The sequence below is a fragment of the Halichoerus grypus genome, chromosome 1 (assembly GCF_964656455.1).
Source record: "Halichoerus grypus chromosome 1, mHalGry1.hap1.1, whole genome shotgun sequence".
NCBI classification, from domain to species: Eukaryota; Metazoa; Chordata; class Mammalia; order Carnivora; family Phocidae; genus Halichoerus; species Halichoerus grypus.
Genome location: NC_135712.1, coordinates 112,943,563 through 113,015,651, shown reverse-complemented (window position 1 = coordinate 113,015,651; position 72,089 = coordinate 112,943,563). Strand labels below are relative to the sequence as shown.

At 36.9% G+C, this 72,089-nt stretch overlaps 2 pseudogenes; one reads left to right on the top strand and one right to left on the bottom strand.

The window, feature by feature from the left end:
- The first annotated feature begins 36,041 nt into the window (after nt 1–36,041).
- On the top strand, nt 36,042–36,746 carry LOC118548019 (small ribosomal subunit protein eS8 pseudogene; annotated as a pseudogene).
- Nucleotides 36,747–61,365: 24,619 nt separating this feature from the next.
- On the bottom strand, nt 61,366–62,709 carry LOC118548018 (eukaryotic translation initiation factor 3 subunit E pseudogene; annotated as a pseudogene).
- Between the last annotated feature and the right edge of the window lie 9,380 nt (nt 62,710–72,089).

Below are 72,089 nucleotides of genomic sequence, written 5' to 3'. Positions count from 1 at the left end.
CCCACAGGTAGAAATATCTACCAGTTGTCCTTTCCCCAGGATACCAATAATCCATATCAATCAGATCGTTGACGACTGTGTGGTTTTTGTGCAAGATTTTATTTTATTTCTTTCAATGAACGGAATCTTTCCATTCTGTTTTTATTTGCTGACAGCAGAAAATATGTCTACAGTTCATTCACATAATGAATGGGGTGGGAAATTAATTCTATGGGGACTGAGATTGTTTGGCTTGCCATGAGACATGCTCGACATTTACGGCTTTTTCCCTTTTGTACTATTCCAGTACACTGTTAAAAGATTGTGCCATAAATCCGAAAGCATGTTTTGCAAAGTTCATATCTGCATTTGCTACCTTTAATATTAATAGGAGTGTATCTTTAAAGTGAGTAAATTGAGAAAGTGGCTGAAACTATAGTTTATAAAAGAAGATTAGTGGGTTTAATATGCACTAGAGAGTAAAAGAAAAATCTTATTACTGTATGGAGAAATTACCTCATAAAGAAGCTAATACAGCAGGCTAGGGAGTAATTTTTAACAAGGTTTTTATGATGCACAAATGTAGGCAAGTTAATGAACTTATCTTTCTAGTTATTTTCAGATTGTAACGATGCTCTTCTTTTCTAGTTCTTGTGCTTTAAAAAGTAAAATACATTTAATCACCCACAATAAAGCTAATTCATTACTTTAATAAATCAAGTAAAATCTTATACTGTACACTTAAATGTCTTTGCAATAATGCTGGAAACCAGATCAGGTGCTGATGTTTAGCATGGAATAGAGCAAAAGGTAACCATGGAGCTTATTTATTATTTAAATTAGTGTCAGCTATTGGAAGCAGGAAGCGGAGACAAAAGAATTAGAAAATACTTTGCTTTAATAATCGCACACCTCTTTGCACCATGACCATTTAGTCTTTCAAATTCACACAAACAATTCTGAAGAATTGTACATTCAACAGAAAAATAACTTGGGCCAAAGGCAAGGGGGAGGGGATTAGTAAATCTGGGATGTTCGTCTGCCAGCACCTTGCATGGAAGAGCGTGTCGGCATTTTTCTGCTCAAAGACAAAAGACAAAGTGCTGAATCCTCATATCAGTTGTTAAGAAGCTTTCTATACTGACAATGTGATGAATTTTTGAAAATAAAGTGAAGGAAAGGGTAAATGCATAAGGAAGTGGTTGGAAAAGTAAACCCCTTTGTAATATCTAACTTAAATCAGATTTATGGTAACAGGTTCACCTCCCATTACTCCAAATTATGGTGTACAAGGCACACACACACACACGCACACATGTTAATGTAATTTTAACTTTTTTTCAACATTAGAATACCAGAGAAAATAATCTGAATTAGAATGACCCGTGTAAAACCCTACATATGTACCACATTAGAACTGGTACAGACTTGGGTAAAATAGTCTCTCTTTGAGAAAGTGGGTACCCACTCTCTCCTGATTTTATCAACCTGATGACATAACCTTTCATAGCACCTTTTAGGGTTCTTGTGCCCTACAGCCAAACACTGATTGCTGGGATTCCTTGGTAGCAGTGCTGAATGTCACTGTCTTGTCAGACATCTCTTATCTCCTTTTACTCTCCACTTGTCTCCCAATCAATACGTTTCTGTCTTATACTACTACTCCCTTGGCCTTTTCTCTGCTAAATCGCATTGGCTCACACTGAGTTTAAGTAATTCATGCTGAAGTGCTAGCCAGATGATAGATTACCATTTACAGATAGTAAAATGCCTATTTCTTCATAGCTCTCTTGTATGATGCTGACCATAGTAAAGTCAGGAATGGTAGCAGGCTGGTGGTGAGCCATATTTTCATCAGTGTTATTTAAGATGTCCTTAAATTACTCCATTCTTGTAGCTGCCTACTCTGAGTTTTTGTGAAGTTGACTTTGTCTGGCAATTAATGTTAGATAATAATAAAATATACCCATGTGTGAAAAAGTTGTTTGTGCCATGCAAAGTAATTTACAAAACACTTCATATAATTGAATATGTATTGCTAATACACATTGTATGTGTCTGTGTCTGGAATAAACATAGGCAGGACAAGAATAAACACACTTACTGCACCTAAGAATTCACTGTATGTGTTCTGCCTAGGGATTGGTTTCTGAATTGAAGAAATTTAGATCTCTTAAGTGATTTCCAAATGATGCCATTCCAACCAACCCAGTTTTCCAAGGTAATAAGCTAATACAGTGGTAGAATTCTTGATGCCAAACTATTTTGGTTATGATGAAATAATTATATACTGATGTATTTTTCCATTTTGAGGGGTTTTATTCCCAAATTAATTCTTGGTTGTTGTAAAGAGTTTGACAGATTACATGTGCCTCCTCCCAAGATCCTGGCAGATCAGTCACTGATGGGGAAAATGTCACAACAACCCAGAAGGCAGTCTGGAATGCTTGCTCTCACTCTGGAAATTTGGTTAGATTATTGGAGAGAGTCCCTTAGTCAGCACTGACCTGAGCTCTTCATATATAATGACCATCTTTGTGCTCTAACCATTCATTCATCTCGTCTTTGTGTCTCTCCAGGTCACTCCTCTGCAAATCTTCGAGACCATTATCTCTGTTGCTGTTCTTGTGTTCTAAAGGAATGGATACCTCTGGGGATGTTCTTTCTCCTAAGCCAGACCCAGAAAATCCCTCATAAGAGATAAGATGTGTACAATGGGACAGTGGGAGTCAACTTGCTCTCCTTCCAGCAATATATGAGTCCCTATTTCTCCATGCCTTCACCTATAGTAGATATTATCATTTAAGAATATTTTTGGTAATTCGATAGATATAAGCTTAGTATCAGGAAGAGTACTCATCAAAGCTCAGTATCAGAAAAGACTCTCAGAAAATGGACCAGGATGTCCTATGATGAGTTACAAGAGGGGCAACAATCTTCCTAAGGAATAATTTTACATTTAATTCTCTTGAATTATCTATTTATACTGGAGTAGTTCCGCAGGATTCCCTATTTCTTTATGTGACCAAAAAAAAAAAAAAAAAAAACCTCAATGTGATAATTTCAATGTATTGGTTCTCTAGTCATTAAAAAATTTCTAGTCTATGGTCACATTCTGGCCTTAAAATTAACCAATTGGTTTTAAGAACTCCCTTTTTGTTTATGCCCTTTCAAACTTAGACAGTGGAGTCATCAGAGGCCTGGATTTTTTGTTGTCCTTACTTTTCTAGATGGTGTTCCATGGGCAGTCAATTTAAACACTGGTCATAAGTACACCTGGGTGTAGGGACTGTGGTCAGCTAATATTTTTTCTAGTGGTTGTCCACAAAGACAGCAAAAATCTCAGAGGTAGTCTACTTGCAATAATGGCCTTCCGGGTCCAATTGCATGCACGCATATATATAAGTACGTTTGTATTTTTGCTGGGAGTGGAGGTGACGGCATAGTGAATGGAAGTGAATAAATGATTGTGTAAATGAAAAATTCAATATGAAGTGTTTGTCTTAAAAAAAGTATGTTATTACTTTGCAATATTAGAAGAAAAATAATAAGCAGAAAACTCATCCATGATGTTTTCCCATTCTTTGGAAATGTGACTTTTAACAGATTCCATAGCTTCATCATCTAGTCCTGCTTAACAAATATGTCACATCTGCCCTCTGCTTCCAGGTCCATGACAGTCTCTTTGTCATAAAGCTCAGTTAGGAGTCTGCTGAACATATCGGCTCATGCACATGTGGTATATGTTACCTACCTTGTTTTTGTTAATGTATTCCACATGCCCCTGGCCCATTTTATGAAATTGTTTCCTTTATCTATTCTATTTGTCTCTATTTCCTACTGTTCTGAACACAGCCATTCTCTTTCATGTTATTTGCCACTGAGAATATTTAATATAAAGGTTTTCCATTCATAAATTTACTTTACATATAAATAATGATGCTTTCAATATAGTTCAGGACCACAGAGGGCTAATCCTCCCTAAACCATATGGTATAAATATTTAACTTTAAATATAGGCTTTAAAGACAGGTATTCAACTGACAGGGAAAACTGTCTATTTAAAATCTCTTACTCATATAGACATCAAGTAGCATCACACATTCTCATTTGTTATTAGCTGTTTGTTATTTGGAAAACCTTTTACATGGATAATCAACCATGTAAGAATTACAGAGTACTTTACAAATCCATTTATTAAAGCAGATTTGCCTAGAGTGTCTCTGGACGGAAGGCAAATGGAGGGTGGATGTATTTATTTATTTATTTATTTATTTATTGTGAAATATTTTATTTATTTATTTGATAGAGAGAGAGAGAAAGAGAGAGCGAGCACACAAGCAGGGGGGAAGAGCAGAGAGAGAGGGAGAAGCAGACTCCCCACTGAGCAGGGAACTCTATGCGGCGCTCCATCCCAGGACCTGAGATCATGACCTGAGCTGAAGGCAGACACTTAACTGACTGAGCCACCCAGGGGCCCCAGGTGGATGTACTTATACACAAACATGGATATACCTGTCTTTGACTGGAATACAAACTGGAGCACACCTTTCATCTGATAAATGAATGATCATGCTAATCTGAATGCTCTCCTGATCCATGATGGCCTGCAACATAATGCCCCCTCTTAAGATGTCAGGAGGGGAAGAGATAGGACTATACACACTCCTTCCACACCCTTCCTGAACTCAGAGGTGGATGTCTAATGAGGGCCAAGAATCACTCGGCTAGAGCTGTCAGCCTCCATGGTCACTGATGGAAGCAGCCTTCCAAGCAGCTTTCAATACCACTGAGAAATCTGTCATTGAAGATGCAGCTGGAGAGAATCCACTCACGAGCCTTGCTGGGCTCAGGACTAGCCACGCAAGTGTATCTGCATTTCTGTGTTTGGTTCCAGTTCCCAGGGAATCCTTGCTCCTTTTCCACTCCCTGTGGCCCACAGTATGGCACAGAAAAAGGTTCTGGCCTAGGAATTAGACAAGGCCCAGGGGTAGCCTTGGATCTGCTGTGAACTCGAGGCAACTCACTTCACTCTCATTTTCCACAACAGCTACGTGGACAATGATCTTGCCTTATCTGTAAGGGTATTGTGGGGATACAATTAGATAATGGTCATAAAAATATTTTGGAAGTTTAAATGTTCTTCAACTTTGTGCTTTTCTCTATTTACATTTTTTTTTGCAATAACTATATATTACATTTTTAGTAAAAAAAGAACCAGTACATTCTATTTTTTTTAAAGTTACACATGTATATGGCATGAACAGGTTCTAGAGAATGTTTCCTGGAAAATTAAAATAGCAATAATTGACACTAGCAACTATTGCAACTTGGTTGCAAATATACTCAGAGTAGAACCCCAGCATGAGAGGAGTTTATTTTTAAATTAATTTTTAAAAATTTTGGAAATTAAACGGTACAAATGTGTACTTTCTAAATCCTAACTACACACTCAAAGTAATCCAAAATATAAATAGTGTTAGCCCATCATACAGATGCTTGCCTGTCTCCTCACCCCAGTGTTATGGAGGAATGAGATAATCAGGAATTTGGGAGCCTCATACAAGGTCCTCCTTTGTATGGATGAAACTTTTCCCAAGCAGAGTCAGAAGATCCTGCAACTCCTGTAATTTGGGGGCTCCTTGTATATTTCTTGGATAGGCCTGTAAAAAGAGAAAGGACAGAAAGTAGGCGCTGTCTCTCTCTTCCCAGAATTTGCTTTCCAGAACTATGCATAGTTAATTCCCTTCATTTGTCGTGCCCCAGCCCTTGCCTGGCCAGCACAGCATCAGTCCTTTCCTTAAGTTGTCCATGAGATGGTTTTATTTGCATATCTTGCCTTCATTGCACTCAACATTTCCAAAATCACATAGCTATCACATCTGGAAATGACATCCTCATATTAGTACAAGTGGAGACACTTGAAAAATAATTATTGGCATCCTAAGAGAAATTATAGGAAACTTAGAGCTGTTGGAAAGCACACATAGGAGGAGAAAGAACCTGTCATCCCCTGGCCAAACATGAACCTATTTAAGTGGCATGTTGGTTACATTTCTAGGGATATGTTAAATTGGCCTTAAGTAACCAGGTCACAAGGTTAGTAGAGGCCAGTGTTAGTTGGGGAAGAGTTTTGAATCCCCTGAAGTGTTAATCTCCTTCCTCCTCTCTAAAGGCAGTCAATAAAGGTGCCTGTGTAGTATTGGTTATTCAATACATTTGTTATGAATATCAATACTACTATTACTACTAAAATAAATTTTATTAATTGGGGAGCTGTATTCAATTTCAGTTATTCTATCATCTCTTCTTATGCTGCCTTTAGTGCTGCCATTTTACCACCAGAGTGGAAGTGTCAAGGGTGTGCATGAATTTGGAAGAAGTATAGTATTTAGTTTTTTTGTTGTTGTTGGCAGTTTTGGCAAATGGTAGATTTGTAAGGAGATGAGGAAATAAATAGCAAATGAAAGTTGAGAAGACAGTAGGTGAATTCCTAGGAAATTGGGTATTGGCTATATCATTAAAAAAAGGGAGACCATTTGAAAATTATAAACTATTATTTTTGCTTTTTCTAAATATAAGGCTTCACTCTAGTTAGTTATGCATCCATCTGCCTGGGACTGAGTCTGTGTAGAGATTAGATAGTTTCAAGAAGGCACTCGAATAGAAGGAACAAATGCAAAGTAGGATTATGCATCAAGACAATAGCTTCATAAACCAGGCTATTGCCTTGAAAGAGGATTTTCCAAATTCTTTATTCTCTCATTTAGCATATCAAAAGCTCAGCACTGAGCTCCTGAAGTTTTTGGTATAGAGAGGTTCTCTTTTGGCCGCAAACTCAAGCCAAGAGGCTTACTGGTACTGGGCAAAAGAGGGCTATGGTTTGGACAACTTAGAGAAGAACTTGTCTACCTTGGAGGAAATGAGAAGAAGAGAGAGTAAGAATGAAAAGAGAGTCATGCAGTCATGAATCTGGGGCTTTGGCCCAGAGGAGGAAAGGATGCTAAGTAAAGCATATTAAATGAGGAAAAAAGCACAATGGCAGAAATGTGCTGGCAAGACAGTCTCAAAGAAATCTCAGCTTATTTAACCTAACACAAAGAAAACATTACTACCATTTTTTGTTTATGGCAATAGTCCTATACTGTAGATTACATACAGAGATATGTATATAGACTTTGGTACCTAGCACAGTCCCTAGTATTGAAGCCAACGGCCATCTTGTGAGTTCAGATGGAAAAATGAATGGGGTCATATCAGCCCCGGGGCCACGCCAGACCAGCCAAGGAACACATGGGCCTAGGTTCAAGGGATAGAAATGCTTATCATTCAAAGGAACCTGTAGGGCAACTAGTTTAATCAGCACTACCCTAAAGATACAATCACAAGATATACCTAATGAAATCTCTAACATAAAGAATAAAGAGAATTTTTAGATTCCAAGTCCCTTGAGATGGACTAGGCCTCCAGGGGACCAGGTGAAGGGGCACCAGAAGTTATTAAGTAACATCTGCTAATATGACCTCACATGTCCACCTTCTTAGGAGACTTCTGTTAACATGACCTCATGGGCCTTCAAGAGCATCCACCTTCTCAGGGGACCCCTGCCCCAAATTTTGCTCTTATATCCCTCCCTTGCAAGCCATTGGGGAGTTTGGGACTCTTGAGCATTAGCTCCCCATTCTCCTCACCAATAAATAGTCTACCTTTCTTCACTGCAAAAGCTTGGTGTCTGTTTTTATTGCTTTGTTGCACACTGGGCATAGAAACTCTGGTTTTAGTATCTACCATATACATATGGTAGATACAAAAAAAAAGTTTGATGCATTAGGAATAATTAGTAATCTTACACTGTGATACAATTCTTTTTATATATCATTGGTACTTTTCTTAAGTCACCAAAGAGAAAAAAAAAAATGTAATGTATCTTTTTGTTGTTGTTGACTTGGTAATATTTGCTCTTAGAACAAAAAATTTATAGTATAAACAGTATTTATATATCAGCTCTGAAGAATAAATGTGATGAAAATGTGGGTCTTAAAAATAAATATCCTATGGGGAATTTTGGAAATTATTTTAAGAAAAAGGATGATTCTTTTCAAAGATAGTAAGTATTTGAAGGAAAAGCCCATGTTCAATATTTTGTTACTATGCTCAAGTGATGCTAATTTCCAAGCTCAGACATTCATATCATTACAAAAAGCTGTGAGCATGGAGAATTCCATGAAACCAGTGAGCATTGCCCAGGTGTCTCATGAGCCCTTTAATGACAGCCAGCTTCCCAAAGTGCAGGAAGAGAACAGGCCAGAGCAGAATTATGAGATTCAGTGGTGCTGTGTATTATAAGAAAAAAACAAAAAACAAAAAAACAAAAACCAAAAACCCACCAAAAACAAACAAAAAAACTCCACCAAGCAAAAATACCTTCAAGAAAATTTTCAGGGGTTTCATTTAATTACAATCTACGAGAAGATGCTGGTAGTATGAGCCCCCTTGGTCTACAAGTTTATTACGCTTTCTTTCTTCTGTCCCCTACCTCCTTCTGTTTACCTAGTTCTGATGCATCAGGACCCAGACAGCAAGTGACACAGGGGACTGCACTGTAAAGTGAAGTCAGGCTAGAACAGAGTGAAGTGTTAAAGGTTTCTTTTTAAAATGCATCGGACATTCACACTCCACTTTACAAATCAGTGATCAGTGCATGCAGTACTTCAATCACAGAAGTGAGGAAATGCATTAATGGGTGTCAGAAAACAGATTAAGAGGGCATCACCCCAGAGCCAACAGTCCTGTGAAATGGCAAAATTCAACTGTGAAAGAGTTTCTTGGAGAGTCATGATGTCTGCTTCCAAGCGTTTTTCACTGCAAACTACTACATAAAATATTTGGCCTTCGTTACTGATTCAATTCATGATGTGCTATTATTGTTGTTATTTTATTGTTATTATTTTTGTGACAGGTCTAGAGATAAATATTGAGATAAAGGAAAATTTGGGTTTTGATTGTTTTTCATTTAAGTTCAAGGTGTCATTAGTAATAAGAAAGAAAGGCCTCATAAACTGAAAGCAATAAGTTTTATTGGAATAAATGGAATGGATTTAAGACAAGGATTGTTGCATTTAAAAGGTGCATAGGTTTTCCATACAGAAGAAAGAGGATCTGGGAGTGGGGAGAGCAATGGGAAAATTATAGACCCCAAAGATCATGAATTGCATGGTCTGATTTCTGTCCACTCCTCCAGCTTCCTCTCTTCTTACGGAGGGCTGGCTTCTTGGGCCTGTGACACATAGGACCTCGTGTTTGGTTTAATGCTCTGCTGTTGCCATTCTGAAATTCTTAATTTTATCATTGAATTTGTTTTTTGTAAGTAAAGTCCAATGAGACAACAGAGTGTGCCACCAGCAGGAGAAATAGGTGCAACCGTATGGACCCATCGTTCCTTGATGCCCAGTTCACCGTGCTCCAGAAGCACAACATTCCACTGGACTCACAGTTGTGTGGGAGTTCAGAGTACAAGGTGAGTGTGCTGCGTCTATAGCTAAATAAGTAGGCTGAAGCCCCCAGAAGCCATCTTTTCCTTTTGAACCAGACCTTGCTTCTAGTGCAGAAAGAAGGCAATAGCATTCTAAGAAACCCAAGGACCAAGAAACCCTACTATATCTTTCTTACTCTGACTGCCCTGGATTAGCCAGTAACTTACCCTGAGAGGGATGATGTAGATGAGAAGGGAAAGATCAGGCATCCATAGCTCCTTTTTCACTGAGTCCTCCTTCCTTATCCATCAGCAAGCTAAAGGGAAGGAGTGCTGGTAGACTGTGTTTGTTTCAAGAAGTGATATAAAAACAGTCAAGTCAGTTTTGTGCAGCATTTCCACTGTGTTGGTTAAGAATGAAATACATGAAGATGTATGAGCTTTGAAATACAAATCATGTCATTTTGGTGATTCTGCATACGAGGTAAATATTCTATTCGCCTTTAAAAGTGACATTGTCAAATATAAAGATAGATGGAAAAACTTGTGCTAATGATTTAAAATTTTAACTTTAAAAAAGATTTTTAACTTTGAATGATAGTAACAGGTTTAAAAAATCATAACAAAAGAAAAGATGTTATATTCTAAGACACTTAATGGCACTTTTTGTCCTGCTTTTCGAACAAGAGGCCACATGCTCGTTTTGCAATGGGCCCTGCATATTATGTAGCTGACTGCTTCCACTCTCCCCTTTGACCATGAAACAAAATCTTTCTGTTTTACAAGCTCAGTAGTTCTTTCTTACCTCCCTGTCCTCCACCCAACTCTTCCCACTGTTTGGAACGCTTCCCTTCCTGCCTTTCACCTGGCCTGGCTTCCCTCCCCTCTGAGCGAAATGTCACATTGTCCTCTAGCACTACTCCCTGTTTGTCTCCTAACACTTACTAGTTATAATTATTTCTTAATTCTTTAATTTACTTTTCCAAAAAAAATTCATCTTCTCAATTACATTGTAAGCTCCCCAGAGAAAGGGACAATGATCTGTTTACTCACTAATGTGTACTCACAATGTACAGAGTAGGCAGCCAATCAGTATTTGTTGAATGAATAAATTAATTAATGGAATTTCAATTGAAGGAACTTTGTACCCAGATAATGAGGAATATAAAGTGTCATCCCAGAGAAATGTTATTTCACAGCGTGAATGTCTTTCAGTAGGGATGCCAAATAAAGTACAGGACGCCCAGTTAAACGTAAATTTTTATTTGCTAAATCCTGTATCTAATCTTGTGTTTTTATTAACTAAATCTGGCAACTCTAAGAAACAATTATAAGAAGATTTGAGTCTTTAAATAAAGTGTGACTATGATAATGGCACAGTGTAGTAGTTTGAACGTTGTTTCGGTTATGAACCCACATCGGGATCTGATAAGAGCTATATATGATCTCCCCCAGAGAAATGCAAGTAACCACATGCATTTCCCTTTCTAGGGAAAGGCTTACAAAGTCTCTGAAGCCCATCCTTGATCCCTCCTGCTGTCACAATCCCACACCTATTTGATCTTCAAATCTCATAACTATGCCCAGGCCATTTAGTTCAAGCCATCATTTCTCACTTGGATTAATATGGTGGCTTCTTAACTGGTCCTCCCCCTGTCCTTGTCCCCTTTGATTTGCTTTCACATAACATCTAGACCAGAGGTTTCTCCCTAAAGTACATTTCGTCATTCCTCTCCCTTATTTAGTATTATTGCAGTACCTATGAAAAGGTCTTTACGATGGCATTGTAAGCGTTGTCTCTTGCCTACTTGGTGATAACTCCTTCCTTTCCACTTCATTAGTACTGGATTATTTGCAGCTTCCCGATTCTACTATGTATTTTAGAACTCTATTTGGCATACTTGGTATTCCCTAAGCCTAGAATGCGCTCTCACCTCACTGTGTAGAGGAAGAAAAAAATTTTCTTCAGTTCTCTTAGGATCCCTGGCTGTATCTGAAAATTAGACAGACAAAGGCAGAATCACAGGAAAAAAGCACACACGTTTATTTAATATCAATTTTATGTGATGACGTGTGAGACTTCATAAGGAAATAAAAACCCAAAGAGATAGTAAGGACTGAATATTTTTACGCTGGGTTTGATGAAGAGTGATAAGTCATGTCGCAATAGGATAGGTTAAGGAGTATGAGGTGAGTATAGTAAACTCGGGGAAATTTAGCAAAGCCTGTTTGTTAGGATTCTTCTCAGATCTTTTTCTAAGGAGATAAGGATGTTCTTTTCCTGCAGGTGTAGAGAGGGCATCGCTCACGTGAAGGGTTTATGACCTCAGTTTCAGGGGAGAAGGATGGAAGGAAGGTCAAAGTGAACTTCCTGCTTCTTCCATTTTCTCAAACTCCTTCAACTTAAAATATTCAATATACTAAGGTGCCATATTTTGGCGTAGCATGTCCTGAACCCCATCAGTCTGCCAAGCAGCTGTTTCTCTGTGAAGCTATGCCTGAATCTCCTCCCCACTGTTACCCCCATGTAAGGCTGACTTGGTAACCTGTTCTCCCTTCCTCATAAGTGAAGCACACTCAAAGTCATTGCTTACTCATTAGTGCTTTCTAATAGTGCCGGGAATTCTTGGAGCAGTAACTCTGTCATTCAACTTTGTTTGTATTCCTTGCACAGTGGCTAAAATATAGTAAGTATTCAACAAAGTTTTGACACACGAATAAATAAATGTTTGCATGTGTTTAATAATTATTGTCATTACACACACACACATGCACACACATTGTACTTTTTTGTCGACAGATCAAAAAGCAAAGAGAAGAATACAGTGGTATCTATGGTGGGCGGGGGAGCCCACTAAGGATTTATTTTAGTAAGAGACACCTTAGTAAGAACAGTATGGGCAATTCTTAGTGCTTTGCTAAGCTCTAAACTTACTGATATCTGTGAAGATCTGATAGTCATGACCCACATGATTTCTTCATGTGAAAATAAATAGATACAATTTCAGGGACTAAAGTGACAATTTTTGTAATGTATGAAAGAAATCATTAGGCAAATACATATTTTTCTTTGACTTTTGTCCATCTTTTTGTTTTGTTTTCTACCTGCTAAATTCCAGAAGATGCATGCTAATCTACTAAAAATGGTCCTATTAGGCTTATCACAAAAATAAATATAATTCAAACAAATTAGAACCGTATGTGAAGCCAGTTATTTCTATCCATATCAAGTCTCATCAAGTATGAACGTAATGACATCCTGTCAATATTGCCTGCCTTGTTCAGAAAGACTGTTCATTAAGTGAAGCTATAAACTTTCTGTCATAAGGGATATGTGTTGGTTTCTAATTAAAAATTGTTTTCGGCACACAAGTAATTTATGACTACATTCTTATTATGAAATTTGAGCAATACATATGTACACAGGGTTAAATGTGAACCTCTGCCCTTGGTGGGTTTCTCACACCCTCAGTTCACAGTGCCCTCCCAAGGGGTAACCACTGCTAGTACCAGGCTGCCTTACTTGAAGTCCTTCTTCTGTTTTGCAGATATATATCCATTTCTCTCTAAATACAGTTTTTTACACAAAATTATACTGTACATATTTATCTCTGAGCCACAGTGACTGGCTTTTGGATGGGCTCTAAACCCATCTGAGTCAATGAGAAAGGGGAGACACGATTGAGAACTGAGAGAAGCTGTGATAGATGCTTTGCAGAGTCAGAGGGTGAGGACTTTCTCCAGACTAGACCTGATTTTTATTTCTTTAAAAATAAGCTGTGAGACAGAAATTTCAGGGCATCATTGTTCAGATCAGTGAAAGTGTTACGTGGCTGCCCAATATCACCTGTTGAAAATAATAGCATGCTCTAGGTTGAGTGTGCTGTATGTCAGGGTTTCTATTTTTCAGTATTTTCAAGCATGACTGGTCTACAGTGCACATACATACTTTTTGGCAGGCAGGCTGGGCTTCTACTTTGAAGGAGGAGGGATTTTCAGCCTCTCCCATGATGACTTTAAGGTAAAAATGATTGGCAGGGATGACATCTAATCAAAACTTTATTACCTAATTTGAGATAGTTTTCATAAGTCAGGTTCTGGCCTTTATGACTAATATTAAACAACAAGTGGAGACTATTTTTAGGTGAATATTTCCCATAAGCGTTACATGTTTGAATTATTACAAGCTTATGAATTTTTTTTTTCCTAGAAAGGTATCCAAAAATTTTGGAGTAACTTTCTTGAGAGTCACATTTTTCCCTCGCCTTTTACTTCAGGAGAAGAAAAACATTATTAAACATATGGCAAGTATAAAGGGAACTTCAGGCTCATAGCCAGCTTCCTTCATGAGAGCTTCCATTTCCACTGGAAATGATCAAGGTGAAGGGGGATGCAGTCTTGTGGCTCTTGGAGTCACATAAGACAACCCCTCCCTCACCCTCACCTGGTTTTATAAACTCTCTTTAACTTAAGCAGTTTCAAACGAATTTTTGCCAGTTGCAGCTAAGAGTCCTGACTAACAGAGAGCCTGTGTTACAAGTATGAGATGATTTCTCATCCTCAAGGAGTTTATAATAATAAAGACAGATGCTGGCACAGAGGACCATAATTCAGGGTTAGAGATGTGCACACAGAATGGATGCCTAAAAAAGTCACGAAGTCTTCACAGTGGTGCTAATGCCTGAGTCTTAATCTAAATCCTAAAAAGACATTAGTGTTAGGCAAGTAAAGGGAGAAAAGAAATTTCAAACAGAAAGCAGGATGGGAAATCGCATGGGAGTGAGAGAGGATATAGTGAGTTCAGGAATAATCAGAGTTCTTCATTCAAAATATATCTGTTGAGGGTCTGTATCTGTGGGGAGGCCAAGATTGAAACAAATAAAATTCTTGCCCTGAAGGACCTTACATTTTAGTGGTGGGAAACAGAAAATAATTTAGTAAGTAAACATATAAGACATAAGGTATATTTTATAAGGCATATTTATACAAGTGCTATAAAGAAAATAAAGCAGGGCGCCTGGGTGGCTCAGTTGGTTAAGCGACTGCCTTCGGCTCAGGTCATGATCCTGGAGTCCCGGGATCGAGTCCCGCATCGGGCTCCCTGCTCGGCAGGGAGTCAGCTTCTCCCTCAGATCCTTCCCCCTCTCATGTGCTCTCTTTCTCAAATAAATAAATAAATAAAATCTTTAAAAAAAAAAAAAAAGAAAAGAAAGCAGATTAAAGGTGATTGTGGAGTGAAGAAAGAAGTGTTATTTTATATAGGTAGGCCAGGGAAACTTCTCTGATAAGGTAATATGATGAAAGCTGCTGGTTGTCTCCCAATGTCCGCATTTTCTTTTTCTTTTGGTTATAGGACACGTGAATGTTAGCGGGCCACGGAATCACACTGTTAAGATTGCATTCCCCAGTCTTTCTTGCAGTTGGTGAGTAAGCACTGGTTAACGGGCTATCACGAGAAGCGATGTGTGCGACTGAGCTTTCCCTCCCCTTGCCTTTTCTTCTCTCCCAATGTCTGAGAGCCGAACATGGTGGCAGATGTGGTGGCTGTCCTAGGCTTCAGGACGGAAGCTGCACTTTGAGGATGGCTAAGCAACATGATTAAAGAAGTCTGATTGTCTAATACTATAGAGCAGTGATAACAGTCTAGGACCACTAATATCGTGAAAGAGAGATAAATTTCTATCTTCCATCTTTTTAAAATCATTGCTATGTTTTGCTTTGTGACGACAGCCAAATCCATATTCAGATGAATAGAGGTAACATTTGAGCCGTGCCTGAAATAGTGAGGAATCATGAGGGAATCATGAAGGTTTCTGGACAAAAAGCATTCTTGTGAAGGGAATAGCAAAAGTGAAGGTCCCACAGTAGATCATACTTGGAATGTTCCAATTATAGCAAGGAGGCCAGGATGAAAGGAATAGGGTAAGCAAGAAGGAGAGTGTTATTCTCTGAAGTCAAGGTATTTACAGGAGAACTGATCATGTAGGGCCTTGTTAGTCTATTGTCAGGACTTTTAATTTTACTCTGAGTGACAACTGATTTTACTCTGCTTTTGAGCAATGAGTAACATGATCTAATTTGTGTTTTACAAGGTAATTCTGGTGGTAGGGTGGAGAATGTCTGTGAGGGCAAGAAAGCAACAATGGGTAAGCTGGAGGATGTGTGTGTGTTGGGGGCTTTTTTGTGGATGGTCATTATTAGGAATTATTTTTGATAGGAATTAATAGAGGAATAGTTGTTTTTATTAAATTTTATTTTTATGCTAATGGAAAAGCAATCTGATAGTGAGGAAAGTCAAATGACTGGGAAAAAGAGGAGACCACTACCGGAGTGAGGTTCTTGAGTAGGGGAGTAGGGTTGGCAGCTAATATACATGTGGGGGAGTTGGACTAGAACATGATGATTTTGTTACTATGACATATTTATAACAGAAGGAAAGATAAAATGTATGGGTGCAGATATAGGTATGGTTTGTTGACTTAATGATGGGAGCTGAGTTCCCTGTGCAGCCAGTAATGGAACAAATCAAACAGAGCATGGATGTTAAAATGCACCAAAAATGAACCAAAAGTGGACATGAAATATCCCTAGGATTCCTCAGAAATCTTGGGGAAGCCACCAGATTTCCTTACCTGACATCTGTGTTGTTTTAAACACACACACACACACACACACACACACACCCCTCCCTCTTATCATGGACAAATGAACATTTGATCTAAAACATCAGATAATCTGATACCAGTGTTGATTGACTGTGATACCTTGTGGAAATCGAATCTTCTCTCTGAGCACTTGCAAAATAGAGATAATAGTACACTTGCATATAACTTGTGAACGCAGATCTGTTTATCCAAATCCCTGGTAGATATCTCCGTTTTACTTCCCATAGATATTCCAGATATCAAAAATCAAAATCGTTTCTCCTCTAATTTCTCCACCATATTTGAATGAGCGGGCACTGGCGTGGGCCAAGTTACCCAACTCTTCCCCCCTCCAATAGTTAACATCTACTTCTCCCCCCACTCTCCCACTATCCCAAATTTAACTAATTAACAAGTCCTGAAAATTCTACCCCCTACATATGTCATCTTACCATAATTTCTGTTTCCAATATCTGAAGTCTAGTTCTTTGTGAATAAAATAGCACAAATTCATAACATTTTCTTTGGATTTGTTTTAATTGAGTTCTTGTTTCCTAAATTTGTTGTTGTCATTGTTGTGTTCTTTTTTTTTTCTTCCTCTACAAGGTTTTGCTTTTATTTTCTTTGACTTAAAAATGAATTCGTCAACAATTTAATCATTTCTGGTTATACTTTGTGTGTGTGTGTATAGTTTATAACCTTTTTCGTAAAATATTTATTACTGAATATTTATTAATATATAGCAAATATCAAGCATCTTAGATTTTATAGGAGTTGTAGAGTATTGACCTTCAACTTTGGAAAAGTGTTGCTGCATCTGGATTTCCTGCTCACCCCTGCATTTGAATAATGAGTCCAAAAGTCTTATGAGTAATTGGATCTTTTGTGCAATTAGAACTTTCCCCTGTATTATAATTTATAGTATAGTTGAATTGAACAACATGTAATGAGTCATTTTACTGAGGCTTTTAAGGAAGTTATTTCTGAAGGTCTGTCTAAGAGGCTAAAATATGTCTGAATTAAAAAGAATGACAGGCTGCAATCAGGACTATAAAATAAAGGTGCTCAGTAAGCAGCCCTATTACAATCAGAAAGTGAAGGAAACGGATCTCTGTCTTGTGTGCAGAAGCAGAGGAAATGATGAATACCTTAGGTAACTCATTCTGTGCAAAATCAATCTTTCACTGTCAATTTTAAATGAACTAATTTGTTCACAAATCTGCTCAGTCAGTTTGGAAGCATACTCTGTTCCTTCATATTAGCAAATCCTTTAATCTTGACTAGTCCACTGAGTAAGAAATCTAGAAATGTGTTAATATGATTGGACGTATGTAGTAGGATAAGAATTGATTCTTTTAATTAGTGTCTGCTCAAGTTAGAGTCCCTTTCTTGGCTGAACTATTGACCTACTAATATATCAAGAGATTATGTTATGACTAACATATATCCAAAGTTCAATTTAACTCTTTCGTTATCAGCTAATATTGCAGCGAACTTTCTAGAGACTAAATTCTTTATTTTTTTTCAAGGAATGTTTTGCTTTAAGTATTATAATTTGGAAAACATAAAGGAAGAAATATCTGAACGTTAATTCTTTGCACAGCAACATATCTATAGATCATGCATTGATACCGCTCTATTTGGGGAATCCAAGTTCTTTATAAATTTGTCATCTATTAAAATGAAAAGATGCCCAATACCATTTTTTGCATGAGCCTCACTTTTAAATAATTGGAATTGTATGCACATTTCCTCCATGGTGTTGTAGAATAATATGAGAAAGAAATCCAAGAAGTATTTTGTGAATATAGGATTTTGTTAAGAGATATAGAAATAAGATACTGTAAGTACATGGCTGTCTTTCTGTTATTTTACATATATTTGTAGTTACTGAACAGGCATGTACATTTTGATTTAGAAAACAAACAACATGGAACTTTGTGTAGAATGGATGGTTATAAAACTTAGAGATACATTTCAAACTTATTTAGGTTTTACTTAAATACAGTAAGAAATGTATTTTTAAGTGAATTATACCTGCCTATGTTAAATGCAAAACTATTAGTGGGAATGTTGAAAACTATTATATACATTTATATACACATTTTATGGTACTATTTTTAGATTATCTTTTATAAGTATTATAAAGTATTATCAGTTTGGCTATTTTACCAATTTTTCAAAAATTGTTCTATCACTTAAAATAGAGCACAAATTATTAGCAATGAATTTGAGACAGGCTATGTTCCTATATTTCACACACACTGGTGAGAAATTTGGAAGGACTGAGTTCATTTACTTCATTCAGCAAATATTCATCTTACACCTTCCATGTGTAATGTCCTGTACTAGGCATTTGTGGGAAATAAAATGCTGTCAGATGCAATTCCTAACTTAAAGGAAATTTTAATTTGAACTTTAATTTCAGAGGCCATGCATTATTTTAATGCAGAAGTAGGGTTTATACTTTGTGCACAACTGATATCCTTATCCCCTCCCTCAAAACTCCTCCACCACTACTCTTTCCCATCTCACGGTGGCAACTCCATTCTCCCCGTTGATCAAACCAAAAACCTTTGAGATCATCTTTAATTCCTCTCATTCCTTCACACTCCACACTTAATTTGGTAGGAAATACTGTTGCCTCTATCTTAAACTTTACCCAGAATCAAAGTGTTTCACCTCCTCCAGCACTTCCTGTCTGGTGCGAATTACCACCAGCTCTCTGTCTCGGGTATTGTATAACCTCTGAATTGTTCTCCTTACTTCTGTCTCTGCCCCTCCCCTGCCCGACATTCTAGTAACACAGTTCAGGGTGATCCTGTTAAAACTTAACTCAGATCCTATCATTCCTCTGTGCAAAACCTTTATAATGTCTCTCTATTTCACTCATCACAAATAGCTAAGTACTTACAATGGCTTACAAGGTCCTTAAAGAACCTGCCCTCTCTTATTTCTATGACCTCATCTCCTCTTTTCCCTCTCATTCTGTTACAGTCACATTGGCCTTCTAGCTATTCCTCCAGCGCCCCACTCACATTGCTGCCTTAGAGCATGGGCACCAGCTGCTCCCTCTGCCTGTGAGCCTCCTCACCCAGACAGCCACATGGTTAACACTTAACATGGTTAACCTGCTTCCAGGCTGCTCAAATGTCTCATTCTCCATGAGGCCTGCCATGACAACCATATTGAAAGTCACAAACTTTGACCCTGTAATCCAAATCCCCCTTCTCCCACTTTATTACTTTTTTCTTAGGACTTTTCCATTTCTGACATTCTACATAGTTGACTTATTTCTTATGGCTATTGTTTATTGTCTCCCTAGAATGTCTGTTTTGTGTGCTGATGGTATTCTGAACACTTAAATTAATGCCCGGTACGTGGTAATATTCAATAAGTATCTGTTGAATAAAAGAAGAGTTAACATTTATCCTAGATTGTGGTTTGAGTATAAAATCTTCTCTGTTTTTAGGAGTGTGGCCACTTGTGTTAAGTTATTATATTGCATTATTAACTGCACTCTCTCTATTTTAATTTATGGGTTGCTATTCTTTATATTTAGATAATTTATAGGTGCTTAAAAATGCTGTGAATTAATTGACTGACTTTAAATTCTGTTTCTCTTTTGGTGCTAATTAATTCATTCAGTATGTTGAGAGAGACCAATTGGAAGAATGTGATTGTCTGGTTATTGATAATGCCTTGAACCTTACCATTATATTTTATCAAGATAACTTAGCATCTAATAGAAGATGTAAATAAACCTCAGTTTTTTTTTTTAAGATCACAGCTTCTAATTATGTGAAATGGCTTACCTATTTTGAACATTTCAAATTAAATTTGGCAACACATTCTTTTGGTGAGGACCTGTAGAAACAGGCACTCTTGTGCATCGCTAACAGGAATGCAAAATGGTACATCCCGTGTGGAGGGAAATCTGGTAATATCTAGCAAAATTACATATACTCAAAATCTTGAGTCCAGTTCTCTAAAAGCAGACTCAGAAGAGAAGATTCACGTACAAATGGGTAATTAGGGAAGTGGTCCTAGGAAACTGCCAAGGGAGCGAGGGCAAGGAAGATGAAGATGTCGTGCAAGAATTCACTTTCAGGGAAACTTTTCAGAAAGAAGTTTCTGTCTGATTTCGCAGGGATACCTGGCTTTCACACTTTGACACCAATTCATCCTTTGCAAAAAGCCTCCCTGGAAGGAGGTAAATTCAGTGGTGCCTGCTCCAGTGTCCTAAGGGCATCTTCTGGTTGCAGCTGAGGACCATAAGAAGCAAAGACTCGGGGCACCTGGGTGGCTCAGTCGGTTAAGGATCTGATTCTTGATTTCAGCTCAGGTCATGATCTCAGGCTCCTGAGATCAAGCCCCACATCGGGCTCCACATCTGGGCATGGAGCCTGCTTAGGATTCTCCCTCTCCCTCTGCCCCTCCCCACAGCTTGTACTCTCTCTCTCTCTCTAAAATAAATAAATAAAATCTTTTAAAAAAAGAAGCAAAGACTCACTCAAAGAGGCTGAGGAAGGAGCACACAGAAGTGGGAAGGGAGATTGCAAGGGAGCATAGACTGCGTCTGCTGTATTCAGCAATCCCATATCTAAGAATATATTCCAAATATATTGGATGTACTGGCAAAAATACAAAAACTAATGATGTAATGTATGGTGATTAACATAACATAATAAAATAAAATAAAATAAAATAAAAAGTTGGAAAAAAAATACAGAGTGAGGACTCCACAGGCTATTGAGAGGGGTACTATTTATTATACCAAAGAATAGAATTAACTCAGATATCAATCAGTAGACTACTTGGTACATTCACATATTGGAGAACCTTAATTACAAAATGAATGAGGGTGATATCTTTCTACTGGTAGTTTCATCTAAGTTCTGTTGTTAAGTGAAAAAAAGCAAGTATGCTAATTTTTATCTAAGAAAGTGATGGAAATACAAATATTAATATGTGTTACTTGCTTATATTTTCAAAAATATATAATGGAAAATAACCTCAAAATTAATAAAATTGGTTACTTTCAGGGGGAGTAAAGGAAAAAAATGAATGGAACAGGGATGGAAGCAAGGTTTTTGTGGTGCATCTTGTTACAGAGCTGTGTAACTATCTGACACGATTGGAAACAATTGTGAAGCAGTCTAGTTTAAAATAATCAACACAATTGATTTGTATCTAGACACAAATTTAAATATGAAAATTCCCTGAATCAAGTGTATATCAGTTGGACTAATAACCACACAGAGAAAAGAGAATTACGTTAATTGACTTTGAAATACAATACTTGATTGGATATCCTTAGTGTAGTATATTCAAACGATAAAAAAATATTAAACTTTATTCAATATTCTTAATTTTAATGGTAATATTAATATAATTTTGAAATTATTATAGGTATATTTTAAAATAAATAAAATAGGGGCACCTGGGTGGCTCAGTCATTAAGCGTCTGCCTTCGGCTCAGGTCATGATCCCAGGGTCCTGGGATCAAGCCCCACATCGGGCTCCCTGCTCTGCAGGAAGCCTGCTTCTCCTTCTCCCACTCCCCCTGCTTGTGTTCCCTCTCTCGCTGTGTCTCTCTCTGTCAAATAAATAAATAAATAAAATCTTTAAAAAAATTTAAAAAATAAACAATTATAATGATATCTTTGGAAACCATAAATTTTTGAGTTAGAGGAAAAAGATAAAATTATAAAATATAAAAGCTAAGTAAGTCTATATAAAACTCTAAGTCTATATTAAACCTTAAAATAAAAATATCAATATTGATTCAAATTCACTGTGTGTGTGTGTTTGTATGTGTGTGTGTCTGTATGTGTCATTTATTTCCAGGCTTTGTCCACTGGAAAACAAGTCATGAGAATTCTGTAGCAATGTGCACCCCTAGAATCCAGCTTGTGATATCTAAACATTATTTGCCTCTGAAAGGAACCAGGGTCCAGGGTTCCTCAGGGAAATCATTGATTCTCTACCTAAATGTAAGAGTTAAAATTATAAAACTCTTAGAAGGAAATGCAGGAGTGAATCTTCATGATCTTGGGTTAGGTAATAATTTCTTAGATTCAACACCAAAAAACCACAAGCAATAAGAAGAAGATCAATACATTGAACTTCATCAAAATTAAAAATTTTTGTGCTGCAAATGACATCATCAAGAAAGTGAAAAGATATCCCACAGACTGGGAGAAAATATTTGAAAATCATACCTCTGATAAAGAACTTGTATCCGGAATGTATAAAAAACTCTTAAAACAATAATAAAAAGACAACCCAACTATAAAAGTGGGCCAAAGATTTGAATAGACATTTCTTTAATGAAGATATATGAAATGGTAATAAGCACACACACACACACACACACCACTCAACATCATTATCATTTAGGAAAGGCAAATCAAAACCACAGAGATATCACTCACAAAGAAAGTGGCTTTAATAGAAAAGGCAGAGGGCGCCTGGGTGACTCAGTTGGTTAAGCATCTGCATTTGGCTCAGTCATGATCCCAGGGTCAAGCCCCACATTGGGCTCTCTGCTCAGCGGAGAGTCTGCTTCTCCCTCTCCTTCTGCTGCTCTCCCCACTTGTGCTCTCTCTCTCTCTCTCAAGTCAATAAATAAAATCTTTAAGAAAATAGAATAAAAAAATAAAAAATAAATAAAAATGACAGATAAGAGCCAGTATTGGCAAGGATGTAGAAAAATTGGAAACCTAATTCATTGCTAGTGGGCATGTAAAATGGGCAGCCATTTTGGAAAACCACTTGGCAGTTCTTCAAAATGTTGAACATAGAGTTATATGACACAGGAATTCCACCACTAGTTTTGTACCCTAGATAAATATAAGTCCACATCATAATTAGTACATGGACAGTCATAGCAGCATTATTCATAATAGCCAAAAAAGCATTTGAATAACTATCTACACATGAATGGATAAACAAAATGTGGCATACCCACACAATGGAATATTATTCAGCAATATAAAAGAATGAAGTATACTTTAAAAAAATATCTATGAGCTCATAATTGTACCTAACACACATACACAGACACGCACAACCAGTTACTATTGGTAGTTGTTTACTCACCATCTTACCATTCTGAAAATTGATAAAACAAAATGACAAAAATATCATTTTTCAATTTGCTCATTTAGCCTAATGATATTTATTTATAATGTTGTTTCAATGAGATGCAACTTAAAGATATTTTATACTAATCCTAAAATATTAAAACCTGTAGGTTATAAATTTGACAATTACATTGTTAATATTGAAAATAACATTTACTTTTTTTCCTTCGTAAGTTTATTTTTTCCTTCTCTGAACTTTCTGCTTTGGTTTCTTTGCTTTGTACTCCATGGGTTCAACCCCTCTAAGGAAATACTACTCCTACTGAAAAAAAACTTTGAGTGCTAAATGGAAACACATTTTTCACACATACATGGATAGGACTTGTGGAACTGTTTCTTCTCTTTGTAAATAGAATTAATTTAATTTAATTTAATTTTTATTTATTTTTTTGCCTATAATTGTCATTTTATTTTTTTCTTTATTTTTTCATTTTAATTCAGTTAGCCAACTTATAGTTTATCATTAGTTTTTGATGTAATGTTCAATGATTCATTGGTTGCATATAACACCCAGTGCTCGTCACATCACGCGCCCTCCTTAATGTCCATCACCCAGTTACCCCATCCTCCCACCCAATTCCCCTTCAGCAACCCTGTTTGTTTCTTGTAGTTAAGAGTATCTCACCATTTTTCTACCTCTCTGATGACTTCCCATTCAGTTTTCCCTCCTTTCTCCAATGGTCCCCTGCCCTGTTTCTTATATTCCACATATGAGTGAAGCCATATGACAATTGTCTTTCTCTGATTGACTTATTTCAATAGCATTAATTTTAAACCTGAAGTTTTTAGCAAGATGTTTTCTATGGGTTCTGAAAATCAATCAGCACCAGCAAAAGATTATCATGTCATTAACAAAGACATACACTAGATGAAAACAAAGATTTTAATTTATACGAAAATTAGGGAAAAAACTGATAAAACAATGATCTTGTGATTGTTTGACATTGAATAAATATGAAGAGAAATTATAACCACTCACCTTTAAATTTTGTTCATAGATATAATAGCTTTAACAATGTATTATCTTTTTGCAAGAAAGCATATGTATATGTACATATATATAGATATAGATATTTTTTAATGTGAGACTGTATTTAAGGCTCCCATTTGACTTACAGAACCAATCATAAAATCTACATCCCAAGGCTGTGAAAAATCCATTTCTAATTTGTTTTTACAGAGAAACAGCACAAGGGAAAGACCGGCAAGTGGTGGAAGTGGTCAGTGCATCTGCCATCCCCAGGTGCTGTCCTGGTGAGATTTGTCAGTCCTCTCCGCCTTGTGCACTGATGCTGAAGACTCCCCCCTGACCAGAGCCTAGTCATTTGCCAGGCTCTCCCCATCATGGGGAGTTACACAGCAACTGATCCTCATGCTCACCCTGTTGTCAAAGCATTCCAATTTTTAATCGCTACATGACTTGTCAGATTCAATATGAACCACATGGTTACAATTAAAACCTCTCTAATAATGAGAATGCCAAAAAAGGAGGGGGGGACTTGAAGCATGTTTCCTGTCACTGTTCACATTCTGAAACTAAGTTTAAGAAAGTTCCTCTACTAAAATTTATGTTTGCACTTTGAGAAACTAAATTGTTCTGTCCTTAATTCTTACAGTAAACCACTATATCATTGAAAGCATGTGCCTGCACTTACTGAGTATTTCTCAGGTTCTGGCTGACTCTCATCGAGTACATTTCCACTACGGAAAAGAATCCATCTCCCATGATGAGGAAAGAAAGCAGCCAAACTCCGGTTCCAGATTTGTACACCACACCTGTCACTTCCTTACCTACTGGGAGATATTTTCTTCTTGACTATATTGAGCTGGAAATGCTAAAGCATATTTTAAGAACTCTCCTTAAAATCAAAAGAATCAACTTTACTTCCCTGAGAATGTTACTTGAATCACAGTCTCAGTTATTTCTCCCCTAGAGTTCAAAATTTTGAATTTCCACAAGATTGAGAATTAAAATGAAATGGAAATTATATTTTATTAATTAAACATTGAAATTAATTTACTTACAGCTATATGTAGATATTGATCCTATGTTTTAGAACATGTTTAAAAGAGATGGGCCAATTCTATTATTTACTGGATTCTGACAAGGTTTTTCTGTGCAGATGAAAGTCACATCAGCTAAGAGAAACATCAGGCTCTTGTGGAAAAGATACAATGGTGTATATGATAGCAGCAAACAGCCCATTCTAATTCTACAGCATGCCCCCAGTGCTTACTGAGATTGGGTAAAGGAGAAAATAGTCTTAGATCTCTTATGCAGAGTAAATACCTTAGAAATCAAACGTATCTATGTTTGACTTAATTCATCAAAAAAAAAAATAACTTCTATCCTGGTATTTCAGGATTTTTTCCCAGAACATTTATTTCAGTGTCCTTTTAGATATTTATTTTCTGAATGCCATCAAACAGCAAAAAACTATGATGTTAATCTATAGTTCTGTTTTCTTCTTTTTTTATATTTTATTTTATTGTGGTAAGAACACAACATGAGATCCACCCTCCTAACAATTTTTTTAAGTTTTTATTTGAATTCCAGTTGGTTAACATACAGTGTAATATTAGTTTCAGGTGTACAATATAGTGATTCAAACACTGCCATACAACACCCAGGGCTCATCAGAAAAAGTGCCCTTCTGGTAATCATCAGTTTGTTCTCTATAGTTAAGAGTCTGTTTTCTTGGTTTGCCTCTCTCTTTCTTTTTTTGTTCCTTTCCTCATTTGTTTTATTTCTTAAATTCCACATATAAGTGAAATCATATGGTATTTGTTGGTCTCTGACTGACTTATTTCACTTAGCATAATACCCTCTAGCTCCATCCATGTTGTTGCAAATGGCAAGATTTCATTCTTTTTAATGGCTAAGTAATATTCCATTGTATATACATACCACCTCTTCTTTATCCATTCATCAGTTGATGGACACTTGGGCTGTTTCCATAATTTGGCTATTGTAGATAATGCTGCTATAAACATTGGGCTGCATGTATCCCTTTGAATTAGTATTTTTGTATTGTTTGGATAAATACTTGGTGGTGCAATTGCTGGATCATAAGGTAGTTCTATTTTTAGTTTTTTGAGGAAACTCCATACTGTTTTCCAGAGTAGCTGCACCAGTTTGCATTCCCACCAACATTGCAAGAGGGTTCCTCTTTCTCCACATCCTTGCCAACATCTGTTGTTTGTTTGTTTGTTTGTTTGTTTCTTTTTTTTTTGGTAAATTATTTTATTTAAATTCAGTTAGTTAATATATAGTGCATCATTAGTTTCAGATGTAGAGTTCAGTAAATCCATCAATTGCATAAAACACCCAGTGCTCATTACATCACGTGTCCTCTTTAATGCCCATCACTCAGTTACCCCATACCCCCCACCTCTCCTCTAACAACCCTCAGTTTATTTCCTATAGTTAAGAGTCTCTTATGGTTTGTCTCCCTTTCTCATTTCATCTTGTTTTATTTTTCCCTCCCCTATGATCCTATTTTTTTTCTTAAATTCCACATAAGAGTGAAATCATTTGATAACTGTATTTCTCTGATTGACTTATTTTGCTCATCATAATACCCTCCAGTTCCATCCATGTCAATGTAGATGGTAAGATCTCATCCTTTTTGATGGCTGAGTAATATTCCATTGTATATATGTACAACATCTTCTTTATCCATTCATCTGCTGATGGACAGCTGGGCTCTTTTCATAGTTTGGCTACTGTGGACATTGCTGCTATAAATATTGGTGTGCAGGGGCCCCTTCAGATCACAGCATTTGTATCCTTTGGGTAAATACCTAGTAGTGCAATTGGTGGGTTGTAGGGTAGCTCTATCTTTAACTTTTTGAGGAACCTCCATACTGTTTTCCAGAGTGACTCTACCAGCTTGCATTCCCACCAACAGTATAAGAGGGTTCCCCTTTCTCTGCATCCTCGCCAACATTTGTTGTTCTCTGACTTGTTAATTTTAGTTCTGACTGGTGTGTGGTGGTATCTCATTATGGTTTTGATTTGTATTTCCCTGATGCTGAGTGATGGTGAGCACTGTTTCATGTGTCTGTTGGCCATTTGTATGTCTTCTTTGGAGAAATGTTTGTTCATGTCTTCTGCCCATTTCTTGACTGGATTCTTTGTTTTTTGGGTGATAAGTTTGATAAGTTCTTTATAGATTTTAGATACTAGCCCTTTATCTGACAAGACATTTGCAAATACCTTCTCCCATTCTGTCAGTTGTCTTTTGGTTTTGTCAACTGTTTCCTTTGTTGTGCAAAACCTTTTTATCTTGATGAAGTCCCAATAGTTCATTTTTGCCTTTATTTCCCTTGCCTTTGGAGATGTGTCTAGCAAGAAGTTGTGGTGGCTGAGGTCACAGAGGTTGCTGCCTGTGTTCTCCTCTAGGATTTTGATGGATTCCTGACTCACATTTAGGTCTTTCATCCATTTTTGAGTTTATCTTTGTGTATGGTGTAAGAAAATGGTCCAGTGTCATTCTTCTACATGTGGCTGTCCAATTTTCCCAACACCTTTTGTTGAAGAGACTGTCTTTTTTCCATGGATATTCTTTCCTGCTTTGTTGAAGATTAGTTGACCATAGAATTGAGAGTCGATTTCTGGGTTCTCTATTCTATTCCATTGATCTATGTATCTCATTTTTGTGCTAGTACCATACTGTTTTGATCACTACAGTTTGTAATATAACATGAAGTCCAGAATTGTGATGCCTCCAGCTTTGCTTTTCTTTTTCAAAGTTGCTTTGACTCTTCAGCGTCTTTTATGGTTCCATACAAATTTTAGGATTGTTTGTTCTAGTTCTGTGAAAAATGCTGGTAGTATTTTAATGGGAATTGCATTAAATGTGTAGATTGCTTTGGGTTTATAGACATTTTAACCATATTTGTTTTTCTGATCCATGAGCATGGAATGTCTTCCCATTTCTTTGTGTCATCTTCAATTTCTTTCATCAGTATTTGATAGTTTTCAGAGTATAGGTCTTTCACTTTTTTGGTTAGGTTTAGTCCTAGGTGTCTTATTGTTTTTGGTGCAGTTGTAAATGGGATTGGTTCCTTAATTTCTCTTTCTGCTGCTTCATTAATGGTGTATAGAAATGCAACAAATTTCTGTACATTGATTTTGTATCCTGTGACTCTACTGAATTTGTTTATCAGTTCTAGCAGTTTTTGGGTGAAGTCTTGGGTTTTCTACATCGAATATCATGTCATCTGCAAATAGTGAATGTTTTACTTCTTCCTTGCCAAATTGGATGTCTTTTATTTCTTTCTGTTGTCTGATTGTTGTGGCTAGGACTATGTTAAATACCTCTTAACAAGTTTTTAAGTGCACAAAACATTACTCTTGACTATGGGTACAATATTATCTAGCAGTTTTCTAGAGCTTATTCATTTTGTTTAACTGAAACTTAAGCCCATGGAATAGTAATTCCCCATCAAGAACTTCATTATGGAAAGTGTGAGCTAAATAGTGAAATCCTAGAGAAAGCACTAAATGAATAAGATTCCCCATTGTTAGACCTATATTGTTGCCATGTGTCACAATCTCTTAAACTGGAAAACATTTTAATGATTTATGGAATCCAGATTTCCATTAATCTTCTTCAGAATTGTCAAGCATGTCTCCTCTACATAAAAAAGCTCAACTCTTGATTTATCATTTAATAAAAAAATCAAGGAACAAACTCTACTTACCACTTTCCTTTCCACTTGCTGTAGGCTAGTCTTGTGCCAAGGAATATCTTGAAAGAGGAAATCTAAGCACATCTTTTTAAATACCAAAATTCATATACAACTTCAGGGTTTGTTGAGTGGAAATATTTACAAAATCTCTACCTCGTTTACCAACACAGCACATAGCTTCCGTTCCATAGACCTAGGCTTCTTGGGGCCAACACCATGCCTTTGTGTCCACAATAGGAATACAATGAACTGATTGTGGTATCACACTATTAATCCACACCAGTGAGTACAGCCACTTTTATGTTTACTGCAAAAATTCACATGCTAGAATTTAGGGTTATGTATTGAAGGAATTAAATTACATCTATTGTTTGTATTTTCCACTGTTTTTTTTTTTTTAAAGATTATATTTATTTATTTGACAGAGAGAGAGACACAGTGAGAGAGGGAACACAAGCAGGGGGAGTGGGAGAGGGAGAAGCAGGCTTCCTGCTGAGCAGGGAGCCCGACACGGGGCTCGATCCCAGGACCCCAGAATCATGACCTGAGCCGAAGGCAGACGCTTAACGACTGAGCCACCCAGGCACCCCTGTACTTTCCACTGTTTTGTCTTTCAGTGTGGTTTTGCTATTTACCTAACAGAGTTTTTTGCTCTGTCCAGATCTTTTTGTATACTTGGGAAGCAAAAGTCTTCCCTATAAGAGTGCCAACTTAGAGCATTGGTGCTAACTTGAGGTCATCCTGCACTCATTACTTTGTATCCTCCACAAATCATGTTCTACTTTATATCATGTGGCATAACCCACTCCATTCACCATTGAGAATTAGGAACATTGCTACACCATGTTGCTACATCATCACAGTGATGAACAGTGCTTAAATGTATTTGTGTATATATATATATATATATATATATATATATATATATATTTTAAAACATTTTAAATTTAAATTAAATTATAATTCAGAGGATCCTCATGAAATATCCAAAGTATACCAGTCAGGAAAATGGGATTTTTTTTTTTCTTTTCTGTAATAGCAGTTGATAACTTTTCAACACAATTTTACTTTGACTTCAAGATAATATAAGAGTGCCTTACATCACTTCATGTTATATCCTATTAAATATTTATAATGTATTGACTGGGCTATCATATTTAGCAATAAAAATATAGGACACCCAGTTAAATTTGAATTTCAGATAAATCATGGAATTTTAAAACTTATTTGGGACATAGTTTCTTAAAAATTACTCCTTGTTTACCTGAAATTTAAATTTAATTTGCTGTCCTGTATTTTATCTTACAATCTTATTTGTTGATTTGTTAAAATTTTCTAGTAAAAATAATTCTAAAACTAAGAAAAAGACCACAATAGGAACCCATTCTGACATGATGAATTATTACATAATTAGTTAGATATACTGAAAGCTAGAGAAAATCTGTCAAATAGAATATGCACAGAGTAAAACACAATTTGGGATGACTTAATCCCTATCCCATTGTCATAAAAGTGTTCATTGATTATCTATCTATGATTTTAGGAACTAACTATCCTAATTACAAATGTACCAGTGCAACAAAAGTTACTTTGAAGTTGGGTGGGAAGCTTGACACTCAAGAGAGAAATGCAGCCAAGGAAGTGATGAAATTATTTAGGTGCAAAGAGAAGAGGCTAAGAACAGAAACATAAAGACCCCTGCATGTAAGCGGTGGCAGAAGAAGAATACTCTAGAAAGAGACTGAGAAAGGGCATCAAGGGGATGAAGAGAGGGAGAAGCATTCTCCATGGAACATTCCCCACGGAACTAAACCATAATCCCTTCAGAAGATGGCTACTTCTGACAAGGGAGGGAAGATTCAAGATAAGTCTGAAATATTGGTGGTACCAGAAATAAGTACTGAAAAGATGATGTAGAAATGTCACAAGGATCCAGGAGCCAACATTAAGGGACTCCCATAGGTCCAAACAATAGTAATATACTAGAATTCATTAAATAAAATTTGATTCCATGAGTCTCTACAGAAAATAATCAAAGATAGATGATAGATGATAGATAGGTAGATGATAGATAGATAGATAGATAGATAGATAGATAGATAGATAGATAGATAAAGAAGAGAAGAGAAGGGACATTTTTCCCTTAGAGTGACGTGCTGACTAATAAATATAGAAAGAATGATGGAATCACCATTGTGCCATCATAATTGTAAAAATTGTTTCAAGAAAGAATCAGGGGTGAAGGTGGAGGTTAAATGAGGTTCAGACTATTTACATAATATTAAGTATTTTTCCACAAATTACTATAATAGTTCATCTTCATTATTCACAAATTCCACATCTGTGAATTCAGCTGCTCCTTAAAATTTGTTGGTAACCCCAAGTTCAATACTCACTCAATACTCATGAATATCATTATTCATGGATATACACAGAAGGGGGAAAAATCTGAGTCGTTCAATGTGCATATGCTCAGCTGAGGTTGAACAAGGCAACTCTCTGCCTTCTGATTTCAGCTGTCATTCTGTAAACCAGAGTGTTTTTCAAGGTATATGGTCAGGTTTTTGCATTTTTGTGCTTTTTATTGGTTATTTCGCTGTTTAACTTGTCTCCAAAGTGTAGTGATGAAGTCCTTTCCCATGTTCTTAAGGGTGAGAACATTCTGACGTGCCTTATGGAGAAAATATTATGTTAGACAAGCTTCTTCAGGCATGTTGTTGTCCGTGGGTTTAATTAACGTTAATGAGTTGACAACATATATTAAATAAAGTGTCTTTAAACAAACGAAAACCCACACAAAACAAGGTTATGTATTGATTGGTTGATGAAAGTGTGACTAGTGGCTCTCAGGAACTTAACTCTGTATTTTTTTTTTTTTTTGGAATTAATGCTCAGTACTTCCTAATTCAGTGTTCACAGAAAGTCTGTAGAACATAGAACTAGTTTGAATAATGGCATTCAAATGTAATTACAGAGGGAGAAATGATAAACATACAGTGGAGATATTGGACAAAACTTTAACCAAGTGATCCCAATTAATAACACTCATAAGGGGCAAATGGATATTATGGTCCACCAGATTTGATACTCTGAAAAACATATAACATTCTTTATGCAGTATTCTAGCCCAAACTGTTTAAAAGTTGAAATGAATATGGAGGAAACACCAGAGAACTCTCACAAAGTAAAAAGCATTCTATAAAGCATTAGCTTATGTTCTTAAAAAATGTCAATGGCCTAAAAGTCAAAGAAAGATTGAGGAACTTGTCCATATTAAATAGACTAACAGAAGCATATAAATGCATCGTGCAATTCTTCACAAGAGTCTGTACCAAAAAAAGAAGCTATAGAATACATTAGGAAAATGGACTGTATTAGGTAATAGTTTTATTTCAATATTTAGTTTCCTGAATTTGATCATTGTACTGTGGATATGTCAGAGAATATTTTTGTTCTTAGGAAATACACATAAAAGTGACATGGGGTAAAGAAAAATGAAGTATGTAACTTACAGGAAAAAAACTTAGCATATAATTATCTATCTGTCATCTATTGAGAAGAAAGAGAGAGAGCACAAAAGTAGCAAAATATTACAAATAGGTGAATCTGGGTAAAGAGAATTATTTGTACAAATCTCGCAACTTCTTTTGTTCAGAATGATTTCAAGATACACAGTTTTTGAAAGGAGGAGAAGGAAGCTCAGGAGGGTGTGCTGTCAGAGGAGTCCAGAGAAAACGAAGTTGCCACAGTGTCAAAAGCTACAGAGGTGAGTGAGGTTGGGGATTTAGATTAGATTTAGCAGCAGGGAGCTGCTAGTGAAGCCAATTTCTGTGGTTTTGTAGAGATAGAAGCCTGCTTGTCATGGGTGCAAATGAAGTGGTGTGTGGGAATACAGACACCAAGTTCTAGAATTTTAGCTGTTAAAAGAACTATGGTAAAAGGTGGAATGAGTGAAGGAATTGTGTTTTTTGTTTGTTTGTTTGATTTTATATTGGAGAGGTGTGAGCATTTTTAAATGGGGATGGGGACCCAAGTTTGGCCAGTGAGAGGAAGGGGAAGCGTTGAAGACAACTGGAAAGGCGGTAATGATCAAGAAGGGAGGGCTCTAATGAAAAGTAGGAACAGGGATGAAAGACACAGAGAGGATAGGAGGCAATGTTGAATTCAACTTAATTAACTGGAAAATGGATCTTTTTAAAAATTGAAACAGTAGTATGATATCTTTTAGGTTTCCTTAAGAAAAGTCAGTTTATGAAATCCCTTAGATTATAATAAGGGAGGTAGCATATTCATATAGAGAACATGTTTTAAAGCTACTGTATGTTTTCAAATCTGGAGAATGCAATAATTTATCTTTAGTATTGTGATATCTCAAAAAAACATAGGGATATGGATTGCAATCATATGTCCTAGCATCTTTTCTTTTCTTTTCTTTTTTTTTCTCTAAAATATCTCCCTTGTGAGCATGTCCATTCTCCTGATATTGGCTCTAACTGCCTTCAGAAGTGTGGCATTTGGATGTTTCACCTTAAACTCCATAATCTTCTTCCCCAAACCTGCTTCTTTGCACTTTTTTTTCTTTAGTGTCTAATTGAGGTGAAGAACAGCACAGCTCATTTTAAAATATTTTGATAGATATATAGTTTATTTTCAATAAATGAGTAATTGCATAATGCATTCTTCCAGGATGCCGGGGCAGGAATCATGTGTTCCAAAGAGAAGAGTACCACATTTAATTTATTTTTTGCTATAGACCTAATCGAGGAGGTAATGATTTAGCATCTATGGAGTGGCCTAAGAAACAAACAACACTAATTGTGAAGTCTACTTTAAAGTCTCATTAAATGCCAAGGGAACTGTCAAAATTTCAACCTCATAATTAAAATATTCAACTTTGGTGTTTGTGTTTGAACCTGGGCTGAAATTGAGCAAATGGAACTAGGGCAGCTGCAGGCGACACCAGCTTTGCTAGCACCCGCTCTGTAAGAAGCCCAAGTAACTTCTTAAAAAGTTTGGTTGGGGGCGCCTGGGCGGCTCAGTCGTTAAGCGTCTGCCTTCGGCTCAGGTCATGATCCCAGGGTCCTGGGATCGAGCCCCGCATCGGGCTCTCTGCTCCACGGGAAGCCTGCTTCTCCCTCTCCCACTCTCTGTGCTTGTGTTCCCTCTCTCGCTGTGTCTCTCTCTGTCAAATAAATAAATAAAATTAAAAAAAAAAAAAAAAAGTTTGGTTAGCTCCTGGCATGTAAATACTCACCAGTGAAACAACTCTAACTGAAAATGGTAAACTGGAGTTCAGTAGTTTTGTTTGCATGGGAATAGGAGGAAGTGATAGAGGAAAATAAAAAAAGAGAAAGTGAATGCAGGGACAAGTACTTCTCGAAGAAGAATAGAAAAGCAAGATCTTTTTTTTTTTTTTTCCCCTGGTACTATGTACCAGAATGTTAGTTGACTATTAACTCTCTGCTTATTCTTCTTTGAATTGTTGGAACCAAAGCCATGTGACATTTACTCTTCAGCTTCCTTTTTTTTTTTTTTTTTAAATTTTATTTATTTATTTGACAGAGAGAGACATAGTGAGAGCAGGAACACAAGCAGGGGGAGTGGGAGAGGGAGAAGCAGGCTTCCCGCGGAGCAGGGAGCCCGATGTGGGACTCGATCCCAGGACGCTGGGATCATGACCTGAGCCGAAGGCAGACGCTTAACGACTGAGCCACCCAGGCGCCCTCCTCAGCTTCCTTGTATGTTACATTTTTTATTTTCTTCGGACAAAAGACCATGGCAACTTACTTGATTGGGGCCACAAATACACAAGCTTTTCGAATCTCAGAATCTATCAAATGTAAAGGGACCAGATTATTTTAGCATTAAATTAGATTAAGATGTGTTTTTAGAAAAAACCATATTTATCATTTTTGCTATGGGGTCATATTTGAACGGGCAGTTGTATGAGAAATTGCTTTAATTTTTGTTGTTGCTTCTACAAGATTGTAAGAACATATATAGATAATGTTAATCCTGTTCCTCTAGAGTTGTAGTACTTTTTCTTAACATCCTTCTATGGTCTGGGACTGCTAACATTTGTGAAATCTCTTCGAGAAGACATTTACTTTAAGAGACAAAACAGCTATGGTTTAAATATGCAAGCAGATCCACCCAAAAAATCTCATTCATAAAATAATGGTGCTTTGCAACAAGTTCATTTGACTGTGGAAATTTGAAAAATGTGTTATTGCTTGGGTCATTTTAAAAACCGTGATTTGGAAAAATATGGTGCAAGTTGTAATTCTTTCTAATTAAAAACCGGGCAAGCCCTTAGGTGGGAGTCACAGCGAGCTGCCCTGAGTTTTTCCCAAGCCTAACAAAAGAAAGAAGGACTGGCCACTGCTTGTGCCTGCCAGCTGTGCATTGTTCAAGGAATCAAAATAAAGAGGCAAAGGGGTCAAGGGTTAGGAGCTCATATTTCCACTCTACATGACCCCGTCTCGGGGCTGGGGTGCTCTTGTCATCTGTTTCTGAAGGTCTCTCAACACAAGAGTCTCCTCCACCCCTTTTGGGAAACTCCTGTGTAGACTATGCTGGTGATTAATGAAAAGGGCTCACAGGAGACCTTCTTAAAATGCTTTGGACAAAAGGGTCCTCAGCACGAAGGCTTCAGAAGAATACCTGCAGACATTACTGTCTTGAGAATACAGTGGAAATATCTGTGTTTTCCACCAATCTACCTTTTTACAACATATCAAGTAACTTGATTAATGGTGTGCCACTTTCTATTCTTATTAAAGGCTGTCACCAGAATACTTAAACTTTCACACTTCGTGTATCGCAGAATATTTGGTTGATTTTTATGTTGTGTTCATTATTTTAAGGTCATATTAGGTGCTACTGGGTTGAATTCTGAAATCCCACTTAGGCCACAAATATTGGAAAATTATAAATCATGTTCTAGCAAATAACATTTAGATGTATATGACAATTTTTATCAAAATCTGAAAAAGTAGAACATAAATTATTAACGCTATTCTTGTGACATAGTAGGCGCCTGAATAAAAACGTACTTCATAAAAATCCAAACCTTGTAGGTTTTACAAACCGACCGTGAGGCTTTGCGTTTTCTCTTCCACAGCCAGCGCCGAGAGCGATGGGCGTCTCTCGGGACAATTGGTACAAGCGCTGCAAGACCGGGGGCAAGAGAAAGCCCTACCGCAAGGAGCGGAAGTATGAGCTGAGACGCCCCGCTGCCAACACTAAGATTGGCCCCCACCGCATACACACAGTCCGAGTCCGGGGAGGCAATAAGAAGTACCGTGCCTTGAGGCTAGACGTGGGGAACTTCTCCTGGGGCTCTGAGTGTCGTACGCGAAAAACAAGGATTATCGATGTTGCCTACAACGCATCCAACAACGAACTGGTCCGCGCCAAGACCCTGGTGCAGAACTGTATTGTGCTAATTGACAGCACACCGTACCGGCAGTGGTACGAGTCCCACTGTGCACTGCCCCGGGGCCACAAGAAGGGGGCCAAGCTGACGCCCGCGGCAGACGAGATTTTAAACGAAAAACGATCGAAGAAAATTCAGAAGTATGATGAAAGGAAAAAGAATGCCAAAATCAGCAGTCTTCTGGAGGAGCAATTCCAGCAGGACAAACTTCTTGCGTGCATCGCTTCAAGACCAGGCCAGTGTGGCCGAGCAGATGGCTACGTGCTAGAGGGCAAGGAGCTAGAGTTCCATCTGAAGAAAATCAAAGCCCGGAAAGGCAAATAAATCTTCCTCCTATCTTCGGTCATGTAATAAAGGTGTTTATTGTCCTGTAAAAAAAAAAAAAAAAAAAAAAATCCAAACCTTGTAATTATCACATTTTCACTGGTTGCTTTGCTAGAAATTTCTCAAGAGATTATGAGACATATTAATGAAAATCCAAAGGTGATTTTAAAAGATTCCACCCCCCACCCCAAATACTTACAAGACAGTAAAATTAAACATGCTGTGGCTATTATTTTTTCCATTGGTTTAGGACAGTGAAATAAGACATAGGCTCTAGTTCTAAGAGCTACCAGGGGTCCAATTTCTGGAAACCCTAACGTCTAATGCCTAACCTACAACTGTACTGATTAGGACAGTGTTTCACCAATTCCGCACTGTTCGCGCTAATGAGCCTGCAGAAAACTGGGAATTATCAGTTAAAGCTGCTGTTAAGCTGCTCCCCTCACAGTATATCAGCTCCACGACTTTCTTACTATCCTACAATTCAATATAGCATCCCTCGAAACAGTCGGCTTCTAGTTAACATAGAAATTTGTTGTGAAAGAAGGAAGGCAACGAGGAGAGGCCATATTTGTCTATGACCATGAGTATAAAATGCCTTCAATGGAATAGCGCATTCTATCAAATAGCATCCCTGTACTCTGTCTGCATGGGATTTGATAGGAATCTACTTTGGACCAAATGCATCCTTTCTTCCCATTTTCTGTGCTTACTCGCTTTTCAGAGCAAAAGGAGTTCAGATTTCCTAACCGCTGAAGTGTAAATCATAGCTATGGGACTATTGAGGCGATTTTGATCAAACTGCAGAGAAGCAAGAAGAAAAGAGTAGAAACACCTCTTTTCATTAAATTTCATTACATTTCAATTTAGATAACTAGGAACAAGACAGCTTTTTCCTGTTTTATCGAACTGTTTAACCTCCAAAATAGCCATGGCTATGGAGAAGTAATGTCTGAGTTTTGAGGGTACAGTCACACTTTCCAGATAAACTAAATTATGATTACAGGATAGCCTTTGATGCTGAGAGCGACACTGCAAATTTTCAGGTTGCTGAAAAACCGATGCAAAGGTAAGGGTTACCACAGTACGTACAAGGAGAGGGAAACAAAGGGAGAAAAAATTTTTTTCAAAACTGGTGCAAGGCCTCTTTGCTTATTTCCAGGAACAGTCAGCCAGATTTAAAGTTTCAGCTCATGTCCTTCTTTTCCTCTGAAATGGTTCTTTGATCACATCCAGCCAAATGCTCTTCATGCCTTCTCTGCCAGCCCTCCCCCACCCCCACCCCCACCTGTACCTCTCACTCACTTGTCTTGCCACCAGGTTAAGTAAGTGGCAGGGTGGTAGGAGGGGTAAGGACCTGACCTCGTGCTGAAATATGACTCTCTCATTTACCAGCTCTGTGAGCACAAATTCCTTAACCTCTCCGTGCTCCGTTTCTTCACATGTAAAATGGAGATCTGAATAGTACCTACATGATAGTTTTGATAAGCGGATTAAATTGTGACTTTATGTCAAGTACGGAACACAGTAAGCACTGAATTATTACTAGAGCCATTTGCATGCAGGCGTCTCCCACCATGCTCTTTGAAGGCAGGGGCCAAGTTTTTCTTTTTAAAGAATCCCTGAGTTGCCTTGTTTTTAGTGTGCAGTGGTCATAGCTCTCAAATGAACACCGAATGAAGGAAAGAATAAAGGGGCATAGACGGCAAAGATTGAAGTTTTATCACCTGATGACATCTGATGCTGTCTCAGTTGCACAGAACTATGGCTCTGCTCTCTCACCTTTGCTTCCATTTCTCCGCGGCTTCCACCCGGAATTCACTCCCAACCTGTCTGCAGACTGAACCTGAAGGTGGAGCACAACTTTCGAAGTTGATAGGTCCTTCCGGAAAGAGGGGAGGGATGATAGGTGCGAATTCACATCAGGAATATATGACCCAAGTGTGTTTCTGTATGAATTTCAATATGAAAACGTGCAACGTTTTCAAGATCTTGGAACTGATACTCTGTGATATTTATGTCAGGACAAGGAATTTTACTTCAAATATAAACTTTAAATTTGGAAACTAAATCACTTGTTTCTTAGGAACAAGGAGATAATACTTTGCAGAGAGAGAGGACCAAGTGCTTTTCACCTCCAGAGATGATCTCTAATTCTGCCAGAGAAATGATTATATGGATAAGTTTAACTTTGAAAATAGACATAATACCAGGCCCAGATCTTTGTGTGGGGGTTTCTGTTGGCAGTCACCTCACCTTTATCAGTGAACCTTATCATATTTGCGTGTCATAATCGCTGCCTTGACAGAATTAGATAAGCACCTGTAAAGATTTTTAAAAGACATTTGCTCCCTTTATCTGCAAACTGTCAGCACCTTTGCCTTTAAGCATGCTTGCCTTGCACAATATAGGTTACTAGTTTGAAGATTTGAATTAGCAGATTGTTCAAAATGCCAGTAACTAAAGTTACTGAAAATGCACCATTTTCACTGCACAAGCTTGGGCTGGCTGCCACTGGCCACAGGAGATAATAAACAAATGTGTTCCTAGAGATGGCCTTCAATTTTAAAATGCTGGCCCCGGCAAAATTCTGAGCTTCGTGTATTCATGGTAATTGATGTCAACAATTAAGAAAGACCATGATAATTATGTGACCAGCGACTAGGCTTATTTGAGGTGTAAACAAAATACCTTTCATGAACTCCAGATTGACTTCCCACTTTGCAAACATTAGCCCCTATTTACTTGCTGGCCTTTATAACATAAACATTGCTGTATCATACTATTAAAAGGAGTTCTCTGCTCAGGAAACTCAAGGCAATATCATCTAGCATTTTGGCATTCTCCCGAAGAATTAGTGCCTAGGGGAGGCAAACAGAACATTAGTGAGGATTAATAGAATTTTTGAGTGAGCCTTCTTTTTCCCTCCTCTCTCTGTCCCAGCTTTTATGTGTTAACCTTCAAATTATTTGAGCATGTTTCTTTGTGTGTTGAATTATTAAAAGTGGTGTATTTTTCAGTATCTAGCCAGTAGATTATTTATGATGGCTTCACATTTTTTTCCAACAGCCGCAGTATATTTAAATTTCTAGATTTTAATATTGTTATGCTCTAAACTTGGTTTAAATTCCAAGCAGTTATGAGATGATATGTCTTCTCAAAAAAATATATCCTCTCCAGGTACATTGATGTAGTAGTTTTGCTGACCCTCTCAGAGGGCACTTAAACCATCATCGAACATCTTTGGGATTTGATAAGAGATAGATTAAAAAACTCTTATAAAGAAGTTTTCTTTCACCTCACAAATGGTGTGATGTCTTGCGAGTAACTTGTCCGTGTCTGCATCTAAAATTTCATGGACTTGAGCAAGGTGATTCTGTGAGTTGCTTCCACGCTGGGGTCATATTAGACACTGTAGTGGATGGGAAGTCTGAGGCCCTACCTCTTGTGATTTCAGTGGAGCTCCATAACTGAAACTGGAGGGAAGGATGGGCTTGAGGGTGCAGCATTTTACGTGCCATAAAGTTCTCTGCATAAAAAGCATCAGATATAAAATAAAGCCTATAAACCACACCGTTCTGATGAGGTTTCCCTCTCCAACAGTAATAGCTATTTCTTAAACCTCAATCGGTAATGTCGGGCACACTCCAATTCCAGACCTTATGCAAAGTGGCCATCAAGTGGATTGAACAAACATGCTTCTGAAGCATTTTTAAGAATTACGTAAGGTGAAATCACTGTCATGGTCTCTGCTTTCATTAAAATAAAAATGCTTTTATTTTTTGCATATTAATATGGTCACATTCTGAAGGTCCTTTTTGTGGTTGCAAATTGCTCAGAAAACCAGCGATATTCCAAAATATTTTTAAGGATTCTTGTCTAAAGATATCAATTCTTGCCCGTAGTTAACAGTTCTATCAGGTATCTCCCTACTCTTTCTCACGCTAATGAGACTGGTGGAATTGTTTTCCTAATTTAATTCAGCCCAGCCACACCAATGCAATCGTCTGATTCCCAGGTCTTTCAGTTAGCTGCGGAACTGAAGTTCTTGGTTAAGTCGAAACTATTATACACATAAGTTGCCATAAATAATGATTCATTGAGAAGAATGTGGGTCATAAACATAAAGAATATAATATAAAAGATAGTTTCAAACATATGTTGCTTCATTTCTGTTCAAATAGTCTGGATAGCCTGTTAAGATGCTCCAACTTCCTGTAATAGAGAGTGAAAAGAACATTTTTCTACAAAATGTGTCCCTCTTGGTTATTTAATGTAGCAGAACAATAGCAAAATAAAATACCAGCAGAATATCTGATAATTTTTTATTGAGGAAACAGGGAAGTTAGGATGAAATGTAGGACTCTTCAACAGGAAAATACACTTATAGCTTTCAGGCCCACCTCAAGATCCTCTAACATTTATCAAAAAATCTCTTCAATTTTCAAAGGCCCTCTAAAGACCTCCTGGGACTATAAACAAAGGCTATATTGTATCCTTGGCTGAAGCTTGTTAAGTGGCTCATGAATAATACTAAATGCATCCTCCCCATAAATCTCCTTGATGTAGGACCACTGTTATCCAGCCACAAACTTTACTGACATCCATCATAAACTCGGAGATGGGAGATTTGCCATATGCATCCAAACAACTGCTTCCAATGTCCCATCCATGTGATTCTCTTGAACACATGAAGTCAGAGAAAAGAGAAATACTGACACTTTTTTTTAGTGCAATGTATTGAAAACACTTCTAATATTCTTTGCACTGATCTTTCAGAACAATAATTTAAGGTGATGAATAATCAGAACTTAACATTTGCAATAGCACTTCAGAGTAACTGGAAAGAATTGAGTGTTGTGAAGACTATTTTAGATTCTAGACATTTATTTTTTAACCTTTTTGTAAGAAACTTACAAATACTGTCTTTAGATATCTGTAAGTTGGCAACAACTTGGAGGTGTTTCTTCTAATGAGTAACCTATTTTTGACAATCTATTTGTGACACAAAACAAAAAAAACAAACAAAAAACAAAAAACAAAAGAAGAAGAAATGGATGGCAAGTAGAACTTGATGCATCTCAGTGATGTTCCCTGTAGAGAGGAAGAGGAAGTCTAGGAAGAAATCACCTGTTTAGAGTCCTTCTATGGTTAGAGGATTTAGTGGGAAGTTCTGTGTCCCTTGAAGGAGCATTACTCACCTTTTTTCTTAAAAGTATACTTATCATGTAAAACTACATCATTTCAACAAGGAAAAGATATGTATAATATCCCACAATGGACTCTTGACTCTCAGGGTAAGCATAAGCAAACTTGGACACTTTCAATAGGTCAAAGAAGTGAAAGACCATGTAAAATGTGTTTCATCCACTGTCCTGTGATTTAGATCTACCAGGAAAATATTGTAATTCCTACAGTAATGATTTAGTGATGTCATTGTTCTTTCCAGGAACTATGGATAAAGTTAAATTTGCTCTTCAGTTTGTTAATGCTTGCATAGAGAATGTGACTTTCTGAATGCCTCAGTCTTAGTACCTCTTCACAGTGACTGTAAATCAAGCTATGGTTATTTATGTAGACAGGTGCATATCAGCCTCCAGTTATATATGCATATAAATTTTAATTCTTCTGGAAGTCAGTAGCTTGTCTGTTTTCCATGTACTATAGGCTAATTATATATAACTTTATAATACAACTGTAATAAAGAAGGCTTCAACACTTAGTAGGTTCTTAATGTAAAAACTTAAATGACAATTAAAATGTTTGCTAGTGTTAAAAAAAAAAAAGAAGACCCAGGACCAAAATGGAGTCAGCTGTGCTAAACCCCATCTCAGCAAATCAAGACTTGGTATCTAATGTAATTGGAGTTTCAACCTCTCCCAGGAATATTATCTTAAAGCAGTCAATCTGAAATTTCCTGGTCAAAAGTAATGAGGTAACCTGCTTGGAAGACCCCTTCTGTCCCCCCAAAAGATGAGGCTTACCTCATCTTGCTGCCTTCTGCTTATTAAAGTCTTCCACTTTGGACAGCTCTTTGGATCTCCTCTCAATTTGCTAGATGGGATGCTACCCAATTCATGAATTGTTGAATAAAGCCAATTTGATCTTGAAATTTACTCAGTTAAAATATGTTTCTGATACTAGTATAGATCAAAAATATTAGATTAACCAACTGAAAGTTATTTTATTGCTGGTAAGTGTTTCTAGACCTGGAGTTTGGGAGATTTAGGTGGAACTATATAAGAACACATTTAAAACATGGAAATATTATTATTGTTGTTGTTATTGTTGTTGTTTATTGTTCACTAAGAGAATTTACAAATGCTAAAAACCAAAACAGTGTTTATTTGAATAGGTGGTTGCTAGAGGAATAGTCTTAGTTCAGTGGCAAATAATTCCTAGATATATCCCCTCACATTAGCCATGGGTAATGATTAGTACTTAGTTTGAATTACAAATCTGTAGTGTTTATATAATTCTATATAAGGAAAATATGTTGTAGAAGATTGAATACTTTTGTGTTTAATCAAATACTTTATAGAATTATAAATTAAATTAAATAAGTTATAGAATCATAAAATAAGGACCCATAATTATACCCTCCAGCCCACTTCCTCCAAAAAATAAAATAAAATAAAATAAAATAAATAAAATAAAATAAAATAAATAAAATAAAATAAAATAAAATAAATGAATAAAACTCGTTCAGGGGAAGTCTTCCAAACTTATGCTCGTGGGCAATGGAGGTCATATTTTGCATCATTGGCCAAGTATGTCAAACTTGACATGCAATGTCAACTGCCTTCCAAAAGAAATGAATATTCTGTTGATACAGCTGTAGCAGGATATGCTTTTCTTCCTACAGAAGCAATTGTCTCTATTGAAAATAATGAAACTATGGGAGATAATATCCCCAAAAACTTGAGGTTTATCCAGCATATATCTAAATATTAACAAGATAAAAATGAACTATTTGCTTACTGTATTTGTCCTCTTAATATTTTGTGTGAATTCATATACATGCCTGAGTACATTACATTTGCCTTGAAGCCTTTGGTTAATTATTTACCTGGAAGTGGTGATGATGTCATTAAGAGCTCTATAACCAAACGGCATTTATTTCCCATTAAAATTGGCTAATATTGGCACTTAGAAAGTTTTCATTGTCCTAGAGCAAGAGATGGCGATTTTTTCTGCAAAGGTCCAGATAGTAAATATTGTAGGCGCCATCTAGTCTCCATGGCAACTATAACTTCTGTTCTAGCCTAAGGGCAGTCATAGACAATACATATATGTAGGAGTGTGACCCTACGCCAATAAACCCTTATCTATGGACATTGAAATTTATATCTCACACAATTTTCACATGTCACAAAATATTATTCTTCCTTCAGTTTTTTCCCCAACCATTTGAAAATGTGAAAAGCAGTTACAGCTGATGGGATGCACAAAACAAAAGCAGGCAGTGGGGCTGGCTTTGGCCAGTGGGTCACAGTTTGCCCATCCCTATTCTAGAGGAACATTTGGACAGACATTTACTCCACAATTTGGTTCATTATATGCTATTTTTGGTGCAATATTTTGTTCCTCTTAAAGAATCAGGTTTATATATTTCTCCATACTGAATGTCAAGGATTAATATTTTTATTTTGAAGATGGGGAATGAAGAAGACAAGCAGTGAAGAAGTGAGGAGCTAAGCTATTTGCACTAAAAAACCAAGAAGGCAGAGTCACTTGGCTTTTGTTTTTTCAAAGGAAAGCTCTTTTGTGATATTTGGCAGTGTCTCAATAATGATGTTGCAATCTTGAGACTCTCTGGAGAAATGCAAAAGTGACACCCTCTCTAATATTTCATTACTGTGTTACTTTTGCTAAGAAAATGAACATAATCTGAATAAAATTAAGACTAGCAGTCAGCATATAATTTCTGAAAGTGTAAAATTGAAGTAAAAGTTTATTTTCTCAAAATACCATTAAAAGATGATAAATATGTTGATATGAAAGAGGTTCTTAATAATCATGTATAATTATCATGAGTATTTAAATTTATATTAACTCTAGAAGGAATTTTTAATTCTGTGACCTTAGGCAAGTTATTTAACTTCATTAAGCCTCAGTTTATTCCTACAGAAAATGGGTATAATTTTACTTACCATCTAGGATTTTTTTCAATGTTTAATTAGGTAATGCATTTAAAATGTTTAGTATAGTTGTAACTTGGAAAGAATAAATGTTCAATAAATGTTAGTAACTATTATAAATACAAATGTTTATTTCTTAGTTTTATTTTTTAATTTACTTTTTAATTTTTAGCATTGTATTTGAAAATAATGCATGGGAATAATAAAACTGTTATATTCAGTTTTATAATATTTGCCTATCCTTCTTCACACCAAAAGTCTTAGCCTGTAGAGGACGCTACTTGTAATAATTGTAACTGTTTTTTTGGTGATTAATTCCTTTTCTCTAAATGACGTGATGGTATTACTATTTATTGATTTATTAATTTTGTACAATATCTATAAACCTCATATTAAAATGGGTAAGGATCTAACTCATTGAAACAACGCTCACCTACTCTCTTCCTGATTTTAAAACATCAACTACCACTCTCTTCCTGATTTTAAAACATCAACTACCTTTCTCTTCTTTTTTTCCTTTCCTCCTCCTCTTCCTCCTTCTCCTCCTACTTCTTTCAATTTTTTTTAGAAACTATCTAGATATGTACTTATTCTTCTCTATAACAAGTACACTTAGAAGAATCATTGCCAACCTAAATATACATATCAGAATCACTTCTGAAGCATTAAAAAGTACAGTTATCAATCAATCAGAATCTTCAGGGATTGAGAATAGGTACATCTACTTTTACAAAAAAGTAGATTGATTAAATCATTTATTTTGAACTTAGTAATACTTTTTAATCTGTAGAATGAAATATTTCTTTAGGTCAGGAAAGTTTTCTTCTATTATGTCATCAATTATTTTGCCTGTTTTCATAATTTTTTTCACTCTGAAATACTTATAATTTTAAGCTTGTCTCCCCATTCTCTCTCCTTCAAATCTATTCCCTCCATTCTCCCTCCTCCAAATCTTCTTTCTTAGTTGTGATTTATGTACTTTTCTGTAATTTTACCAATGACAGTACACTCAGCTCTGTATTTTTTTACTTGAAGATGATGACACTGATAGGATTGTTCTCTTTTTGTGAAAAGATAAATTATAATTTATAGTATATAACTAATATTAAATTATACTTAAGGTTTGTTTTGTCACTGTACCTGCCATATAATAATCCCACATTTGATTGAGACTCTATCAATAAAACCTGTAGTATCTGAAACCTTTTTACATAGCGGAGTGGAGGTGGTATGATGGTATCTTATCTCTCATCATGAGTTAGTATGTATAGAAGTAACTGGGGAGGCTTGAGCCAAGACTGCCAGGAAGTTAAACTTTTCAGGGATTTGTGAGCCCCTTTAGAAGGTATTCACCTTTTGGGAAGGGAGAGACCAAGCATAAATGGATTTGTCATGGAAGGTTGTGGAAAATGGTGGTATTTAGTTTATACGGTCTTGCTTTACCGACTATCCCAATTGATTTCCTCATGGATCATGAGGAAATGTTTCCTCATGAGGATCATGTTTCCTTCTTCCCCAATATATGCACCATTTGCCACTAAGGCACTTCCGCTAAAACCATAATAAATGGAGGCTATAACTATTAACTTTTTAAGATTTTTAAAGCACAGAACTCAACGTGTTCAATGCACTGAAATTCAAATGGGGGAAAGAATGATTGATGTCACTTTGGTATGAAACAGCATTGTAGGTTTCAGAATACATAGGTAGGTTCCAGAACACATAATATGGCCTTGGCGTATGAGTGGCTTATTAGAGTTTTTATGGCCTTGGGACCCAGCACCCAAGGCTCTTTCAGTGATGATACTCTGTGATCAAACCATAGCTATTTTAGCTTTTGTAGAGGCAGTCCTCTCAGCAATAAATATGGGTAGTTTCAATGTAGACCTCGGCATCACCAACTTCTAGGGCAGCTTTGGCACCTTGATCATCCCTGGCAAAAGATCACGAATCAGTGTTCAAATTTAACTAAGAACAGATCATAATGTCATCTGAGGCACAGGAGACAAAGAACTTCACAAATAAATGAATGAAGATTTGAATGGAGAGTGGGAACTTCCTAAAAAGGGGATAGGATGCATAGTCAGAACAATAGTATTTATTTTCTCACTTACATGAGATCCCATTTCTTTGTATTTAAGCTTGGCCTGCTTAAAGCATGTGGAAGATGTCAGATTTGGAATAAAAGACATTAAAGACCAAAAAGGCATGAGCATGTGAAATTCATGAGACTCTCTGGCTTAGGAAAATAATCGTCAATAATCAATAAGTCAATTTTCCAGATATAAACACTGTGCTTACTGTAGCTTACAAAAACAACTGAAATTTTCCACAGTTCAGACTCAGAGCCCAATTCTGCTTATACTAGAGGCAGACAGGGGAGTCCTGCAGGAAGCCTGGGGACTGGTAGCCCATAAAGGTTTGGCTGGTTTTGATGAAAATTAGTGTGATATGATACACAGATGAAAGAGCAAATGGGTTTTCTTTACTTGATGAAAGCAGTGAATTCTGAAATTATGCACAGCAGGTACACATGGAAGATACTGCACAGATATCACACATAGTTTTTATGCCGAAACATCTGTTTTATCCTTTTACTTCACAGCCTTTCTGTGGGGAGAGGAAGAGCAAAAAATGAGCATATCAATCTCAATAAGGAGACCTTCTTTTATAGGGAAAAGTAAATGATAAAAAGACAATGATAAATCACGCTGCTTATTCTTCCTTCATCCATGTGTTAAATGTTTATTGAGTCCCTACTATGTGCTGGCTGGCCATTGTGTCACAGCAGATTTCTAACTTTCCTCCATTGACTAAAATAGAATTGTGTGATCCGGGTCATTTCTAGGTAATATCGTGAAGCAAATGAATGTTCTGCAGACTTTGCTTTTCCTTCTCCTGAGACTCTGCCTCTTCCATTCCCAGAATTATCATTCATTGATTCTACCTGCTAACACTTTACTCTCTCCTTTCAATTATAATTTCTTTTAAGCATCAGCATATTAAAGCTTAAGTCAAAATCCAATGCTAAAATAAACCAGTAAGACAATGTGTGTGTGAGTGTGTGTGTATGTGTCTGGAAAGGTGTTTTGGAGTGAGAGTTGTACTTGAAGGCCAACAGATCACACAACGTTGGCACCATTCTCTAGACCTCCAAAACCAAATTTGTGTACCCTTTTTTGAGATCCTTGGGGAAAGAAACCATTTGTATTTCCTTGGCCTCTCCACAGTAGATAATAAATCTTTTCTAGAATGAGTTAGACACTTTAACTTATTCATTCATTCAATAGCTGAGTACTTTACTTTGTTCTAGGGGTTTGGGATATTGGAATGAACAAATTAGACAACAAAAAAATCTCTGTTCTCATAGAGCTTACATTCTAGTGGGGGGCAGGGAGATGACAGTAAGAGTAAACATCATAAAGTAAATTATAGAGTTTGTAGTAATGTAATAATTTTCAAGTTAAAAAATAGAACAGCAAAAGGAAATTTGGGAATGCTGAGGGGTAGGAAAATTGCAATTTTAAGTAGAATGAGAGTAGACCTCATTGAAAAGGCAACGTTTGAACAAATACTTGAAGGAAGTGAGGAAATTAGCCACTTAGCTATTTAGGGAAGAGTGTTCTAGATAGAGATAGAGTATGTGCAATGGCCTGAGGTGGAAAGTATGTGGCGTATTCCAGGAACAACAAAGAGGCCAGTAGATAAGGAGCAGAATAAGCAAAGGGAAGAGAAGTAGTTGTTGAGCTCAGAGGGACCATAGTGTGTGGGGCCTTGTGAGACATTGTAAAACTTCAGTTTTTATTCTGATTAAAATGGAGAGCCATTGCAGGGCTTTGAGTGAAATGATTTAATTATCACTTTAAGGGATCCCTCTGGCTGCTGGGGCAAGAGTGAGAGCAGAGACTCATGAGAGACAAAGTCAGTAACTGAAGAGTAAGTTTCTTTGTTTTGTTTGCTTTAAATGGATAGCTTTGATTCTCTCCTATAGAATCTCCCCATCTCAATTAGCCTCTACAGCGAGACTATCGTTACTTCTCTGTAGGCATGGATTTGATGAACCCTGTGCTTGAGGGCAGTGAGGACATCCATCTCAAGGGAAGGGAAGAGCACAGAAGGGCAAAATAGGTAGTAACCATTTACTGCACTGGACTCTGCTTCCTTGTTCTTGCTTTAGAAACACCAGGGAATCCATAACAACAATAGCACAATAATAATATTCCTGGGCCCAAACCACAATAATTAAATTCGAATCCTGTGTTTGAGGCTCAGCCATTAGTTCATTTTAGAAGCTCCCCACATGATTCCCACATGCAGTCCAGACTCCTAGTCACTGTGCTACCCATTTGAAACTCTAGATATCCATCTTCTATGTATGATTTCCAAGATTACTCCAGCCATTTCTTTTTTTTTTTTGTTAAGATTTTGTTTATTTATTTGACAGAGAGAGACACAGCGAGAGAGGGAACACAAGCAGGGGGAGTGGGAGAGGGAGAAGCAGGCTTCCCGCGGAGCAGGGAGCCCGATGCAGGGCTCGATCCCAGGACCCTGGGACCATGACCTGAGCTGAAGGCAGACACTTAACGACTGAGCCACCCAGGTGCCCCACTCCAGCCATTTCTATTCATTTTCAACCAATGGGAAGGAAAAAGGAACAGCATGTCCAGGGCTTTTAAGCAGAAGTTCTGCTTGCTTCTTTTTTTACATTTCATTAATGAAAAATGAATTTTTTGCTCATACCCAATCAGAGGGGAGGCTGGGAATTATAGTTGAATCAGGCATCCATATGGGGACAGTTGTGTGTTGACCCACATAAGCGTTTGCCGTATGATCTCAATATCACAAGGGGGAAGATAAGTTTGGGAACTACTTGATATGGGCCATTTTTTTAACCCAGCCAGTTATAGATAAAAACTGAAGCTTGTAAAAGCTGAGAAACTGAAGCACTTGAATTCTAAAAGATTTTCCTTTCTTATCCATTCTGTGTCAAAGTAGTATTTGAAGGGAATGGAGTTGACTATGAACATAAGCATAACAATATAAGAATTTCCTCAGTGGATTGTTTCCATAGTTTCTATAACTGACACTGACAAAAAAAAAAAAAAAAGCCTGGGGTAAGGGAGGGAAAGTGGGGGGTCCTGATGTACTGATAACTTAAGCTTGTTAAATACATTACCTGTTCAATTTCCCCTCTACTGGAGATCCACCATTGTGGTTTTTCTTAAATGCAGTGGGTTAGAAATAGAGCATCATGATCTGACTCTGCTGTTTCAATTGTCTATTAGAAACAGTAATTGTTGGGCAAGAAGGCTGGAGATTTCATGCAGTCATCGGGTGTTCTGACAGTCAGTGGTAGCAAGACAACTGGATATTGGCACTGGGAATGCCACGCTGGGTGAATGATAGTCCTCCCTGTATTTGCCTAGCATACAGCAAGCACAAAGCAACACTCTGGAAGCAAGTGAAGAAAGGGAGGAAAGAAAGAGAGAAAGAGAAAAATAATTTTCCATTGTGGAATAGCCAACTTGAGGTATGAGGATCTGAAAAAAGCCTGCTCATATCAGTTCAGGGTGATTATACAATTGGAAGCAAACAACTCTCACAATCCAAAACTCACAGCTGCTTCTTTTGAACCTATGATTGTAACAATTGCTCTCTTTTTTTTTTTAAAGATTTTTTTTATTTATTTATTAGAGAGCGAGCGAGAGAGAAACAGCATGAGAGGGGAGAGGGTCAGAGGGAGAAGCAGGCTCCCCGCTGAGCAGGGAGCCCGATGTGGGACTTGATCCCGGGACTCCGGGATCATGACCTGAGCCGAAGGCAGACGCTCAACCAACTGAGCCACCCAGGCGCCAACAATTGCTCTCTTAATGAGAGAGATTAATTGACTTTCCCAAGGTCGCATAGATTCGTATCTAAGACTGGCAATTTCATCAGACTTTGTCTTTTAATCTTGCTTGATTGGTTTTATTTTATTGTCTCACTTTCCCTGATTCTCCAAGTTCTCTTTCCTACTAGACATTAAGTTGCATCGACTGCAAGAACTCGAGCATTGTTGCTCACAGTTCTTTTTGTATAATGAACCCAAATAATGTTTTTCAAATAAATGCATGAAAATGAAATAATATATAAAGAAGTTCCTCTCATCTTCATACAAACCAGAATATATCCTTTTATAACACTCTATTCTTACAAAATAGCATATCGAATTGTGGGAAATTTTAGAAAGGGTTTCCCCCAGGAGTAGTCAGGTTATCTCTTTCGGGTTCATTGCTTCAGCAAATATTTTCCCATTGATTCAGAACCCTTTAAAAGTAACTTCTCTTTTCTTCAGCTGGGTGAAAAATGGCTTGATTAGAACTAAATGGATGTAATTCTCCCTAATGTAACTGGGTATAACATCTGCTGTCATTTATTTTTCTTACTAAATTGTAACAGGTGAGGCAGGCTGGAAGCTTAGTTGTAGCGTTACTGCATAGAGACAGGCCAATTCCCAGTCTAATGTCAAACTACACTGGGTGTAGAAAAGCTAAGTTAAGCTTTAGGATTTCAAATGGATATCAGGGTAGTCTATGACACTGGTCATCTCAAGGACTACTGAAACATAGCCATGATGTTTTAGAATATTTTCTGGCGTTTTAGGTATAGACTTCTATGGGTTGCTGTTCTAGTTCAAATGGGTTGGGGCAGGGGTAGGGGAGAGGGTTTTTGTCCATTTATTTTTTCAGTGATATATCCCTAATACACAGAATAGTGTCAGGAATATAGTAGGTACTCCCAAAATATCATCTGTTGATTTAATGCCCAAATCACATGTGGATCACTTCTACCTCCATGGAAGGGTCGTGGAAGATGGAGGTGGAAAGGGGCAGCGAGGTTATCTGCAGTTTAGCTTAGGACCTAAAGTTTAAATATGCCCAGGCCACACCTTCTATCTGAAATCAGTGGCCTCCTTTTGATATTCACTCTTCCCTAACCCACTGACAACTACCCATCCTTCTAGGTCCAGATAAAATCCCATATTTCTACCGATGTCATTCCAATTTCTTCATCAGAGTGTGTGTGTGTGTTTCTTTTCTTTTTCTCTTTTTTGAGTTTGTTCGGGAACTCTGTGGAATGTAGCATTTAACACCTTTTATTCTTGGCCTCATTTTTGTTATTTTTTAGTCTTATTGCCCTAGCTTGACACAGTGCCTAGCCCCACCCCTTAATGTACCAACATACCAAGCAGGAAGTTATTAGGACTTTATTGATGATTGATCAAACCATATTACTCACTGTAGAAAATACATTTTTAAAGTGTGTTTCTTCATTTTGGCGCAGAAGAATATATGTAATAGAATAATGGAAATTTCAGTGCTCTTAAAACTTAAGACTATTGCTCTAAGAAATATCCATTATTTAAAAGAAATTACTCAGAGAAAAGGGACTATAGGTTCAAGAAGAAAATGTTGGGAAATAAAAGGTTGTTTTATATCCTATATCCTGTGTGGTGATTGAGAAAGTCAGTAATAGAAAGAGAATAAGATAGAGGGGGAAGACAGAAAAGAAGGGAAGGGCAGGATTGGGGAGGGAAGAGAGAGAGAGAGGGAGAGAGAGAAAGGGAGGGAGAGAAGAGATGAGGCAGAGAGTAAGGCTATTGTGGTATTTTTGGGATGAGAAGGCTGCTCTGATGATACAGGAATTTAAAAATATATATATCATCTTAAGTATTAGAATACATAGGTTTGTGAATTTTATTAAAGTAGTTGATTTTTTTTAAAAGGAGGAACAAGCAATGCCATTCCTATAACAGCAAAGCATTTCAGTAATTGTATCTTCTAGGCTCTCTGAAGGTACAAAAAAAATCACCTCTTACTCACAAGCATGTCTGTACGGCATATTAATTTAAAAATGCTCCTTAGCATTCTACTTCTATCAAAATTGATTTATGAAGTTGGAGTCTTGCAGGTTCAAAAAATGAAACGTTGGGGGTGCCTGGGTGGCTTAGTCGGTTAAGCGTCTGCCTTCAGCTCAGGTCATGATCCCAGGGTCCTGGGTTCGAGCCCCACATCGGGCTCCCTGCTCAGTGGGGAGTCTGCTTCTCCCTTTCCTTCTCCCTTCCGCTTGTGCTCTCTTTCTCTTTCAAATGAATAAATAAAATCTTTTTTTTTTTTAAAGATGATGTTAAATGCTGCATACAAGGTCTCAGTGTTTCTGGATTAGGGGACCCCCCTTTCATTGACAATTATTCTCTACTCATCATAATATGTAGACACATACCAGGAGCAGAAAGTGTTCAATCAGAAAGTTACTAGTCTTATTTAGAAATATTTGACTTTTAAATTATTAGCTAACAACTTTACATGTAAAACTAATTTCCTATATCAAAATTAAATCTAATTTCATAGATCAGGCACTTTACATTAGGAAACAAAATACTCTATTAGACAAATCTAGTGTATCTGAGAAGCATGAGTCCTGTCCATTAGGATAGTTCCTGAGTGATGCCATGCTGAATCCCTGACAAAATTATTATCTGATACCAATAATTTTTTCCATTGCCAATCTAAGTACATTCTGTATTAATTTAAAACTACACCTGGCCATTTAAAGTATAATGAATATATCTTTAAGGTTTGCTTAATGACATCTGGACTAGTGATCTGAAACCTTTTTATTGTGTATCCTTCTTATTATAAATGTTTAAGTGCATATCCCAATATATTTATTTTTTAAATTAAAATACAAGTATTTTTAGCCAAAATATGGAAAGAGCCCAGATGTCCATCGACAGATGAATGGAGGAAGAAGGTGTGGAATATATATACAATGGAATATTACGCAGCCATCAAAAAGAATGAAATCTTGCCATTTGCAATGACATGGATGGAGCTAGAGGGTATTATACTAAGTGAAATAAGTCAGTCAGAGGAAGACAAATACCATATGATTTCATTCATGTGGAATTTAAGAAACAAAACAGATGAACATAGGGGAAGGGAAGGAAAAATAACATAAGATGAAAACAGAGAGGGAGGTAAACCATAAGAGACTCTTAACTCTAGGAAACAAACTGAGGGTTACTGGAGAGGAGGTGGGTGGGGCGATGGGGTAACTGGGTGATGGGTATTAAGGAGGGCACTTGATGGAATGAGCACTGGGTATTATACGCAACTGATGAATCACCGAAGTCTACCTCTGAAACTAATAATACAGTATATGTTAATTAAATTGAATTTAAATAAAAAAACAAAAAACCCACAAAAATAAAATACAAATTTTTATATGTAATACACTCTTTACTTTATAAAGCATAAACAAAAATAGAAATGATGAAGTATATTTATATACATTTTTACTTAAAGAATTGACTTGCACAGATGCTAAGTTGCATGTACCCTACTTTGGAAACCACTGATCTAAAGACTATCATATTCATAAAGGTAAATGTACATAAGGCACAAAAGATAAAGTTCAGGAACTATGGTGAACAGAGAGCTTTTAGCAATATCGATAAAGAAAACATGAAATACTTCAATGAGGAATGGTGACAGGAGCAGCTCTGGAAAAATGGGGACATGCCAGTGGTGTAATCATTAACAAGTCTAAGAAGTACTATCAAGATTCTTTATCAATGATCACCTGATTCTACGGGATGTGGATATGTGTTTTCAAAACTGTAGAATGAACAAAAAGCCATTATGTAATAAATGCTTCAAGGTCACCTAATGTAACAGTTCAGTTCAAAAAAAGCCAAGTTTTTATGGTAAAGGCTGTTTCTCCTCTACTGAGACCAGGAAAAACACAATAAGTTCTGGCTTCATTTTGCCTTTTGTGCTTTTCTAGTGCTTTATGCTGTATTGTAACACCATAATTTAAGTACAGCCTTGGCTGAAATTTTCCTCATTTATTTTTTAAAAGTAATGCTGTAAAAAACACTTCCAGAAACATTATAAATCACATGTTACTATAACTGAGATACTTAACTAAATCCAGAGGCATTCTTGCTTTTCAAATAAATATGAATTCTGTCTTGTTTAAATATATATCCAGAATTAGCACTATAAATTATTTTGCCTTTCATCACTAAATATGCACACACATAAATACACACACATACACACACATTTCAATATAAATATTATTTTAGAAATTTGACTGTAACTAAATACTTAGGTACTTTAAAAGATTTTTTTTTTTTAATAAATGGATCATGTGAATTTCTTTTAGGCCTTTAAATCCACACTATGAATATAGCACGGAGTGGGAAACAGTGTTTTGTACACACTTTGGAATGGCAAAATAAATGTATTTGTAAAATAAAATTGAATACTTTTAGTTTTTGAAGATTAATAACAAGTGAATTCTCCATTACTGACAAATAGCCATACAAATTCCCGTTTAGAAATAGAGGCCCAACAGCAGACATAAGTGACTATTTGGATACCTCACATTTAATTATCTTCAGGGGTAGCACATTATTGCTCCTGAGAAGAGAGTTCTGAAACAGGTCAATCCCCAGCAGGCACCTGGACATTATGGGGGTACCAGAGTGTCGCTCCATCACTGAAAAATGTCCTAGGAATATCTGAACACCAGGGGAGAGAGATTTTTTTTAATGTGACTTTAAAAAAATTCCTCTTCTTAAGCTTCCTGATCCTCCTATATCATCATCCCAATGACATGACCAGTTGTCATTTTACTTTCTGTCTACGTAACCTCATGCACAGCTAGGAAATAATGATTTAGGACTTGAAATTCAAAACATAATGGTGTCCCTTTTTTTTTCATTCCTCATTTTACTCAACACCCCTGCAGAGTTGATGCAAGTACTGAGCTCCCTTTGAAGTCAGCTTGCATCATCTTTGATGGAGTATAAAGCAATAGGAGATACTGACTGCAGTTTTGAGCATCTCAGTTCCCATCTCAGATGATGCCGATACATTTGTCATTAAATGCATGGTATGAGTAAATCCTTGGAAGAATTGCCAAGCAGTTAAAATCGGCAGGTATAGACCACACATTTCTACTATAAAAGAATAGAAAAGGAAAATATTAACCTGTTTTTAAGGCTTTTTACTTCATATTCCACTTAGGTCATTCTTACTGTGGGTGATTTTGTAACATATTCTTGTTACTTGGTTCACTTTTTCCAATACTGTCAATGCTTTGTGAGAGGTTATGCTAAACAGATACATTTAGATGCCAAAAACATTTGTGACCTTGAAGGATGATGTTCTTCTTTGTTCAAGTAATGGTAAAATAAATCAGTATCTGTGGATGAATGCCAGTAGTGTTAGCTTTTTAATACACTTTGCTCTTGGCAATAATTATAAGCCACAGAGTGAAGATGAGAGTAATTTGGAGATAAAACAAGAGCGAGGCTTTTGACTGAAAAATTCTGTCTGCATTTCTGATAGGCGCTACTACTGATCACCAATCTCTGGTTCTCGTCTTCTATGAGGCAAATGGGAAAATTGCACTCCTCTGCCCCCTTGATGGTGGGCTTTAGCCATGGGACATGTTTTGGCCAATGAAATATGAGCAGAGGGGCTGGGTGAAGCATTCGATTACTTGAACTCTCTTCATGCTCTTCTGCAGAGATGATCACAGAGGTATGTGAACAGGAGCAAAGCCTGCCAGAATGCCAAGTAACATGTGGAGTACAGGTGCTGTGGAAAGTGACCAAGGAGACTGCCGTGGATTTGCCTGATCAAAAATTTACTTTTCGTTGTGTTAATCCATTGACGGTTTAGTGTTGCTCATTACCACAGCACAGCCCAACCTCTCCTGACCCACAGGTATATGGTTATGTGTACATATATATCTAAATACACATACAAAAGTTTAAAGAAATAGAAATTTAATGATCAAAACAAGTCAAAGTAGAAGACACCAAAAATCCGTTGGGGAAATATTCTACATTTTTGTGATTCCCCCAGCCTCAGTGGAATCTACTACTTGTAGTTCTGCAGTAAACGTCTCTAAGTCTTCTCTAAGCACTCACGTTCTACTCTTGTTAGGATAATCACATTAATTTCTATTGCCTTATACTCTTCTAAAAGTGGAGCCTTCAAAGTCATTTTATTTTTATAAAAATTTAGAATAAATTTTGATTGTTGGTGAAAAAAGAATTTCAAAGGAGGACTAGCAGGTAACAACGGTAGAGGAGTTTTAAAGAGTGTAGTTTATTTTAGAGAATGTCTGGTTGATTTGGGTGGCTAGATCATAGGTTATAAGAAGGCTGGGAGTAGAGAGGAGGATTATGGCAGAAAATATGTGTGGATAATTTTTTCCTGTGTTGCCTTAAGTCTATATATCACAAGATATTACATTCCATTAAGTTCTACAACATTTCCATTAAAAATACAATCTGAATCCTAAGAGGAAAATACTGACTACCAGAAACATAAGATTCTCAGAGGGCTTAGCAAACTGTATCCTAAATTGCAGACAGACATGTTAGTTTCCTTTGAATCAGTAATTTCAATCTTTCCCCTTATTTTTCCATCTAATTTTCAGTAGGTCACTCTCAAGTCAAAATTTAATTTTATGTGGTTGAAGTGGTAGAGCCAAAATGAAATTGCATGCTGTAGGGGGAAAAACTTAACCTACTTTTAATAGCCCCTTTGAAAGATACTTTGAAGACATGACTTACTCTCATAGTATGTTGACTATCTGAAGAATGAATTATTATATCCTTGTCAAATTTTAAATAGCATGCTGTTAAAAATATTAGTCACACAGGGGGCTGTTTGACAGTAATGTCACAGAAAAGCTCTGGTCTATATGAACAGGCAGAGTCTGCAACTTAATATTATGGTTCCATGGAGCTCTGCCTTCCATGGACATCCACAGAGGGGTGGGGGTGGGAACCCGCTTTAGGTTTCCTTGGAATGGTGGCAGGATTCGGGCAACTGATGCATTTTACTTGCTGTTCCAGCCAGCTGAGGGGGTCTTGTGTCTTTCTCCCTTCCATCCATTCCTGACAGAGCTTAGACCAGAGCCTAAAAGAAATGAAAAAGCTATCATTTCAAATGAGGAAGAGTTTTTTTTTTTTTTAAATACATCCAAGAAATGTGAGTTGAGATCTAGACTAGAGGTTGTAAAGAAAATGATCCAAAGAATTTCTTTTAAAAGAGAGGTTTTTTTTTTTTTCTTTTTCTTTCTTTCTTACTTTTTTTTTTTTTTTTTTTTAGCCTAAAAAAATAAGATTAGAAACTGGCTTGGATGAGCCCAACTGTGATTAAAAAAATAAACCCTTTATAGTTAAGTCAAGAATTTTTCCCCTTTTTGTTCTTTGACTTTTCCTGCAGGGAAAGGGGCAGTCTTTACCTAATCAGAGCAAAGCAAGAATCACTGAGGCAGCGGAAGCATCATGTAGGTGAAGGTCAGGCCAATTTTCCCCAAGTAATGCTGTTTTATCACTCATCGAACAAAGATTGGGGCCTTTCTTGCCTTGATCCTTTGTGCCTTTCCCTATTACTTTAACAGATCTGAACAAACCAGAGATTCTTCATCCAAACGTTCCATTTAGCTACATTTATTTCAAATCCTCCAAATTTCATGTCTCAATATTATAGCAACTTAAGGATGATACAAAATCCACGTGTTAGGCAGGAAGGCAAAGTTACCTAAAGACAGAATTGACACAGGACACAGTGATTGTTTTCATTGGTCCTTTGCCGTTTAGTGTTGGGCTGCCTGTCAGCCCCATTAATCCAGGCACTTTTTAGTTTTAAAGATTTCTGTCTTCCCTATGTCTACAGAACACGTATCTTTTTGGTGAAACATTGAGTTACAAATTGAATGATGTTACTTTTGGCAGCCTGGAGAGGGGTCAGGTTGAGAAGCCAAGACTATAAAACAAATACGCACCCTAGGGATGTGCGGTGTCCTAAATAAATGTGTTCTGCAGTTGCCTCTGAGTAACTGCAACAGGGCTGGAACACTCCTGGTCACGTGCTCCGCCCATTTACTCTCATGAGTAGATTTGGCGGTGAGGAAATGGGAAAAGTGTCATTATGCCAAGATGAAATTAAAAATTAGTTTAATGATTTTTGGAAAAGTCATCTTATTTTAAAAATAGAGCATTTTGATTTATAAGTAACACTATGGCACTGCTTGGTCCTGAGAGCTTTGACTCAGTTTTCCCATATCGGAGGAATTTGAAGTTATCCTGGTTTGCTTACTCACATGGTCCTCTCTCTACTTTTCTCCTTTTCATTGATCTTTCTTTTTCTTGTATCTTTCCTTGCCAATTACTTCTCTCTCCATTTTTTCCCTCTCTTCCTTGCCCAGAACCCAGGCGAGGGGATGGTTGCTTTCAAATTGAGGGATATATCTGGACCCTTTTCCCCCCTCAAAGTGGCTTAAAGTAAGTTTTTAAAGCTAGAAATGTCATAGCTTCATAGACATATTGAAAATGTTATTTTGAGGATACTATAATGCATCTCTAAATACTAGTGATCTGAGTTCTTTACAGGTGAGTAAATTTGAGACTCTGAGAGGATTAAAATTCATATTTAATCAGAAATACCTTGTATTCATTAGGAAAGATCTGAAATTATTTGGTGACATTTCATCAGCAAGTCATATTGCTCTCTATATTGAAAGAAAAAGAATTTAAAATATTACTAGTTTTTTCCTTTATTTTGGGATATACTTTCTACCACCCATTTCAAATCATGAACTTTCACAATAAATTTGCTTCCCATCCTCCAGAGTTCTGTTTATCTTCAAATGGAACAATTTCAAACCATGATTTTTTATTATTATTAAAATAATTCAGTGACTTCCAGCTTTATCACAAATATGGCTAAAATAAAAATGCTTACTACTTGGTAGCTTTTTACTTGATTCACAAAGCAGTTTCCAGAAACCAATAATGAATGATTCCCTGTGTGGCACGGTAAGCAACAGAACATTTTTATCTGCTCAGCTGATGTTTGTGTGCTCAGTTAACCAGCCCTTGCATGCTCTGTCTACTCTAAGGGTTGTGGAAATTTAAATACAGTAAATGCTCTATGACAGTGCTGATGTTGTGGAGTCAATTCATTTCCTTGAGTACAAGATCAGTTCACAATTACTTCAGGGCAGTCCATACAGGGCATCAGCATAGTTGGCTATTAATTAAGCAATAAGACATGACAGGCAATATATTTCTGGGCCATTTAACATATCTCTTGAGAGATTTTTAAAGCAAGGGGTTAAAGGTCAAGTGACTTTAACCACTTGAGAAGTTCACTGCCAGGATTTTTTATGACTACAAGAAAATTTAAATATGAATTATGGAAACTAAGTCAAGCATGGGGATTTTTTTAGTGTATAGTTAGGAAATCAAGTCAAAACAAAATTTAAAAAATGAATTTATGCGGTTCTGTACATTGTACTATGGTTTACTATCTATCATCTAATTTAATTTTCCCAGTGATCTTGTGAAGTCTCCATTACCTCTATCATACAGTTGAGGTATGCGAAGCTCAGAGCAATTTTATGGCCAAAATGCTCTGAACTATGACTTGGAATTATGAAATTAAATATTAGTAGATTATAAGCACTTGAATTAGCCAGTCTTAAAGCATTGTTCTCCCCAAACCAAACTCCACCTTCTTTTGATGAAAGCAAAGATCTTTTTTTAGAAAACATGGCTATCCCGTGGGCTACTGGAAAACCACTTTTCCAGACTTCATGGCTCCTTTCAGTGAGTCTTGCAAAAATTAATAACTGAGTTTATTAAATAAATTATTAATCCCATAAGTTGAAGAATAAATATAATAGTAGACATGTTAGGAAAACCATCTGGAAGAAATTTTTGAGCTTCACTGGACAATATTTGAGGATTGTCTAGAAATTGCCCCACCATGGATAATATTGTTAACATTGTCCTATTTATGCACCTTACTGCATCACCCTTGGCTGAGACATTTGTCCACATCTGTCTCCTTGATGTCATGCTTAACTCCACTCTTGTTGTATGTGTAGGGACATTCTATTATTTTCTTACTATGAAAGGAATATGATCAGCTCTCTTTTAGAGTCAATTGCTTAATTTTCCCTAAGTTATTCCTGATCCCTCACTCAGCACTTGGTATTCCTTGAACTTAACCTCTCAAGTCTAACAAACTCTCTTTGAGTTTTTCCTACTCTACTGATTCCCACCTTCCCCTGCTTGTTGTTGTCCACAGGGATACCTGATAAGCAGATACTTAATTTCATTTTATATCCCAAGTGTGTATCCTGATGCTCAGTAATTGTTTCATTTGCTAAATTGATGTATGAATTATTTTACAGATTTAAAATTTTCAAACCATAACTAAATGTTAATCAGGACAGAATGTTATTTAATATCCAATTTGATTCCAGGTTTCTTTTAGCTCCCCAAACTCACTTTTGCTTTTTTAAAAAAATGAGACGCAGCCAATTTTATTCAAATTCCTTAAAATTTATACACAATATGTTAATCGTTTCTAAAATGTACGTCACCCTTTATGTAATGGCTTTTTACTTCATCTTTATTTCATAGTTTTTTCATCTTGTCTTTATACAGTTCTTCAGTAGAAGCCAGAGTCCTGAGGTGCCCAGTTAGGAGCCTCTGACCTACTATTCTGATTAAGTTTCTTCTCAATATTCATGGCCAACACCTGGCTTTTAAATGAAAGGCTTTTGGTCTTTTCAATCACTTGCTGATTAGGGTGAGACTGCTTCGTTACCCATAACCACGTGACCTAATTTAGAGTCAATTTTGGCATCCAATCTCGCATTTATAATCAAATTTATAAGCCACCTTTCAGTTTCTTCTGGAGTCATGTTCAGTTTGTCTGTCAACATGTTAATAGCTGATACACCCCTCTAGATGAGACAAAAAGTCTCAAGTATGAAGAGAGGAGCATTTTCAATGAAATCTTCAAAACAAGCCACCAAGAAGAAATCATTCCCAAGTACTGATTCACATTCCCTCAGCTTTTTCGGAGCCCCATCAAAGCCAAAGTTAACAGATAAGCATTCAGCAAATCCTGTCATTGGGTCTTTAAATGTGTAAGACTCCTGTTGAATAAATTTAACCAAATATTTTAGCACCTGTTGGCATTTTCAAACATCTTTGTTTGTTATGATGGATGTAGTCAAATAGTGCAGTATCCGTGGATACATCGTCTGAATTACATTAAGATACTGTGGCTGGTTAAGGAAGAGATCAATAATGTTATCACGCCCTTTGGGGTGGTTGAAGAAAACAAACCAAGACCAGTAGACGAGCCATGTCTGCTGCTGAAGAAAATGAAATGGAGAGATCACAGAATTATTTTCTGTGGTCTCTCCTAACCATGCAAGGTCTTCCATAGAGGCATCCCAATTCCACATTAAGATTTCAGAGGTCAGCAGTTTTCCCCAGAGTGAACTCAAAGCATTTCTATCTGTTGCTGGAACTAACACTCTAAAGAAGTAAAGATATTCTGCTGCTCCAGGGTAATTCCCACATTCATATTGGACTTTCGCATACCTGTAGAGTGTATCTAAATATTCCTGCCTAAAATCATGCTTGTCCACCAGTTAGTCAAACAGCATCCGACCATCTCTAGTTGACCGTGTCTGCCGTATAGTTTCTGGATCAAATCTCTTCACGACTGGTTCCGTCTCTGCCTGAAGCTGTTTCAGTTGTGCAACAACTGTGGGTTTTTTTTTCTCTCAAAGCACATGGAATATCATCAGAATAAAGGTTTTTGCATATGTCCATAACAAAGCCTACCATGTCGGTATCACTAAGAAGATCTAATTTCCCTTGTAATAAGTCTTTTTCATTATCTCTCTCTCCTATGCAGAGAAGGGAAGCCAAATGCGGATCCAAAAAGGGTGCCACGCAGGTAGTCAAGTCATCTTCCGCCATCTCGCTATGGAAGAAGCTGCTTTCACTTTTAATACATCCAGAGTGTTAGCTAGATTTTCTTTGCCTTCATTGAAGCAGTTACTTCTGTCAGCTTCCACGACACACCACTCACCTTGTTTTTCTTCTAATGACTTCATTCATTCATTTATTCATGTTTATTGAGCGTCGGCTATGCTTCTACTTTTTTCTTTATGTGATCAAGATTATATTTTTTAGCAGGACTCGGTAGCTTTATACTTAGGTAAAATTGTTTCCAGATTCTGACCCTACATTACTGCTCAGTCTTAGTTTCCAAGATTGTATAATTTTGTTGTGTGTATGTGTGTTTGTGTGTCTGTGTGTGTATGTGTATGCACATGTGTATCCCTAGATATACTCCAAGTCAAATTTATTGAGTCAATTGTTGTTATGCACAAGACATTTGAAACCAAAAGAATGTCCTTTGGTCACTCTTTTGGTCAAACTCCTAAGAAATATACATGGTTTTCTTTTATCTCCATTGGCTAAAATCAAAGGAAATCCCTGTACACTTTATCATTTAAACCTAGGCCAGTTCAATTGAACAATAATTGAGGCTTGAGTTTTCAAGAGGGGGGTTTGATTTGCAACGTTGAGGGGAATAGCTGTTTCCATAGGACATGTGTTTGTGAGGATGTGTGCAATCCTGCAGGTGCTGAGCCTTCCTGTGGGATTGAGAGGGGTGCTTGCCTGAGAGAGGAGCTAACCTAAAGAGAAGACCACCTGAGAGGCAGGGGGAAGTAGGCTGACTTCTGATGTCATCCTTCAAACTTTTGGATCCCGCTTTGCTCCCAAACCAGTTCTTATTATTAACCATGAAAGCCAACTTTCTATGTCTGTTCTTTAAACCAGTTTGAACTTTAAAATTTTTCATTTTTTTGTCACTCGAAGCTAATATAATAAAGATAAGATGTTCATAAAACTTTGGGATGAATTGTAGGTGTCAAATAAATTACTTTCTCCGAAGTCTATAACCTGAAATGTTGACCCAGTGCTCAGATTTATTCTGTAGGAAATAAATTTTACTTTTGAAAGGACTGTTTATATGTTGGGTTCTCATATTTTGGAATCTCTGCCCAAATTTGGAATTATGTGGAGTCTAGTAGGTTCCAGAGAAGTATATACAATGAAACTGCTGAAGAAGGGAGTATTTTCAAAATTCAATATGATTCTGTCCTCAATGATGTTCCCAGGGAGAGTGATATAAATCACCACAAATATGTGGAACAAAATCAAGCCTAGCTTTTCATATATAAATTTATGGTAGAAGTAGATTTCTAATAGTTTCCTCAGAGTTCTGTTATAAGATGGATTAGATAGAATGTTTACCACATGTCTTTCAAGGTTTCACTGTTAAGGAGGACTTTCAGCAGTCAAATTACGGTGTCATATAAAAATTTACTCAACAAAGTCTTCTTGTGAAAATCTCAAGCAAAATAGTGTCTTTATTGAGGAACTGTTTGAGTGCTACTTCCTGTTTAAATGAAGTTCCATGGAAACCATGCATTTTGAGGTCCAACATTGAGGCCAAACTTCAAGGTGTATTTTGTTCATCTTTTCTAGGCATCTGACGTCTGCACAAATATTAAGCTTTTATCCTTCAAATGCTTTTTCAGGTCATTTCCAGGAAGACCTGATCTGCTATATTACTGCAGATGGCTGTCTCTAATACACCAATAGTTATTAAAGGCTCAAATCATGGGTTCTTAGATTTCCCCCACATTTTTTCCTTTTTTTTATTTGTAAAAGGCTTCTATAGGAATTACTGTACATGCACAAAAAGGCCCCATTTAGAAAATAGTTTGTGAATCCCCATTCTGTACAGTAATGGTCCATACAACTGTATTAAGTCAGTTCCTTTAATAGGGAGAGTGCCTTTTTAGTTTGTGAGAAATCTGCCCCTGCTGAGATTTGAACCAGGTACCCTTGGATCTAAAAGCATGTGCTTTACTCTTTAGATAAAGTGAAATCTTCTTAAAAGTGGGGGGAGGGGAGAGGGAAGAGATGGGAGTTCTCTTTGACTTTGGAGCCATTTCTTTGACAATTTTATTTTTCTTTCTGAGTTACTTTCTCAGTCTCTTCCCTCTGTCCTTTGTTTTACTTGTTCTACGGTCTTTTTTTATTTGATCATTTGGCTGGTGTTGACCTTTAAAAATATGAATATGACCTTCTGAATCTAAGACCAGCATTTAATATCTAATAATGACAATGTTGTTAAGCTAAAGAATCTATGCAGGCCGGGTCCCATACTTGAGCTAGAGAATCTCTAATATTCTCTCACTTCTAAGAATTCATGAGCATAAGTTATTTGTGTCAAGTTAAAAATGGAAACTTTTTGCCCCCCATGGAAGAAAAATGATCAGGTGGTCCTTTGAACTTGCTACTTTCTGTGTATTCCTTGGTGATGGCCATTTTACCAACAGTGCTTCTGGAATCCTCTTAAAAACATATTATGGTAATGAAAGAAAAGTTTAATTTTCTGTATTTCCTGATTCTCATTATACATGCCTTAGCCAAATTCTAATGGTCCTGCCATTTGGCACGTAACATTCCTTCATCCCTTGCAGATCTCATCATGTTCAATAAGGTTTATGAGTTTTTATAAAATGAACTTGTTTTATTCTCAAAACTAGATCGTGTTCCCAGTGTTTTTTAAAGCAAAATAGAGTGCGGGGATTTCTAATAAACAGATCAGATGGGATAATAGGCTGTAACCTTTGCACTTTGCAGTAACCAAAGTGATGTTTCCTCCTCCTTTGTCATAGCAGAGTTCCACTGAGATTACAATAGCCACAGGAAACCAAGGTTTAGATTCTTAGTTGCCATTGTTGCATCCTTAAACACTTCTTAAAGGCTCACAATATGCCAGTGCTTTATGGAACATATAAAGACTAGCTCTTGCATAGGAGAAAAAGGTTTATTCAAGGATGACATTGGACACATTGGAATTACTCCCACTGGAGCCATATGTATAACAAAAAGGTTTGGGTACAAAAAAGAAAATTTAGCAAGGCATGTTTTCTTCTTGTTGCTATGCCAGCCCTAACTTTTCACCCATAACTCTCTGAGGCCAAGCTGCTAATCCAGATCTGGATTCAGTAGTAATTTGTTCAAGGTGAGAATATGATAAAATTTTGTTATTTCACAGGATCTTTGAAAACCAGTGAAGCTTGTGTGGATTCTTTCCTGGATAGTCAACGTCAGTCCAGACCTAAATTCCTGGAGTCGCTTTGTATTTGTCCTTGAATGAAGTCACCAGCAATTACTAGGAACTTGAAATTCAAAATTGACCCCAAATCAGGCTGAGTCCATTGGAAAGTTTTTGTATGAGAGAGTAATACCAGTTCTCCACTAGACTGGGAGACAAAATACAAACATCAGTACAGTTTAACTACCTATAATCTCCTTAATGTCAGACCCAGTTAACTACACAACACACGTATGAATGTCCAGCGAAGTGCTTGGAATATAACAATCATTCAATAAATATTTGTGGAACAAAGGAAGTTCCAAGAACTGTGATAAGAAAATATGAATCATGATCCCTTACCACAAGAAAATGAAATTAGCCTTTGTAAACCAATTAGATTGATAATTGTAAAGTGCAGGGTCTGAATTTCTATTTCTCTGACTTCACCTTTTACATGCTATAAAGTGTCAAAAATGATTTTTTCTCTCAGGGTCAACATAGACACCATTAAGTTTTAGGGGCAATAAGAAGTTTCCACTCCCCGTGCCCCCCCCCCCCCCAGGTGATTGCTTCCTTCTCAGTAACTGTTTTCTGAAAGCAATTTTTTTTTAAGGAGAGAATTCACAATTTCAGTAACAGAGATAAAGAGTTTCAGTGCTTTATTTCACTAATTGGAAAAATTAAGATAAAAACGTTTGCTAGTTTCTTTCTTGTTCCTCCGGGACCTGGATATTAGAAAGTAGGAAGGCACTGGATGCCTAAAAGAAGTAAAATAAAATATCACTGAAATGTTGCAAGAGTAACACAAAGGGAACATAAATTTTAGATTTCTTACTTTTGCTTGAAAAGGTAAATGTAAAAGTCATGTACGGTTATTTCAAACAATCATGAACACTCCAGTTAAGAATTTTGGTCGTTTTGGGGCACCTGGGTGGCTCAGTTGGTTGAGTGTCCGTCGAGTGTCTGACCCTTGATTTTGGCTCAAGTCTTGATCTCAGGATCCTGGGATTGAGCCCTGCATGGGACTCCACGCCCAGTGCTATCACGGAATCTGCCTGTCCTTCTCCCTCCCCTCTGCTCCTTCCCCTGCTCACACACACTTGCGTGTGCTCATGCTCTCTCTCTATCCTAAATAGATAAAATCTTAAAAAACATATTTTTCTCATTTTTATATGATTGCACTTGCCTGTTAGGTGGCATAAAGATCAAGGAGCACAATTTTCTCCAGGCAGTGATTACTATTTCAACAAATATAACTAATGTAATCAATACTTTTTTTTTCCACCTTAAACTCTTTATTAAGGAAACATAATTATCAGTAAACATGTTCTATAGAAAGATACAGAGAGATGAAATTGCAGCTTAAAGTTGTACAAATGATTGCCTTCTACTGCATGTTCCTTTGATTTATTGGCCTGTTGTCTCCTGTAGTATAACTAGCACCTTGAAAAAGGGAGAATCCATAGGGTGCACAGGAATAAACCTCTATCTCCCTTCTCCCTATTATCTTCACTCCCCACCATCCTCACCTTACTCTTTCAAACCTCTTCTCTAGACTTGTTCTCTGCTCTTTGGATGAGATCTCAAGCAAGTACCGTAACTTCCCTGGACAGCCTTAGATAATAAGTCCTACAGCCAGTTTTGGTAGAAACAAGTTCTCACAGGCATTCATGGTAACATTAAAAATAACATGAATTTCACATAAATCAAAGTTTGGTATTGGTATTCCAGCTTGGTAGTGCTTTAGGCATAGGGCAAGGAGAGGAAGAGCATGGTTGCTTCCATCTTTGTTCCTTATCCTAGATGTCTCCACCCAGTATCTACTTCCCTTGAAAGCTGAGGTTTCTAATGCTTCTTACAGAGGGAGCAAGGAAAAGGAGAAGTCAGACATAGTAAAGATCTTATTTGACGGTATCTACTTAATCCGATGATGTTTTTCTTAGGAAGGACACCCCAGATTCCTAATTCTGATTCTCCCAGATGGTGATCTTATGGATTCTTTGGAGAACACCTTGTTGAGATGCTCTGGTTGCAATGATCTCATATGGTGAGGCCTCCATTTGACTAGCTGCTTACAACTTCAGTCCTCAGCGTGTGGGAGGTCCATGCCACACAGACTCTCACAGATGAGGCTCCACCCTTCCTCCAGGAATACCTTTTGGGAAAGTCCTTTTCAGGCTGGCTTGAGTCTGGCTCCCTCTCACATGGTCCACATTTGGTCCAGAAGTAAACTCATGCCTTTGTTTCTTCCAAGTGAAGCTTTCTCCCAATGGCATAATTTCTCTTTGATTTCCTGCTACACAGACATTTCCAGTCACAGTCTTTAGACTTTTAATCTCCCATGTGCAGGTCAAATGCCACCTGATATGAGAAGACACATTGTAAGCTCTCTGATAGTGGTCCCTTCTATCCCGAACCCTTTTTCACAAGCAAGGGAAAATTCAATAATTTCCCCAAAGAAATTCTTTCTCCAGAAATAGTCATTTTTTCTTGGTTTCTCCAACCTGTAAATATCCTCAAGGATAGTGTTAAAGTAGGAATTAGAAGACTGGTTCTTAACCACCTTCTTTTGCACGTCTTGCATAAATGGTCTAGGCCCTCATTTTGGAGTTCTCAGCACCCATAATATTTATTCTCCATGTTTGGAGTCTTAGCTAAAACTAAAACAGAAAGATTTTACTTTAACATCATGTTCTGATGGTTGGTAATTAACTCACCTTTCTTTTCTTACTGGAAACATCCAACCCAAAACTAGAGCTCCTGCCTCTCTTAGGTTAAAAACATCTAAGGGAAAGGATGAGGCCAATTAGGTGAGGAAATGTTACCAAATATACTCTATCTCTATTTACTCATATTTCCAGATGAAGACTTTCCTCAATTGAGATGATGTTAAACCACACTGTTTGTTCTTCACCAAATTTCGCATAAATTTGGAGACAAAGGCCATGCCATTCCCCAACCTTGGGTTTCTGTGTTTATTCTTTGCCCAGGCAGAGGTCATGCCTTGTGTCTGGCCTAAGTGTGGGTACACAATATTCAGCAGCAGATTGACATAGACTTTTAATCTCTGACTAAACCATTTGCTGTGAGACAGAAGTGGTACCTCACCTCTCCTTTTGGTCAGTTCTTGCCAATTTAGTCCACTCTGGAAGTTGTTTTTTTATCCTTTCTGCTTCTATTGGGGAATATTGGTTGTACAATACTTAATTACTACAAATTCATGCTTTAATTAATCCATTCAGCAATTCTTTAATTTTATTTCTGAGGAATGTTAGGGACTCCAAGATAAATAGGAAGAAGTAAGACAACTACAAAAATTTAATGTAGTATATAATCAATGGAGTGTTATAAATATATTCAAGGAAAAATGCTGTGAATATTGAGAAGAAAGAGATTCGCTTTTAGTTGAGAGTGGTGAGACCCTAGGGAGGACTTCTGAGAAAGAATTTTATTTCATCTGAGCCTTGAAAATAAGGTAGCAGATTTCAATAGGAGAAATGTTATGCTGGATTGAGAAAACAGCATGGATACAGTTAAAATATTGGGGCATGTTTTCAGTAAAATCTTTTCATTGTATATAATATATGAAAAGGAAAAAACTAAAAAGGAAGACTTCTGCCAGACTTGAGAGAATCATAAATCTCAGCATTAGAAAGATTGGACTTTATTCAATAAGGATGGTATTGAAATTTCTGAGGAATAAAATGAAATAATTTCTAAATAATAATTTAGAAAGGTTAAATTGGTAGCAGAAAAAGTCAAAACTAATAAATAGAATGTGTAGAAATGGAAAACAGAAAGTAAACATGAATTTATGACAAGGATCTAATTAAGAAGCAATGGATTCATGCATGAGTGAGTACAGTAGGAAGAGAAGAGAGAGGAGTGACTGTAGGAGGTATGTCCATGGTAGAATGAGTAAGACCTGAATATTGATTGGACATGAGATTAGAAAGGGAGTAGTCAGTATGATTTCAGGTTTATACCCAGAAGGTGTGATTAAACAAAATTCAGAAGAAAACGTTCTAGTAAAAGAAATAACTGATGACAGGGGCACCTGGCTGACTCAGTCAGGAGAGCACGAGACTCTTGACCTCTGGGTTATGAGTTCAAGCCCCATGTCAGGTGTAGAGATTACCTAAATAAATAAAACTTAAAAAAAAAAAGAACTGATGACATAAAATCAAGTGTTATCTGAGGTTCAGAGAAGAGAGAAATCAGATGTTGAGTAGGTGAGGAAAGACTTCATTGGAGGCGTTAAAAGTTGAGCAAGAATTCCTAGTAAAAATGTGAGAAAATGAAAAAGTAATGTATGAATAAAGGACTCTGACTCTTTCCAATTTGTGTTTACGTTTTCTAATAAAAATGCTTTACTATGGATTATTGTGTCCTTTAGATAGTCCCCAAGTTCATCAAGAATAGGTTTAGATTCACTTAGGATGGTATTTAAGGTAGCTCAGTCTTAGAAGGAAGAGACTTCATTTCACTTATCTTTCTTTTTCAACTTATTTTTTAAACGAACAAACAATAAAATTCACTATTTTTGGTGAACAGTTCAAAGAGTATTGAGAAATTCAGCAACTCAAGTAGCCACCACCAAAATCAAGATATGGAACATTTTCATTCACTCCAAAAATGTTCTCTGGCAGTCCCATTGTAGCCGCCCCTCCCCCCACATTTAACCCTTTGCGACCACAGATCTGTTCTCTTTCCCTATAATTTTGCCGTTTCCAGGAGGTTGTGGAGGCACAATTTTAAGATGGCATTTAACCCTGGCCATAAAAACTACCATAATTATGCTGCATGATATGGGTGGGCCTAACACAATCACACAGGCTTTTTAAAGGCAGAGAATTTTTGCCAGCTGATAATAGAAAAGGAATCAGAGATCTGCAGCAGGAAGGAGATTCAAGGTGGCTTTGGATAAAGGGGACCGTATGGAAAGGACCTAAGCATGTCTCCTAGAAGCTGAGATCAATCCCTGACTGGAGGCAGCAGGGAAACAAACACCTGAGTCCCATAATCATTAGGAACTGAATTCTGCCAACAACCTGAATGAACTTAGAAGTTACTTCTTCCCCCGAACCCTCTAGGTAAGAGCCCAACCCAACTGACACCTTGATTTTTGTGTTTGTGAGATCCTAAGCAGGGAACCCACTGAGCCTGCCCTGACTGCTGACATACAGAAATGTGAGCTAATAAATGGATGTTGTGTTAAGCTGCTGAGTTTGTGGTAATTTGTTATGCAGCAATAAAAATTCGAGTCATAGACATGAAATCATAGAATGTGTAGCCTTTTGGAACTGGCTTCTTTCATTCAACATAATGCATTTGAGATTCATTCATATTGTTACAGGGATCACTGAGTTCCATTGAATGGATTATGACAATTTGTTTATTTATTCACCCCTTGGAGGGCATGTGGGTTGCTTCTAGTTTTTGGTGATCAGAGGAAGGCTGCTTTAATCATTAGTGTACAGGTTTTGTGTGAAAATAAGTTTTCATTTCTCTTGTGTAGCTTTCTAGGAGTAGGATTTCTGCATCACATAATAAGTATATGTTAAAATTTTTAAGAAACTGTCCAACTTCTCTGAAGAGGCTGTTCCATTTGCCTTTCAACCAGCAATAGATGGGAGTCCCGGTAGGTATTGTCAGACTAAAAGCCATGCTAATCCCTGTATAGCAATGCCTCATTTTTGAATTTGATTTTAAATACATTTACCACAAACTTTAGAGGTTCTGCCAAAATTATCACTTTCATAAAATTGTGATACAAACATAAGAATGTTTTAGCATCTTCATTGGGAAATTACATTTTGAAAATATGTCATCGGTAAAGACCAAACGTTTTCAGATGACAGTTTCCCACTGAGATACTAAGAAAGGGATTTGAGCAGAGATTTGTTGGTTTATTCAACATTATTTACTTTTATCAGCTACTATGTTCCACGCATGATGCTAGGTGCCAGAGATGAAAGATGAATAGTAGATGGTCCTGTCCTCAAGAAGTCCATGCTATCTGAGGAAACAGACACATAATGTGTAATTGTCATATAGTCGGGTAGTTTGCATGATGCAGGTATTAGGTCAGTGCTACTAGGTCACACGTGAGGGAGCAATAAATTCTGCTTGAGGGAGCAAGGTAGTGAGGTGTTAAAAACTGGATTGTAGA